A 70117-nucleotide genomic window follows, 5' to 3' on the forward strand; every position below is an offset into this window, starting at 1 on the left:
GGGCCAATGCTCCTTCGAGTGTTGGTCCGAACCGAGCGATGTCCGTCGCCCCCTGGGCAACCAGGGTCTATGCCAACCCGACGTCTGGCTCATCTGGTGTGCCCTGAGAATGAGATATGTGCAGCTCCTATCGGGATTTGTTGGCACATCGGGCGGCTTTGCCGGTCTTGTTTTACCATTGTCGAAATGGCTTATATAGAGGACGCCAGGACCCCGGCCAGCCCACGTAGCGGAGGGTTAAAGTACATTAAGGCCAGGCGTTACTGGTAACGCCTTATATAAAGTGTCATCATGGCCATAAAGACTACTTAATTACAGACCGTTTGGATACAGAGTAGATCTTGAACTCCTGATGGTCGAGTGAGTCTTCATGGTCGAGTGTCTTCAGGTTCATCGAGTGTCTTCTAGCCGGTCGAGTGGAATCCCTCTTGGTCGACTGGAAGACGGCTTCTTCTAAGAGATGCCCTTGGGGAGGGTACCTTGGACAGGTCGTAACCCTACCCTAGGTACATGACTTCATCAGTAGCCCCCGAATGGATCGAGGTTTGAGTGAGGACGGAGTTGGCAATCTTTCCGACCTGCTTTCTGGTACTGTAAAGGTGTTTTTGCTCTGGATCAATGACTTTCAAGTGAGGGTGTCAACTTTCGTTCAGTCGCCTTGATCCATTCTTTATATCCGTCGAGTGAACTTTATGAACTTAGAGATTTCCGAGCGACGGATCGCAGGAGATCTTCCGTTTGACAAGTTGCCCTGTGGTTAGCGGATTTAGTGGGATCCGAATTTTGGGAAGCGCGCGAAGCGGAGAAGGACGCGGTACTCGGATGGGATAAGGCAGGGACGGCTTGATTCCCACGCCGCCTTTTTCGCCACGTATCGCGTGCGCGACTGTTTCGGGATTTGACAGGATTGCCTGGGCCTACCCGTCAGCCACTCAGAAGTGACCCCATATACGGAACCAGGCGGAGGTTTTCCGAACAGTGCCTCCTCATTTTCCCCTCCCTCGTCTCTAGATTCATCTGCTGCGCTCGCCAACTGCCCAGCACCGCTGCTCCGTTCCAGCTTTGTCGGCGACAATGGTGAAGGAGAAGACAGCGACTTCGGAGCGGGCGAAGAAGGCGACGGCGCAAGCGAAGGGGAGAGCGCCCAGTTGGGGTGGATCCTCATCGCGGTCTCGCCTGCCGCAGGGTTGGATCCAAGGGGATTGGGTCCGCTCGACCATCACCCAGAAGGACCTCGACGACCTAGCCAACGAGGGGCTGATCGAGCATGGAGCAGCGCGGCTTCCGGGGGCGGAGTGGCAACCGCAACCTGAGGAGGGTGAGTGCGTCCTCTTGGCGACTCATGTAGATCGAGGGTTTTCTCTGCCGCCGCATCTTTGCTTCTGAGGATTTCTGAATTTCTTCGGAGCTCAACTTCACCATTTTACCCCAAATTCCATCGCCTATCTCTCCGCCTTTGTATCTTTGTGTGAGAATTTCTTGGGTTGTCGGCCGCATTGGGGCCTCTTCAAACATATATTCACTTGCCGTTCCTAGACAGTGAAAAAGGCCAGTCCCAATGATGAGAGAACCCAGGTGATCCAGATGTGTGGGGGTCTCGGGGTCCAGATGAGGAGTAAGAGCGCTTTCCCTGCTATGACCCTTCCCGAGTCGGTCAGAGGGTGGCAGTCGACCTGGTTCTACTGCCAAGACCGGCCGACGCTAGGGCAGTCGACCGGGCTCCCTCCCTTCTCTATGAGTCGAGTGAGCAAGCCCTCCTCTCTGAAAGTAGTTCCGGAGGAGAAGGCTCAGGTGAAAATGTTGATGGAGCGAGTAGTTCAGTTGATTCGTGACGGCGTGACCGGCATGGACCTTCTGGAGGTTTTCCTTCGGCGGCGCATCCAACCACTCCAGTACCGGGGCCACCCGATGTGGCTGTATTCTGGCACTGAAGACACCAGTCGGGTCCACCCAGAGGAGGTCGACGATGCTACATTGGAGAGGTGGATGACTACCATCACGGGGAACAAGGACAACCCTCGTGGAGCTAGGAGGATCGTTCCACTCGACCAATCTTATGAGGTGGATAAGGTACGACTATTTTCCTCCGACTGCTCCATCTATTCTGTTTCGTCGTAAATCAGTCGATTGACCTTTGTCTTGCTTGCTGTCTTTCAGGAAACCACTGAGTTGTACTCGATGCCTAACGGGGCGCAGGCACAGGCCGAAGAGGAGGAAGGAAGCGGAGGCGAAAGTCAAGAGGAGTGGGAGTCGGACGCCGATGAGGGTGAGGAAGACGCAGGTTCTGACGAAGAGGAAGAGGAGGAGGAAGAGGAGGAGGAAGTTGCGCCTCCTCGTTCCGAAAGGAGGTCCAAGCTCGCCCACGACCCTGCGGCTGATCGTGGCAAGGGAGTCGCGCCTGCTGGGCAGTCGACTAAACGTCTTCGGACAACTTCACCAGCGCCGACTGAAAAGGCGTCGAAGCAACCCCGAGTGGCCCTGTCAAAACCGGAGAAAGCCCTACCGAAGATGAGGATGGAGATTCCGACTGTCTCTGGGTAACGATCATAACTCATGTTTTCCATTCTTGGTTGATTCAATCGCTGACCGACTGATATTTGCAAATCGCAGTGCTGCTACTTCTGAGACTTCAGCCAGGCATGAGGATCAAGAAATGGAAGATGCTGTGACTTCTCAGCCTGGTATAATCTGCGCGGTTTCGCTTTCGGTCGATTGAATCTTTATTTTTGATTTTGAACTTCTTCTGCAGCTCTGCCTAACATTGTCATCAATCTTCCTGACGATGACGATGAAGCGCCGCTAAGGCAGAGGAGGAGCAGGAGGCGACTGTTGGCAAGGCTGCGCAGGTTACGTCCGCACCTGGACCACAGATTCCCGAGGGGAGCAATGTTGCTCGGGCTACCGTGTCCTTTGCGGAGCCGTTGACGGTTGCCCTCCCTTCGTCGTCGAGTGCTGACCCGCCTTCTCTCTTCTCCACCTACCACGTCTCGGAGGACCAAGCAAGCGCTGCTAAGGAAGCCATACGCCAGGCCGGGATTATGATGGAGCAGGTGAAGGCGATCCGAACCGCCAGCCAAGCAGCTTATGACGCGAGCTCAGCTCTCCAGAGCAATGTCCAGGTTAGTTGAACACCGACTGGAAATCTTGATATTTGTCATGCACCCATTGGGTGTGTCAATTCTACAGTGGACTGCTGGCAGTCGACTATAGTCTTTGTGTCTTGAGATTTCTCACTTTACTTGTTCCACTCGACCATGGTCGAGTGGAACAATGAAACTGGTGGGGGCATGCTGAGTGCACCCACTGGGTGTAGTCCCCGAGACCGTGGTCGATTGCTGGCAATCGGCTATGGTCTGAATTTTTTTTTTTGATAGTGAACTGCTTCCGGTCGACTGATCGACTCTGAGTCTAGCTGATAGAACTTAGTGGGGGCACGCTGAGTGCACCCACTGGGTGTAGTCCCCGAGACTACAGTTGAATGTTTAGATTCATCTGTAGTCTTAGAAATAGTACGATTTTTCCTTTAGTCACTCGGAAGTGATCTGCCATTGATGTTTGTCGACTGAACTTTCGCAGAAATCTTGTGACCTTGTTTCTCGTTATACCGAATTGGAGAACAAGTATATCCAGCTCGAGCTTGACCAAAATCTTGTCCAAGAGAACTTCACGAAGGCGAAGGAGGAGGCAAAAGGTATGTTCGGTGAGAATCTTGACGACTGTCCTCGCTTCTTGCCTGTCTCCGAATCTGATCTTATTGTGATTTTCGCAGAAAAACCGAGGGATGCTCTGAAGAAGAAGGACCTTGACCTTGCCGAGGCACAAAAAACGGCCGCAGACAAGACTAGGCTTGCAGAAGAGAAGTTGGCTTCCGTCAACAAACTTGAAGAAGAAAACACTAATCTGAAAGCTGCTCTTGACGTGGCCAACCAAGAAGTCACTCGACTGAGGAATGCCAATATGGTCCTGGACGACAAAGCTGGTGAACTGGCAGGAAAGAAGAATGACTTGGAGCTTTATCTGGGAGGACTCGCCAAAAAGTTGTTCCTCATGCTCGAAGGTAACCTCTTATCTCCGATTGGTAGTTACTGACTTGCTGTAGGGACGTTAGCTTATTCTTGAATCATGTCCACAGAATTCTGCCAAAACTTTGAAGAGGAGACTAGTCGAGTGGAGACTGGCTTGGATCCCATCAATTCTCCGGTGAAGGATGAAACTGCTATGAACGTGCTCCGCCTCGAGTCCCGCATTGCTGCAGTGGTCAATTACCTTGCAAGACTGAAGGCCGCTGTATCGCGCATCGACACCTCGCTCTGGCCAGAAGAAACGCTTCAGAACGACCTTGAGTCGCTGATGACTCGACTGAACGAGATTCCGAGTCGAGTGCAAGAGTGGAAGAAGTCTTCTGGCAGGTGTGGTGCTGACGTCGCTCTGTCCTTGGTCCGCGTCCACTGCAAAGAAGCGAGAGAAGACAAGCTGGTGTCTCTCAAGGTGGCCAACACTAGGAAGCATGACTTCTGTTCTTTCATGGAGACCTTCATCGCGGCTGCCACTCGGATTGCAGATGGGATCGACCTGGACGAGTTTGTTGCGCCTTCCAGCCCTCCGCAGGAGGGGTAAAAACTTCTATGCTCGATGATTTGAATTTGCCTCGGAATGCCGAGTGATTTTTGTAACCGCCAAACTTTAACAGGCTTGATGCCTGAGCACTTCTGGGTCCATAGGACGTTATCCGAACTTGATTTGCCGTTGAAATATGTTTGCTTCTTTCGGATAACCATCTTCTTTGGGTTGGAATATATGCTAGCCTCTGAAATGCTCTTTTGCAGGTAGGAGTGAAGCACAAATTGCAGTCGACTTGTGCTCGTCATGTTTGGGCGAGTGCTTGGTTACAACCAAGCCTCCGAGTGAGAAACTTGTTCTCCACTCGGAAGGATTTTAGAAACTTAGGCGAGCACTGAGCTGCAGCTAAGCCCCCGAGTGGGAGGTTTGCTCTCCACTCGGTAGGAATTTAGAAACTTAGGCGAGCACTGAGCTGCAGCTAAGCCCCCGAGTGGGAGGTTTGCTCTCCACTCGGCAGGAATTTAGAGACTTAGGCGAGCACTGGGTTGCAGCTAAGCCCCCGAGTGGGAGGTTTGCTCTCCACTCGGCAGGAATTTAGAAACTTAGGCGAGCACTGGGCTGCAGCTAAGCCCCTGAGTGGGAGGTCTGCTCTCCACTCGGCAGGAATTTAGAAACTTAGGCGAGCACTGGGCTGCAGCTAAGCCCCCGAGTGGGAGGTTTGCTCTCCACTCGGCAGGATTTTAGAAACTTAGGCGAGCACTGGGCTGCAGCTAAGCTCCCGAGTGGGAGGTTTGTTCTCCACTCGGTAGGATTTTCGTGGCACGGCTTTGGAGGAGAAGGTAGCAGTCGACCTGCGCTTCGTCCTCCTTGCGGGACGCACGTTGTGTTTGTGATGTAGCTCGGAAGGAGGAAGCGGGGGTCGACCTGCGCCTCGTCCTCCTTGCGAAGCGTACAATGTCTTTTATTCTTAGGCGAACACAAGGTTGCAGCTAAGCCTCCGAGTGGAAGACAGGCTTATCACTCGGTAGGATTTTCAAAAACTTAGGCGAGCACTGGGCTGCAGCTAAGCCTCCGAGTGGAAGGCTGGCTTACCACTCGGTAGGATTTTTAGAAAACTTAGGCGAGCACCGGGCTGCAGCTAAGCCCCCGAGTGGAAGGCTGGCTTACCACTCGGTAGGATTTTGTTTACTTAGGCGAGTACTTGGACTGCAACTAAGCCTCCGAGTGGGAGGCTGGCTCACCACTTGGTAGGATTTTGTTTTAACTTAGGCGAAACGGATTCGCAGCTAAGCCTCCGAGTGGAAGGCTGGCTTACCACTCGGTAGGATTTTTTACAAGCTTAGGCGAAATGGGTTCGCAGCTAAGCCACCCACTGGGGGACAGATTTATGAGAGCAAAAGCAATAACAATCACTAAGAAAATTATGAAACTCTTGTCTTTGATGAATACACTACAGGAGTACTTTTATTACAACTCATCCGAGTGAAAATCTTAAGTATAAAAAGGGTGGAGTAAGTCCGCGTTCCATGCTCTGGGCTCGTTAATCTGGTGCTCGACATTGTAAAGGCGGTATGCCCCATTATGGAGAACTTTGGTGACGATGAAGGGACCTTCCCAAGTAAGAGCAAGCTTGTGTGGTTTCTGCTGATCTACTCGGAGAACTAAATCTCCCTCCTATAAAGCTCGACTCTTCACATTTCTGGCATGGAAGCAACGCAAGTCCTGCTGGTAAATGGTCGATCGGATCAAGGCCATCTCTCTTTCTTCTTCTAGAAGGTCGACCGCGTCCTGTCGGGCTTGCTCTGCTTCAGCTTCGGTGTACAGTTCGACTCGGGGTGCGTTGTGAAGCAGGTCACTCGGCAAGACTGCTTCAGCTCCGTAGACCAAGAAGAACGGAGTCCTCCCAGTCGACCGGTTTGGCGTGGTCCTTAACCCCCAAAGCACCGATGGAAGTTCGTCGACCCATGCACTGGCTGCGTGCTTGAGGTCGCGCATCAGTCGGGGTTTCAACCCTTTGAGAATTAAGCCATTTGCATGTTCTGCTTGTCCATTCGACTAGGGGTGAGCGACCGAAGCATAGTCGACTCGTGTACCCTGAGATGTGCAGAACGCTCTAAATTCTTCGGAGTCAAAATTTGACCCATTGTCTGTGATGATGCTGTGTGGAACTCCATATCTGAATACCAACTTCCTGATGAAGCTGACGGCGGTGCCGGCATCCAGATTCTTGATGGGTTTAGCCTCAATCCACTTAGTGAACTTGTCGACTGCTACCAATACATGGGTGTAGCCGTTTCTGCCTGTTCTCAGTGGTCCAACCATATCCAATTCCCATACAGCGAAAGGCCAGACGAGTGGAATGGTCTTCAAGGCTGAGGCGGGTTTGTGCGACATATTGGAGTAGAATTGACATCCTTCACACTTGTCAACTATCTCTTTCGCCATCTCATTTGCTCTGGGCCAGTAAAAACCCGCTCGGTATGCTTTAGCCACGATGGTCCGAGAGGACGCATGATGGCCACAGGTCCCCGAGTGGATGTCGTTAAGAATCATTCGACCTTTCTCTGGTGTTATGCATTTCTGGCTGACTCCAGTCGCACTTTCTCTGTATAACTGTTCCCTCATGACGGTGAAGGCTTTGGATCGGCGGACGATCTCTCGAGCCTCTTCTTCATTCTCGGGGAGCTCTTTCCTCAGAATATAGGCGATATAGGGCAATGTCCAGTCGGGAGTGATGACCAAAACTTCCATGATCAAGTCGACCACAGCTGGGACCTCGACTTCAGTCGGATCTGTGGCGCTTTTTGGCTGCGGGACTTCCTCAGTGAAAGGATCTTCTTGAACCTACAGCGTGTGAACATGCTCCAAAAACACACCACTCGGAATGGCTTCCCTCTTGGAACCTATCTTCGCCAAGTCATCGGCTGCGTGATTTTTCAGTCGGGGAACGTGATGAAGCTCTAATCCCTCAAATTTCTTCTCCAGCTTTCTGACTGCATTGCAGTATCCAGTCATGGCCGGGCTTCTGACGTCCCACTCCTTCATCACTTGGTTGACCACTAAGTCTGAGTCGCCATAGACCATGAGGCGACGGACGCCGAGTGAAATGGCCATACGCAACCCGTACAAGAGTGCTTCGTATTCTGCTTCATTGTTGGAGGAATCAAAGTGAATCTGGAGTACATATCTGAGCTTATCTCCTCGGGGGGAAACCAAGACCACTACGGCACCGGAACCATTCAGCATTTTGGAGCCATCGAAGAACATAGTCCAGTGCTCCGAGTGAACTTGGGTCGGTAACTGTTGTTCAGTCCACTCGGCGAGGAAATCTGTTATTGCTTGGGACTTGATAGCTTTCTTTGCCTCAAATCTGATATCTAGGGGAAGAAGTTCAATCGCCCATTTTGCCACTCGATCGGTTGCGTCTCTGTTGTGTAGAATCTCTGATAAGGGGGCGTCGGTGACGACTGTGATAATATGGTCAGAGAAGTAGTGAGCAACTTTCTTCGTGGTCATGTAAATCCCATATACAAGCTTCTGATAATGAGGGTATCGTTGCTTGGATGGGGTCAGGACTTCGGAAATGTAATATACTGGGCGCTGAACTTTGAAGGCTTTCCCTTCTTCTTCCCGCTTGACCGTAAGTACAGTACTGACGACTTGTCCTGTGGCTGCAATGTAAAGCAGCAAAGGCTCTTTGCTGATTGGGGCAGCAAGCACCAACTGGGTGGAAAGCAGGGTTTTTAACTCTACAAACGCTGCATCAGCTTCCGGAGTCCACTCGAGCTTGTCTGACTTCTTCATCAGTCGGTAAAGAGGCAATGCCTTTTCACCGAGGCGAGAGATGAACCGACTTAACACGGCCAAGCATCCAGTAAGTTTCTGGACATCGTGCACACGTACGGGGCGTTTCATTCGGAGTATAGTGCCAACTTTTTCTAGGTTGGCGTCGATTCCTCGTTCAGAAACGAGAAAACCGAGTAACTTTCCGCCAGGAACTCCGAATGTGCACTTTGATGGATTAAGCTTGATATCATACCTCCCGAGGTTGGCAAATGTTTCAGCGAGGTCAGTCAGCAGGTCGGAACCTTTCCGTGACTTGACCACAATGTCATCCATGTACGCTTCCACATTCCGACTGATTTGAGTGAGCAAACACTTCTGAATCATCCTCATGAACGTGGCTCCGGCATTCTTGAGGCCAAATGGCATGGTGACATAACAGAAGCACCCGAATGGGGTGATGAAAGCCGTTTTGATCTCATCGGGTCCAAACAGACGGATCTGATGGTAACCGGAATAAGCGTCCAAGAAAGAAAGTCGCTCACATCCCGCAGTCGAGTCGACTATTTGGTCGATGCGGGGAAGAGGAAAATGATCTTTCGGGCAGGCCCGATTGATATGCTTGAAATCGATGCACATGCGAAGAGAATTGTCCTTTTTGGGGACCATGACGACATTGGCGAGCCACTCAGAGTGGTAAATCTCTCGGATAAACTCTGCTGCTAGGAGCTGAGCCACTTCTTTGCCAATGGCCTTTCTTTTCTGGACGGCGGACCGTCGCAGATGTTCCTTCACAGGTTTTGCCTTCGAGTCGACTCGTAGACGATGCTCAGCCAGTCCCCTGGGTACACCCGGCATGTCAGAAGGTTTCCATGCGAAGATGTCCTAGTTCTCACGGAGGAACTGGATGAGCGCTTCTTCCTATTTGGGGTCGAGTGTTGTGGAGATATGAGTCGGAGCAGCGTTTGGGTCGGTCGGGTGGATGTGAACGGGTTTTGTCTCACCGGACGACTGAAACACTGATTCCGTGGCAGGCTTCTTGGCTCGCAACAAATCACTCGGGTCTGCGTTCCTTTGGTGTTCCTGCCACTCTTCTGCCACCATCTGAGCATCGGCGATCTTCGAGCCCTTCTGGAAGCACTCTTCTGCCTTCTTGCGGTTACCAGTGACAGTGATCACGCCTTTAGGGCCTCGCATCTTTAGTTTGAGGTACACGTAACAAGGTCGGGCCATAAAACGTGCATATGCTGGTCTGCCCAAAATTGCATGATAGGCACTCTGGAAGTCCACAACCTCAAATGTCAGCTTCTCTTTGCGGAAATTCTTTGAATCGCCAAAAACTACATCAAGAGCAATCTGACCGAGTGAGGCGGCCTTCTTGCCAGGAATGACTCCATAAAAACTCATATTGCTCGTGCTCAGTCTGGACATCGGAATGCCCATCCCTTTCAGTGTCTCAGCATACAGTATATTCAAACTGCTGCCGCCATCCATCAACACTTTGGTCAGTCGAGTGCCCTCAACGACCGGGTCGACCACCAACGCTGCCTCCCAGGGGTGACTATGTGCGTGGGGTGATCAGATTGGTCGAACGTAATGGCAGTCTGAGACCACTTCAGGTAATTAGGTGTTGACGGAGCAGCCATGTTCACCTCTCAGTTTATAACTTTCAGTCGGTTTTTGCTTTCAACATCGGCAAAAATCATCAAGGTGGAATTGACCTGCGGATATTCTCCGTCACTATCCTCCTTGTCCTCAACTTTGTCCGACTCTTTTTCTTTGTCCTTGGACTGCTCCCTTGGAACTGCTGTATCAGGAGTCGACATTGTCGAGTGGTATGCTTCGGGTAGATGAAATTACCCTCTTCGTCCTTCTTGGTGTGGATGTGACATGGCAAATCCAACACGTCATTTCCTTCCTTATCTTTTACCTTCTTGGGGTTCCAAGGCCCCTTGGGTTTCCCCTTGAATTTTCCTTGGTTCAGGGCCAAGGCTTCTCCAAGTGCGGCTGGCTCAGCTTTACGCTTTTGCTTCCGACTAGAATTTCCGCCTCCGGTGTCCTGGGTGACTGACTTGTGCTTGCCCCTCCGGAGCCGATCCTCTTCCTCACCATTGGCATATTTGGTGGCTATTTCCATCATTCGACTCATAGACATGTCTCCGGTTCGACCGAATTTCAGGCTTAGCTCTCTGTACTTTACGTCCTCCTTGAAGGCGCAAACTGCCTGGTGATCAGATACATTTTCTACTGTGTGATGCAGTGTGATCCATCTCTGGATGTAATCCCTCAGAGTCTCATTCGACTTCTGCACACAAGATTGCAGCTCTGTTAGTCCCGCCGGTCGCTTGCACGTCCCTTAGAACGTCCTGACAAACACTCGGAGAGGTCCTCCCATGTGTAGATGCCGCTGGGTGTCAACTGATTCAGCCATGCTCTGGCTGACCCTTCCAACATGAGAGGCAGATGTTTCATGGCCACCTTGTCATTTCCACCGCCGATCTGAACAGCCACTCGGTAGTCCTCAAGCCAAGTATCAGGCTTGGACTCACCATTGAACTTGCTGACCTCAGTCGCCAACCTGAAGTTGGGAGGAATCACCGCGGTTCTGATGGATCTGCTGAAACACTCTGGTCCGGAGACGTGCACTCGGCTGCTGGTGGGTACATCTCTGTCATTACCCTCTCTATGGGCTCTGTTCCGGTCGACCAGACCTTGAACGATGATGGATCTTGCACCAAAGCCTGGTTCTCTGGGGTCGACTGGAATTCTTCGCCCGCCACTGTACTGGCGTCTGTCGTCCTGCTGTCGAGGCATATATGATCCACCCCTCCGGGGAGGAGTGGGCACTCGACGTCGATCGTTGCGATTGACTCGGTGATCATCCTGCTCATAGTTCCTGTACTGATCGTGTCGGTCACCATGCCCTTCACGCCTCGGGGGCGATCTGGGGCTATGAGCTGACTGGACAGCATTCGCCGCCACGGACCTGCTATGAATCCTGTTCCGCGACTGCGACATAGCTGAATTCTGATCTCCAGCTGCCCGGAGCAAATCCCTGATCTGCATCAAGCCTCTACCAGCCTCTGACTAGGAAGGCTGAATCGACTCTGCTATACGTGTTGCAGCTGCCAAATTCTGGATTGTAGTGTGGTATACCTGAGTCGGAGGTTTAAAGAGTTGGCGTCGACTGGAGTCTGGAATCCGTTGCCGCGCGCGCTCGTCGAGTGCCCGCTGAAGGTTCTCCAGTCGAGTGCGCTCAGCCAGGTTGGCCAAGCACGCGTCCTCTAAGGTGCGAGCCTCAGGGGTTTCTCCAACGATCGGAGTATGAAGCGCATCTTCCGGCAGCGAAGCTCTTCCCTCTATTGTGAGTCGAGGGGCTCGGGGCGGTACTCCTCATGGTCGTGCGACGGGTCGCCTCCGCCATTGCCTCCCTCGGTGCCAGGAAAGCCGGGGGGAACGTGCGGTCCATTGACAATCAGGACCTCCGCCGCCGGATCACTGCTGTCGCATTCGGATGCAGTCTCTGCGGAGCCAGTCGACAGGTCGAACAGGCCGTAGAGAGATTCGTCGGGCTCGATTGCCGCGACTTGGGCAGTGGTCGACTGGCGAGCCACTGCGTGCCTCACCCACCACTGAAGCCTCGACCGACCGGAGCGCTTAAGCCGGCGGGAAGCTGGGAGGGAGGATGACACGAAAACCGGCCGATACTGAGTCGACGGTTGCCGCAGAAGGACGCCGCGGACGCATGCTTGAAAATGCGTAGCTCCGCGGACCGGGAGCGCATCCACGTCGAGCGGGGCCTCCTGCAGCCAGGCAGAGTCGTCGGCGACGAATGTGAGCGCGCCGAGACGGATCTCACGGCCCTCAACCAAAACTCCACCTGAAACCATGATGATGGGAATTGAAAAGATTGCAACTTCTCCAACAAGTCGCTAAGACACCTGCCCCACGGTGGGCGCCAACTGTCGTGGTTCTAAGTCTGACAGTAAAATGGGGGGTAGGTATGGAGAGGCAAGATCCTAGCTATGGAGCAGTTGTACACACGAGTGTTTTATGAGTTCAGGCCCTTCTCGGAGGAAGTAACAGCCCTACGTCTCGGAGCCCGGAGGCGGTCGACTGGATTATATGTGTGAGAGTTACAGGGGTGCGAACCCTTTTACCAGTGGAGGGGGTGGCTTATATAGAGGACGTCAGGACCCTAGCCAGCCCACGTAGCGAAGGGTTAAAGTACATTAAGGCCAGGCGTTACTGGTATAATCTTGAACTCCTTATATAAAGTGTCATCATGGCCATAAAGACTACTTAATTACAGACCGTTTGGATACAAAGTAGATCTTGAACTCCTGATGGTCGAGTGAGTCTTCATGGTTGAGTGTCTTCAGGTTCGTCGAGTGTCTTCTAGCCGGTCGAGTGGAATTCCTTTTGGTCGACTGGAAGACGGCTTCTTCTAAGAGATGCCCTTGGGGAGGGTACCTTGGACAGGTCCGTAACCCTACCCTAGGTACATGACTTCATCACGCATCTTGCCATGAGGGCGCCCTCATGTTGTGCTAGTCGTCTGCGACTTGCAACAACGATGTCTTCTCTTGTAGCATAGTATGGGGAGGAGATTGCACACGAGATCGCCTGGCCGAGAGTATCCATGGATAGACGAGCAAATAAGGTGGTCAATTTACAATGACGCATTTGCATGGTTGCTCTCCATCAATGAGTGTGCGATCGATGCCTCGGTGCGTCGGATTAATCGGCTTAAACAAACCATTGTCACTTTCTAACGGAAGAAACTAAGTATAGCCCCTTATTTTTTTAGGATGGTAATTCATATTTCTAATTGAACAATCGGCCTTGTAAAGTTGTAATGCTAGAAGGTTATTGTATCGCGAAGATATCTTATATTGACTGTTTCAATCTCTATCGTTGTCAACGTAAAAGTAGTCTCCTAAACAAATATAGCTCCGATGACCAAATTTCTTAATCACGATTTCAAGTCAAACTCAAATCTAACACCTTTTTTGGGAACTCAAATCACTCTTTTTCCCAAGTCGAGCCCATGTTAAATTTGGCTGAACTAGGAAGTGAGATGCGAAGTTGTAATATTACAAGGTTATTCTATCACAAAGGTTCCCTACACAGGTACACACATATAGATGTATTTCAGCTCCTGTCGTGGTTAAGTTCCTTGGGATGAAACCAGTTCATCAGGGTTTAAGTTCTAGATAGATTTGGCACGGTTGCTTGCATTTTTTAAAATTATTCCAATCTTTCTGATAATGTTCGTTTAGTGGGAGGAAATGTTTCCGTTGACTACAAGGCGTCTGCGCCTGCGTCTTCTTCGTCAATTTTAAGAGGTTATATCTACTCGGTATCTCGAAGGTACTCATATAGATAAGGTGTGCGTGCGTGCATTTATAGAGATGAGTAATGCAAGCGTCTACGCTTAACATGCTAAAAAAACCATAAGAAGCAGTCTCCTACACATATACACGTTCTGATTATCAAACTTCTTTAATTACATTTCCGAGTGGAACTCAAATCAAACCTTTTTCTAATTTTCTAGCGGAACTCAAATCAAACTTGTCTGAACCCGGAAACGGAGAAGCAAAGCCGCCGGGAGGGCAATTCGGTCAACCCAACGCCCCGAAAAAGGGCGCGACCCAACCGCCGAACCGTCCCGAAGCGCCTAACGCCCCGAAAATTACCAAAACGCCCCTCCCTATCCGTCCCCGCCCCGGCCCGGACGTCCGATCCGCTCTGCGATTCGGGAAAACCGCTCCCCCCGGAGAGTACCTGGTACCACACCTATATAGCGCTACGCGTGGCGCACCCAGAACGGCGCGGAAGAAACTAAACTCGAGAGGCGAGGGGAAAAATAAGGGAGAAACAAGTGGAGGAGTAAAGCAGCGGCGCGAGCAAGGGAGGAGGAGGAGAAAGCGAGGCGATTTCTTGCGGGATTCGCCGGCGAGGGAGACGGAGGGGAGTCTGATCGGTGCGGTGATGGGGGTGAGGGAGCCCGTGGCGATGGAGATACCGGCGGAGGAGGGGGCGGCGGCGAGGGTGCCGCCGCGGATCAGGAGGAGGCTGCTCGAGGGCAGGGCCAGCGGCGGCGGCGGGCCGGCCAGCGCCGAGGAAATCGAGGCCAAGCTCAAGGAGGCCGACCACCGGAGGCAGGTAGGTGTCCCTGTCTGGTACCTTTAGTTTTCCTGCCTTTATTTTCCCCTTTTCCCTTCTTCCTCCTCACGGTGGATTGCCAAGTCGCGGGGCGTGAAATTGTGAACTCGAAGTGTTGGGGCCTGCTTTTTTTTCTTTCTATTATACTCGTCGGTGGTTCCCATCCTTACTGGTGAAACGATATTGCATGTCCTGCTATTGAAGTGGTATATAATTTTATACTTTTAAGAAAGGGGTGCTGTTTTTGAAGGATTTTTACAGTAACTTTAGACTTGTGAAAGAATTCCTTTGGTTGAGCCTGTTCGTGGGGGTGTCGAAGTAACATTCTTTGGGAATTGTTTCGGCGGTAGGTAGTCGTGAGCTGAAGTTGGTCTCACGGGTGCCACGAATTGCTTTTCTGTTGGATTTTGCCGTTTTTTCTTTTCTTTTCTAGTTTGGAGTTTTCTGGTCTTTGAATTGAAGCGTTTCCCCCCATTGAAATAGTCTCAATTTTATCTGTAGTTCGGTGAAAGCGTAAACAGAGACTATTAGTAATTAATTTAGTTGTCTGCATCGGTTTATTCTGAGTTGCCAGTAAAAATAGAAAGTTTTTTTAATCAAATAATAAAGGTGAAATTATTGTAAGTTCTAACTGCTTGAGTTAGCAAATTGATTTCAGGTTGTTTCGGTGGTAGGAGAATTATGGTAGTTTGGTAGGATAGTTTGCTTTCATCATCGACCACTTTGTTTTGCTTAGAAGTAACTTGTACCGCTGAAATTTTAGTTGCAACTTCTGTAGTTCTGTTGGTTGACGTAATCCTGGCAGGAGCTGTAGAAACAACTAAATAATTATGTGTTCTTTTGGTTAAAAGTAAGTTTGAAGTGAATTAGCGATACATGCTTGATCAAATTAACTCATTTTCAATTGTTTCTCTGCAGCAATTCCACGATTGGTTATCCTGCAAAGCAAGGAAGAAGCCACGGAGCCCATCGTGGTCGTCTCAAGAGGAAGATTACGGACAGCGTCTTGAAGCCAGGCTTCAGGCAGCTGAGCAGAAAAGGTTAAGCCTCTTGGCAAAGGCACAGAACCGGTTAGCCAAGTTGGATGAACTCCGACAAGCAGCAAAGAATGATGTGGAAATGCGGTTTGAGAAGGAGAAGGAGGAACTTGAGACTAGAGTCGAGTCTCGTGTCCGACAGGCCGAGGAAAACCGTATGCGCCTTCTGCATGCAGATATGCAGAGGCGGGCCGCTCTGAAGGAGAGAACAGAGAGGTCCCTCGTGCAGAAGGCGACATCTGAGAGCAAGTATACAGAGCGGGTGCGATCTGCTATCCTGGCAAAGCGTGCTGCTGCTGAGAAGAAACGGTTGGCGTTGTTAGAAGCTGAGAAGAGGAAGGCTCGTGCTCGGCTCATGCATATTCAACAAGCAGCCATGACTGTAAGCAGCCAGAGAGAAGCAGAGAGGATTAAATTGAAAGAACATCTGGATAGCAAACTTCAGAGGGTATGTGTTGTCATACATACGCTGATTACAATTTTAGTTCTCCTGTTCTGCTTCTTATCTGATTTGTTATCTTATTGAACAGGCCAAGAGGAAGAGAGCTGAATATTTGAAGCAGCGAGGAAGTCCATGCAGTTCTGCTCATGCCGATTACATCAAGCATGCAGATTTTCTTTCAAGAAAGCTTGCAAGGTATTACTCTCATACATTAAATTTTCCTTTCAATTCTAACTATTTGGTTGTATTTGCACGTTCGAGTTAATTGAAGTTTTCTTCTCGTATATTGTAGGTGCTGGAGAAGTTTTGTGAAGTCCAGGAAGACAACACTTGCCTTAGCTCAAGCTTATGATGCTTTGGGAATTAATGAAAAATCTGTGAAGTCAATGCCATTTGAGGAATTAGCTATGTTGATGGGATCTCCCACAGCTCTTGAGGCTACAAAGGCATTACTTGATCGGTTTGAGAGGCGTTTGACTCTTTGTCAGTCAGCAAGTTCATCATCTGCAGAAAATATTGACCATCTACTGAAACGCCTTGCGACTCCAAAGAGGAAGGCACCTCCGAGTAGGGATGGAAGAACAAGGGTTGCAGCAAAAAGGCCAGCAAGAACTTCTGAAACAAGCAGGTTGTCTAGATATTCACTGAGGGTGGTACTCTGTGCTTACATGATCCTGGCTCATCCTAGTGCTGTTTTAAGTGGAGATGGTGAGCAAGAGAAGCTACTCATGGAGTCAGCAGCAAACTTTGTCAGGGAGTTTGAGCTGTTAGTTAAGACAATACTCGAGGGACCAGGAAGAGCCTCAAGGCAGCCATCTCTTGATGGTGCTAAATCATCTAGTTGCCAGAAGTCTTATGATGTTGCCAGTCAAAGTAAATTCAAGACTCAGTTGGTTAATTTTGACAAAGCGTGGTGCACCTATCTTTACGGATTTGTGGTGTGGAAAGTAAAAGATGCAAGATCATTGGAGGGTGATCTTGTTAGGGCTGCATGCAAGCTTGAGCTGTCAATGATGCAAACATGCAAGTTAACTGCCGACGGGCAGTCACACAACCTCACCCATGATATGAAGGCGATTCAGAAGCAGGTTTCTGACGATCAAAAACTCCTAAGAGAGAAGGTTCAGCATTTGAGTGGTGATGCAGGCATCGAGCGTATGGACTCTGCTCTCTCAGATGCAAGATCAAAGTTCTTTGAAGCGAAGGAGAATGGAAGTCCATTGGCAGCACCTGTTGCAAACGTATCTACCCCTCTGAGCATTGATTCATCTGGAAAGCTCCAGCCTACTGAGGTCAATATGAATTCCAAAACAGATGCTGAAGGATCTAGGTCTGTTGTGCGATCCTTGTTTGGAGCTTCTGGAGCATCAAGCAGCACATCACCAGTTAATCTGCCAACAGAGAATGAGCAGATGGTCAATGAGATGCTTCATGAGGATGGTGGTGCGATTGCTGGCAATTCTAATGATGCTCGTACCATTGAGAAGGATTTCCAAGACAAAGTGAGGGAAACAATGGAGAAAGCTTTCTGGGATGTGGTTACCGACTCGATGAGAGGAGACAAACCTGACTACAGCCAACTGATCAACCTGGTAAAGGAAGTGAGGGATTCGTTGCACGACTTGGCTCCCAAGGAATGGAAGGAGGAAATCTATGAGAACATTGACCTAGAAATTCTATCCCAGGTAAGATCCGTGTGTTTTGCATATATAAGTTTGTCATCGTGTTCCTTATTTTTTTTCTTATTCATGGAACATTGACATAATTTTGTTCCTGTACAAATGAAGGTACTCGAGTCAGGCTCCCAGGACACCCAATATCTGGGGCAGATTTTGCAGTACTCTCTGGATATGGTCAGAAAGCTGTCTGCTGCGGCAAAGGATGATGAGATGAAGGCAAGTCATGACAAATTATTGAACGAGTTGGATGCAAGTTCTGAAGATAATGATAATGGAGTCAGCTCGTTCATCATTGCTGTCATCAAGGGCCTGCGTTTCACTCTGGAAGAAATAAAGGTGTGTTGAGTGTGTTAATACATTAAACTTGTCCTATAATTAACTGCAGTGGAATTCTAACATTTTTCCGTTATATACAGCAACTGCAAGTAGAAGTGAGCAAGGCATATGTTCAGCTGATGCAACCGACAATAAAAGGCTCTGCTGGAGTGGAGTACCTGCAGAAGGCTTTCGGCAATCGCTATGGACCTCCTGCCAATGTGTCAGCTTCTCTCCCTGTAACTCTGCAGTGGATTTCAGCATCAAAGAGCATCGTTGACGCAGAATGGAGCGAACATTTGGGCTCTCTTTCAGTTCTTCCAGCAGCAAATCATGTAAGTTTCTAACAGCATCAGCAGCATAGCGGCATTCTATTTGTTATCTGGTTCCTGACAGTTTAATCCTTTGTGGCAGGCTCAGCCCCTTGTTACAGTGCTCCGAGCTGGCCATGGAGCTCCAACAGCTGCTGTAGCTTCAGCAGGTAGTTCAGGTTTACCTGAGTGCAAGGGAGAAAAGGTTGACAAGCTTGTGAGGGTTGGCTTGTTGCAGCTTATCAGTGGTATGGAGGGCTTGCAATTGCAGTCAACTCCTGAGAGCTTCCACCTCAACTTTCTGAGATTGAGGGCCGTGCAGGGCCAATTTCAAGAAGTGATTGTGATGGCTACGAGGTAAACTACTATCTTATACTCGGGTTATTCTAGTCTAGTCTGCAGGATGAAAACTTGAATGTGTGCTAACTGAAGTTACTGTTTGTGCAGCATGCTCGTCCTGCGTCAAGTCCTGATGAGTGAGAATTCTAAGATCACTCCTCTGGAGCTGGAGACTGTCATCTCAGAACTCTTCGGCGCTCTGGTGAAGCTGCTGGATAACTCCCCCGAAGCAGGCACCGAAGAGATTGTAGAGGCGATGATGAGTGCATCGGCCTCAGCCGGCTCTTTATCGGACGCGAAGATTCAGGCCAGGAGGCAGATAATAACCCGGGTGCTCCTGAAGAGCCTCCAAGCGGATGACGTCGTCTTCAAGAAGGTCTCCCGGGCCGTCCACTGCGCCTTCCGTGGCGTCCTCCTCGGCGGCAGCGGCGCCAAGGGCCAGAAGCTGGCGGATGCGGCCTTGCGCCGCGTCGGCGCGGGGAAGCTCGCTGACCGGGTGTTTAAGGCGGCTGAAGTGCTCATCAGGGTGGCCACGGTCTCGGAGAAGGTCCACGGCCCGTGGTACAAAGCGCTCGCCTGAATGTGAATATAGCTTACTTTGGTTGGTTCTGTGAATACACACGTTGGGTCGGGTGTAAATTCTTGTCCCGCTGGATGAGGTGGGAATAAGTCATTGTACAGAAATTAATTAGTAGTTCAGGATGTTAAGAATTCTTGGTGTAGGGCAATATATGGATGTCCCAGCTCCAGAATTTAGTCAGTCAGGGCCCGGAGATGCTCAATGGCACCTGGGTTACGCCAATGCCCAATGATGGTGCAGTCACTGTAATAGAACTCAATAATGTGGTTAGTAATTGTCTATGATGTAAATATATCTTGTTTGTTTGAGCAGTTGGATGTTAAACTCTTGAATCACTGATTCTGAAAAAGGAGATAATAGTTATACCTAATCACATCATATGGATTTTATCTGTCAAAGGCTCAAAGGCTTGTTTACATCTAGCTCTTTGCTTCAGAACAAACCTCAAGGATGGAGACCAAATTCATTAGACCCAAAGTAATCAAGAATTCAGGAGTAAACTCCCAGGGTTTCTTGTCAGGACTTTGCCACGGGGTGACCCTGACCACAACCATCACACTTCAAAGGAGTGGATAACGATGTCAGGTATTTTTGTGTGCATCACCACCCAACGATGTCTCTGCTTCATTACTCTCTCTGATTTTGGGAGAAATCTTCCTAGGGGCAATGCAGGAATAGAACGACGGTGACCACGAAGCGAGGACTTACTTGCAGTGTGCTTGCACCACAGGGAACGGTGTGTATGCCAACAGCCAAAGCCGTCGGCAAAGGTCCCAAAACCGTCAGCAAAGGCCTCAAAACCGTTGGCATACAGCCGTCGTCTTTGATTCCCTCAGTAAAGCCCGGATGGCCGTCGGCGTACAAAAGCCGTAGGCATAGAAACATATGCCGACGGTTTTCTCGAGCCATCGGCAAAAAAAGTAGACAACACGGCCGTCAAACATCATCCAGACATGTGCCGGTTTTCCGTCGGCATAGCTATACCACGTGTCGCCGCCTGGGTCCTCTTGGTGGTCATCTATGCCGACGGCAAGGCCAGATGGCAGAAGATTTCAACTTTATTATAATAAATAAATAATTCAAAGTGAATTAGAAATGGATAATACAAAGTAATTATACAGGACTTACAGCCTGTTATGAAACCATAAGCTTTATTAATAATTATACAAGGTACAAAGTTCTCAAATATTTACATTATATTAAATGAATAAAAAGAAAAAAATAAACTAAAACCTAGACTACACCTATTCTAAGCTCTTCTCTATCTTCTTTTTCATCACCTCCATGTCTTGGAGATCAACCTGACAAACAAGAAAAAGAAGAAGAAAGTTTGTTTGGGGTTAAAATGTATGCCTCTCCTAGGGAACGACTACAATAGAAGATGATGTACAGGTGCAAAAATAGAAAAATGCAATCTGAGCCGTCAGATTACAGACCGATGGTACAGATTCTGAAGGAAGGGGTCTGCTCCCACTTATTGTACATTTTATGGAGCACACCCTAGTTCTAGTTAGATATAAACATGACATTTGCAGTAACAACCTCAAGCTTTTCATCCGTTTCCAAATCTTCACAGCGTTGCATGTCTTTGTGTACATGAGAAAGTAGACCATCCGAAACAAAATAGAACACAAAAGATGATTCACATTAGTCCAGACTCAGTAAACACCTTATGACACTTGTATGTCTTGTAGCTTGATCTTCACAACCAAGCATTAGAAGTTTAACAGAATTATCATAATGAAAAGTAAAATAAGATGACCATAGATCTGGATAAATAGGGAATAGCCCAGCAATTAAACAAGAAAAGTAATGTTTTCCTTTGTAAAAATTATGCATATATTAAATTAAAGCCAACATTAACTTTATCTGGCAATACACACCCACATCTGAATATAATGGTGAAAATGGATTTCAGCAAGGTATCCATTTTCTGGGTCCTTCTGATCCACTTGCATGCATATCAAATGTTACATAACATGAGATGGCCATTTTAGTACATGACCGAGAACCATTGCAACTAAAATTGCATCAGTTTTACTATCTTCATGGTACATAGAAAACACGTCAGTTGACCTTTGCCTCTAGCTCAAGTTCTTCTTGCTCATCTTGTTTCATCTGAAGGGAGAGATCACACCAAACAAGTATGATTCAGCAGCACGAGTCTGTGCGGCTGTATGCATAGGCTTACTAAATAAGTTAAAATTATCAGACAAATTAGTTTCGCTCACGTGGTTGGTAAGCAAGGGAAGCCTTTCCTAAATGCTTCTTCTCTCCATTTGTACTCCTGATTCTTCGTCTCTGCAAACACATTTATGTGGTTTACATCACATGGCAAGAAATTAGAAATGATGCTCTTTGGTGGACTAAACAGTTGTAAGTGAGTTAAGTAAAATTGCCAGAACTGAAACAGTGAACAAAGTAGTGCACCCTTGCAAGTGAAATACCAACATTGGTTGTGTACAGACCCAAAAGAATTGCTTGCAGTAGTGGCATAGTGCTTACTTCGTATTTATACTACAAATTTCTAGACCTGAATAATAGCTCGTGTCCTAATCGTGTAGGCGTTCAACAATTAAGAACGGAACTGATGTTCGTTTGCTTTTCTAAACTCGTACATGATGAAAAGGAACAACTCACCACAAATGATAGAAACCCTGTTAAAATGCTGCAGCACAAAGACGTATGTCAGGCTAGAGAAAAGAAAAAGGAGTACCATCTGGCAAAATATATTCACAGCAAGGACGAATCTCTTGTATAATTGGAAAAGTGAAAGTGCAATTTTATGGTGTTGCAAGTTACAACTTCTGATTGTTTAAATATCAAAGTTCAGTTGACTCCCAAGCAATCAGAAAAGCATGATTCATGAATGCTCATATAGAATAAGAAAACTGCAACAAAGTTTTGATTTAAAGGCAAGTGACACATGTGATAAGTGTGTATAATGTCCTACCAAACATGAATAAATTCAGGGACTTAAACTTGGACAGATATAAGAAATTATGTTAGATTAAAATTCAGCTGTGTGGGTACCTCGTTAGAGAATGATTGGTTCTTTTCCGGTGTACTGAAATCATCAATGAGAAGCACTGGGAAATTAATCGCTGCAAATGAGGTAGCAGCTCCGACATTTATATTTGAACACCATTTGACCGACACCATGGCTACAAACGGATTTTAGCAAACAACATCAAACGAGGGATGTACAAAAAGTATTATGAAGAAATTTGAACATCGCTGAACTACGATGCCAATCAAAGACGAAATCCTCAGTCGGACAATAGCATAGACACAGAAAACTACAAGTAAACAAAGTAACAGTTCCAGTCCATCATTCCTTTGTTAACCACCTGTTCTGAACTCCTAAAATGAACTAATCACATGCAACAGTCCAGTGCAACCCAATTTGCTGCCTACTACACAGCACCTCCAAATGTGGAATGCAATGTCACCACAGTCTCTGTAACTTCACTATCATTAACACGTTTCCTAATCAATGTAACCAAAGCATTGAGAGATTAAAGATCTCCAAGCTAATAATTATGCACAACAAAGAAAATCACTGTATCACCTCATCGGCACTACAGGAAAGCAGCGAGGTACCAACCCTGCAGCTTGGCTGCTGGCAGGGTGGGCTCCTCCTTGTTGCAGATGTGACAGAAGCGGGCTTCAAGAAGGCCGTGTGGTGCATCCTGGGGAGCTACGCGGGCGGGGCACCCGCACCCCCTGGGTGCAGTAGCCCATGGCGGCGGGGGTGCCCGTGAGGAGGAGACAGACGACCTGGAAACCATAGGGAGAAGGGACGCGCGCGGAGCAGAGTACATCCTCGTAGAAGGCGGCGACGTGGTGCACGTCGATGGTCTCCGGCAAGATGTAGTCAAGCACCTCCCGTCGGCGTAGCCCTCAAGCTCTGCACCGGATCTGGATTGCCGCCGCCACCGTCAGGCAAATCGATAAAGAGATGGGCGGGGACTCTCGTTGGAAAGAGGAGGACGTCGCGGGGAAAATTATACATAAACGAGGGGTCTTTCTGCACAGATTGGTCCACCATAACTTGCACCATCGATCATCAATCCGAGGGCCCAGAATGTTTTTTCTATTTTTGCACCCTAGGCTCAGCTTTTATCCTAGTCGCTCCCCGTCTCCTATGGATAGACAAGCACATCTGCACCCACTTACACTTGGTATATTCCTGTTCTAGATACACAAGCACATCACAACACTTGGGTTAGTAAAAAGTAGCTAATTATACATGTACACCAAAAGGAACTAAATTACAGGAAGCACATAAGTGAACAGGAGAAACCATTATAATCTATGCAATTACAAATACTGAACTATATAGATAACATGACTGTATCGTATGTCATACCAAAGAACAGTAGCACTTGTATGTATAACAGGTGAGAACCAAAACTAAATGAGCAGAACATTCCATCGGTGTTACTGTCGTCGGTGAAGCAGGTCACACTTGGGAGCTGGCTATTCACTATTTGAACCTCCCACCACACTTGTATACATATATTAGGACACAATGCAAGTTTTGGTAGGATTTGGACCCTCCGAAGACCACACAGCGGCCTAACCCTTACCCATTTGACCGGCAAGTCTAGCCCTTCTAAGTGTCGGACCTCCATGAGTGGCAACTCGTGTGTAAAAATATTATTTCTGAAATCCTTGAAACTTTCTGATGCAAATAGATATAAAATTTGCCTCATGTGGCCAAGGAATAAAAAATATACAAAAAGTCAAAACAAGAGGGGGTTTATGCAAATTTGAAGCAAACATGATTCTAGTTTGTTCAAATTTGAAAACATAGTATACCAATATAATCCTTTCATGATTTTGATAAAAAAAACATATACAATCTGTCAAAATCAATGCAAGTATGAATTACTTGTGATTTTGATAAAGTGTAAGGACCTATTTGCAAAAGTACATAAAGTTGCATTTTTAACTTGCTCAAAAATAGAAACAAAGTGGATATTCATAATATATGAAAAATTCTACCCCAAATTGATATATAATTTGTATATGGTTAAGTTTAGACAAGTCAGATTTGAATTAATAAAATTCAAACTTTTTTAATAAGATTTTTCAAAAACACAAAAGTATTTAAAATTAAAAATAATAGAGATAAAACTTTGCCGATGGCTGTCATCGGCATATATATAATGGGTCTTCGTCAGCCAAAAGGCATATATGCCGACGACCCGTATTTTCACGACGATTGCCCTTAGCGTAGAAAAAGATATGTCGACGGCTGCCCTCGGCATAGCACCAACTTTGCCGAAGGCCACCTTTTGCCAACAGTTTTCCCTGATAAAAATCCGTCGGCATACCTTTTGTCGTTGGCAAATAGGGTAATTCCTGTAGTGTTGGGATCGACATGAATGTTGGAAAAGACAATATCAACATTGACGGGCGATAACCCACAAGTATAGGGGGTCGTTTGTAGCCTTTTTCGATAAGTAAAAGTGTCAAACCCAATGAGGAGCTAAATGTAGAATTAATATTCCCTTCAAGTTCTATCGACCACCTATACAACTTTATGCACACCAACAATTGCTTTACCTAGAACAAGAATAAAACTACTAGTACTTTGTAGGTGTAGTGGGATAAGTTTTGCAAGATAATAAAGAACATGAAAATAAAAGTTAGCTAGGTGCTATTTTAATAAAAGAACAATTAAGTTAGTATAGCGGGTGTGGAAAAGTGGTGGTAGGATTTGCGAGTTTGTCCTAGGCAATTGATAACAAGATCGGTAATCACTATTGCAATTTTATATGAGGGAGAGGCATGAGCTAACATACTTTCTGTCCCTAGATCATATGAATTTATGATTGGAACTCTAGCAAGCATCCGCAACTACTAAAGATCATTAAGGTACAATCCAACCATAAAATTAAGTGTCAAGCTCTCTTTACTCCCATACGAAACAACCCCCTTACTTGGGTTTAACCTCCTATTACTCTCGCAACCCACTATAAGTGAATCATGAACGTATGGCAACACCCTACAGTGGGAATCTCTCACGTTTGTGGGACACGGAAGGAACCATAGGACAACACCAAAATAAAACATGCAACTCAAACCAATCAAGATCATCAATCAACCCATAGGACAAAAGAAATCCACTCAAACATCATAGGATGGCTACACATCATTGGATAATAATATATATAGCATAAAGCACCATGTTCAAGTAGGGGGTACAACGGGTTGTGGGAGAGTGGACCACTGATAATAGATGAGGGAAGGTGATGGAGGTGTTGATGAAGATGAAGGAGTTGTTGGAGTAGATCGCCGTTACACGATGTTCCCCCGGCATTGTTCTGGCTCCACCGGGAGAGAGAGGGTGAGAACCCCCTCCTTCTTCTTCTTGCTTGGCCTCTCCCCTAGATGGGAGGAGGGTTTCTCCTCTGGTCCTTGGCCGCCATGGCTCCCGGAGGGAGAGGAGCCCCTCCGAGATTGGATCTCTCTCTCTCTCTCTCCTGTTCTGCATTCCTATTTTCTGGCCCCTCACCATTTCTTATATTCCCAAAGATCCTTAACTCCGATTGGGATAAAATTCTAACATGATTTTTATCCGGATATTAGCTTCCTTGAGGCAGGAGGACACCGCAACAGACTTACTAGGTGGCCACAAGCCTGCCTGGCGTGCCCCAGGGTAGGGGGCGCGCTGTGTGAGTTTGTGGGATCTATGGGCCACCCCTTGCGTTGATTCTTGCGCCAAAAATTCACATATATTACAAAAAGATCTTTGTAAAATTTTATCGCGTTTGGACTACGTTTGATATGGATTTTCTACGAAACAAAAAATATGCAACAAACATGAGCTGGCACTGGATACTGGATCAATATGTTAGTCTAAGAAAATCATATAAATTGTTGCCCTAAATATGTGAAAATTATAAAATATGGCATGAAACAATCAAAAATTATAGACACGGCGGAGACGTATCAACAAACATGAGCGAAGGTTGCATGCCCTATGCTCCATTGGTCGCGCTGCAACTTCCTGGCAAAGGATCTTTAAAACTTTTGTGGTGAGGAGCAACGATGGTGGCAGGGATGGCGATGGGGAATACAGAGATAGTGGGAGGGACAAAGACCACTCTTGGAACCCTATATCTTATCTCTCTCACCTGACTGCCATTGAGGACCTTGGTCGGCCCATATTTTTGTGACCCCAGCCAAGGCCCACTAGACGGCCCATACAGTTTTGCACCATCTTTTTTTCTCTAGGTCCAATAATTTCACATTTTCCTTGTCAAAATTCACCTTCCTAGCCAGTTCTTCATGGATTGCATCTCCTTTTCCACTAGCAAGAGCATTGGTGGGATAAACTTGGCTTGACCACAACCAAGAATAACTGCACCACATGTATGGACCATTTTTGTCTGTGACATGTCAGGAAGTAACAGGGATGATGGACTTCAAGTATCTTTTAGCTTTTTTCTTAGTCCCATCTAATTCTACTTTTCTTCACAAACCTTCTTCACCGCTACAATGTGACAGGGAAAAAACCCATCCCATTCAACCTAATCATCTCTCCTTTTCTCTTTTTTGTATTTAATCATTTTATCCTGATCATTGAGCAATCCGAGCATACCAGATCCCTGCTACAATGTCATGCATAAGCAAATGCGTCGGGAGGGGCAATTCGATCAACCCAACGCCCCAAGAAAGGGCACAACCCAACCACCGCTCCGTCCCAATGCACCTAAGGGCATGTCCAACGCGGGCACCAGGATTAATTCCCTGGTTAATAGGCGGTTGGGGCGTTGATTCCTGGCGTCGTACGAGGCATCGACACAAAAAATAGAAGCGACCGCTTGTGCATTTTTTGCTATGCAGGGTAAAGCGCTTGTGCGGCAGCCAATTTTCCTAGCACTAGCTAATTAGCCTCCAGCATTGTAACAAACAATGCCTGATGTCATCTTCAACGATAGACGCTTACATAGGCGCTTATGGAGGAAAAAAAATATTGTAAAATAAAAAATCATCATAGCGCTCGCTAACCCAACACTGCAGCTAACAGTAGGCGCTAACTAACCGCTAACTGGCCGTAAAACTAGGTAGTGGGCACATCATTCCAACTCATGCGAAGGAAAAAATAGCTAAGTGCTCGCCACTAGATCTTGCGTTGATGTCGGGCCTGGCGCCATGATTGGATGGCCCAACTACCCCATTGACCAAGAATTCGATCCTGGTGCCTATGCTAGCGTCGAGCATTGTAGATGCCCTTAGAGCATCTCCAATAGAAGATGTAAAAGTGCAAGATGTATAATTTACATCACCAAAATGTGCTTTTTACATCACCAAAAAACAACCAATTCCAAGTTATGATGTATAATTGGTGATGTAAAACTAGTTCTCCAACAGATGATGTAAATACGTGATGTGAAACTAGTTCAACTACTACATCATTTCAAACATAGAAAGTTCATTTGAAGCAAAAGTAGTTCATAAAACATAATTAAACATAGTTCAAACTACTACATCCATCAAATATTACTACTCCGAGTCTATTTCAACTTCATCGAACATAAAACTACTCACCATCGCTCTTGAAATGCTCCAAGAACTCTTCCTTGCTTCATTCCTCACACTCATCATACTCTTCCTCTGAGTCATCCTAGTTTGACGAGTTGGACTCGACGGGGATCACCGTCAAGGGGTCGGCCTCCTCCTCCTTCTTCACTGCCTTCTTCTTCTTGTGCTCTGCCTCGGGCTTACAGAAGAACTCGCGCTCGGCCTAGACATATTCCGGATGCTCCTGCGCAAACCTCACCATCCCGCGTCATCACTATCGCCAGAGAAACAGGAATCACTGGCTTGTTCTTCTCATCCTTCGTCTCTTCCTTCCACCAGATGTTAAGATCCTTTGGCCCGATTAGCTCCTTGTCCGCCTGAGTCTCAATCTCCAGGAAGTTGATATCGTGCCTCGGCTGGCCGAAACGCCACATGGTGATGCTGTATGTATGCACAACTATGTCGACAAAGTCGAACATGCCGATCCAGTAGCGATAGCCATCGCACTGGAACTCCACGCCGAAGTTCCTGGACATCTTCTTACGCACCCGAATAAGCCAATCTTTCTCTTGGACACTTTCTTTGATGGCATGGCGGCGTGGCTGCGGATCGAGATGACCGGCGCAGAGGCAGGCAAGCGACTATGGCTTGGGGACGAGCTTGGAGATGAGCGACGGGGCGGCAACGAGCTTGGAGACAAACAGTGGGGCGGTGGGCGAGCTTCGAATGGCGCAATAGGAGGCGACAACGGAGCAGTGAAACGGTGGTTAATTAGGGCGGTGGAGCGACAGCGGATCTGGCTATGGCGGGGGTTGGGAGGCCGGATCTGCCGACGACAAGGTGTGGCGGGCCGGCGGCGCAGTGGTGGATCAAGGTAGGCGGTCGGTCGGGGGAGGGAAGGGGAAATTTCAGGCGGTTGGAGGGTTCACAAGTGGTTGGACGCTATTTTACATCAGACGGATACTAGTGATGTATATTTGGATCAGCAAGTGTTGTATTTTACATCACTTGGAGAAGGTGATGTGCATTTTTTACATCTACATCATTTGCTGGAGCAACTTTTTAGGCCTTGGTGACGTAAAATGTGGTTATTTATACATCTACATCTATTGGAGCAACATTTTTAGGCATTGGTGATGGAAAAGGTGTACCAAGGCCTAAATACGTTGCTCCAACAAATGATGTAGATGTATAAATTTTTACATCACCTGCTCCAAGTGATGTAAAATACAACACTTGAAGATACAAATATACACCACCAACCACCCGCTGATGTAAAACGGCCACACGCATGTGAACCACCAACCATCACTTCATCTTTCCCCACCCATCACACGACCATCTCCTTGCCTCCCGTAGCACAGCCATCACCACACTACCCGCCCACCGGACCCCGTCACACATCACCACTGGTTCCGCAGCATTTCTGCCGCCCCACTTGCAAATCAGCCGCATCGACTACTTTTTCGACCCTGCACCACCGCTCGATTGGAGCTCCTCCATTGTGTCCCGGCACATTTGAGGTTCAGTCGCCGTCCCTGTGCTCGATATGAAGCTCACTCGCTGCCCCGCTCCTCGTCTCGACGCTTGGCCACTGCCACTCCTCTCGAAGCCACTACCGCTCAATCCTTAGCCGCGCTGCCACCATGCCGCCGAACAAAATCTCAAGAGCAAGACCGACTTCTTTGAGGTGCGGAAGAAGTCGTCCAGGAAATACGGCATGGAGTTCCAGTGTGATGGCTATAACTACTGGATCGGCACGTTCGACTCTGTTGACATGGCCGCACATATGTACGACATTGCCGCATGACATTTCGGTCGGCCGAGGCACGGGATGAACTTTTTGGAGATTGAGACTCACGTGGATGTGGAGCTAATCAGGCTGAAGAATCTTAATACTCTGTGGATGGAAGAGAAGAAGGAGGATATCGCGGGAAACCACGACCACCTATGGCACCAAGACGGCCCCTTGCTGGTTTGGCAGGGGGGAGTCGCGTTGCACAAAGAGCAGACCAACGCAAGGCAGCACGACAAGGATCACACAGGCAGTTTTACCCAGGTTCGGGCCGCCGCGAGGCGTAGAACCCTACTCCTGCTTTGGTGGATTGATTGGGAAAAGGTGGTGGTGTGTGCAGTACACTTGCCCAGCAAGGTTGCTTCGGGGCAACAACAACTACTCTTGTATAGGGGTGTGAGTGATCTAAGCTTCCAACCTCTCTAATTGTTGCCATGGGCCTCCTTTTATAGATCAAGGGGTTACCAGAGTGGCAAATTAGTCATTAGACACTGATATGATAGCAAACAGTGCTATCATACCTAACTCTGCAGGCCGACAGCGTGCATTTAATGTGCCGCTTAGTGTTACATTGTTGGTTGCCCGGCAAGGCTTGCCGGGCTAATCTACCAGCTCCACGCCTGCTTGCTTGACACGTCTCTGGACGGGTGTCATTTGTGGTTTTACTTGGTAGGAAGTGGCTGCCATGTGGCAAATGGCTGCCACTTAATCATCCTGTGTCTTGACACCGCACTGATCCACGACATGGGTCGCGGTGGAGCAGTCGATGGGGTGATCTGGTCTCCGCAAGTCCCGGCAGGCCCTGCCGGGACGCCTTGGTCCTCTTCTTATGGTGGTGGAATCGCCCTTGCCAGGCTCGCCTGCCTGGCAAGGGAGGCCTCTTCCGTGGTAATATTTGGCTCCTCTGCCTCAGTCTTGGTTCCTCCTGATCTGTTAACTGGTTCTTCGAGTCTCTTGGTCTCTTGCTCTGGTTCTCCAATCTTGATCTTGTGCCTATGCACAGTCAGGTCAACAGGCCCTGGGTCTGTTGCACTGACAGAAGCCCCCGGGCCTGCCCCGAACACGATGCCGAGCATTGTTAGGGTAGGGCCGAACAAGTGCACAGGCAGTGCTGTCGAAGAGGCTGGTCCCTTGAGATCCTCTATGCTCCTTCATTAGTCTTGATTCCTGGCCAGTTTCTGGTTTTCCCATGCGTCGAGCAAGGCCAATAGTAGTGTGACCGCTCTAGTAATGGCCCGTGAATGGCTTTAATGCACGAGATAGAAATTGCCAATTTACTCTTCCCACCGCGCCCTTATCCTTAGCCACGTATGCCGCATGCATCGCGCGGGTTAGGTGTCGTGGAATTGTCACGTCAGATGCCCTAGCATGAGGACTTAGGTGTGGAGCCATCGCAACATAGTTAGCTTGAAGGGGTTAAATGGGACAAGGGACACATAGAATTTATACTGGTTCGGCCCCTTGCGGTGGAGGTAAAGGCCTACTCCAGTTTAGGGTTGTATTGCTTGGGCTTTGATTGCCAGGGAGCGAATACACTTGACCTAGTTCTCGATTTCTTGTTTCTTGCCCTAACCGCCGCTGGGTCACCCCTTTACATACGCAGGTTGATGCCCGGCGGCTTACAGAGTCCCAGCCGGCTCATACACAACGTGTCCGGCTCGGTGATAGAATCTACACTTTCCTTAACATAAAAGTTAACATATGGTGGTTTACTCCCGTGGGCCTCAAGTCTCTCTGGGTCGTGGACCTTCAGTAAGCTTGTGTCGTGAACCCCCATCTTCAACATCTTCATGGGCCTTCTGGTTATGAACCGCCAGTGGTATGACCCGGACCCTCCTGGGCGGGTTATACCCAATAGTTTTATCCCCAACATTAGGCCCCAGGTTGATGTGAACTTGTTCATATCAATCTTCAACACTTAGAAAAAAATCCTTGCCTCATATGTCCTCGCGGGATCTTATAACCCGCCGTGATGTCAGCTCACAGAATCGTAGTAAGCTGCCATGATGTCATCTCACATTAATATCACACGAGGCCCAAATCTTAATATACCTTCACTTTTAATGAATCTACGAAGATCGAGGCGTCTGTGTTGTCACTTTTCCATTTTTCAGCCTCCTCGATTCCCGCGCATGCCACTTATCCTTCTGCCTTATAAATAGGGCCAGGGGTCCCTTTCACTTTCCCCCCTTGCCTCCTCGTCTTCATCTTCTTCCTCATGACACCTCAGCGCCCGAGCTCTGCCGCCGCCGTCGGCCTTCGCCACTGCCTCAACCGCGGCCGCTTCATCAACCTAAATCGATCAGAGTCCATTTGCGCGCCTCCACTGTTCAACAGCTCCGGTGAGTTTTCCCTTTTCTTCTCGCCGTAGAACCCATTAGGGTTTCCATGAGTTCATCGGAGTTCATCTCCGCCCTTCTTCATTCTTCACTGTATCTTGTGGTTTTGATCCAAACTTAGTACTCCTCCTGCGCGACATTAGTTGTAGTACTCATTTTCGATATTTGAGCATCTCCTCTGAGTGAGAGATCCAATCTGGACACATGAACTGCTCAACTGTTGCAACTTAGGTTTAGATATTTTTCCATTACTTGAACTATCGTAGATCCAAAATCATAGCATCAATCTGTGAAATCTGTTTGTCCAACACTTAGCGATTTTTCCACTCACGGATCTGTAAATCAATAACTGTGTGGGCGGCTTAACTCATAAAACCATAACCCGCCAGGTACCATTAGTCCCCTCTTAAGCCGCCAATAGCTCACCTTTATAACTTCAATACTATCCTCCGACTTAACTCCTTTGCATGCATGTTTCATCATTATTTGCCTTTAAACCAACAACCGGCTTAACCACATAATCTTAAACCAGCATAATCTTCCTTTCAGATCATCAAAATGACTAAGACATACCCTGCCTGCAACTGGGTCCCATCCCGGGTCACCGAAGAAGACCTGAACAATTTTGTTGCAACTGACACCTTAGCCAAGAAAGAGGACATCCACTGGAGGGTCCCAGGCGAAGATAATCCTCCTGAGCCCAAGGACGGAGAAGTGATTGTTTTCATTGACTGCATGATCCGGGGGTTTAGCCCACCCAACTCAAAGTTCTTCCGAGACATACTTCACTTTTTCCAACTTCATCCTCAAGACATTGGGCCCAACTCCGTGTCCAATATTTGCAACTTCCAAGAATTTTGTGAAGCTTATCTTCAAGAGGAGCCCATAGTTGAATTGTTAGAGAATTTTATTAGTTAAACCCTCAAACAGAGTTTACTGACAGACCCAACTTGGAAATCGGTGGAGTTTCAATTTGAAAGAGGAAAGAAGCCAGTTTTCCTTATGCCAAGCCGCCCAGCCATCCTAAGGACTGGAATCAAACTTGGTTGTACTGCCAAAACACATCTCCAGCAGACAAAAATCTTCTGCCGGGTTACCACGACCACCGGCTTAGCAACGCACATCCACTCCCCCCGCAGATCAACACGAAGGAGCAGGCCAAATATGCGCCAATTTTTTCAAAACTCCGAGCCTTCATGGCTAATGGTTTAACCGACGTCGACCTTGTTCGGTGTTGGGTGATACGTCTCTGTCATATCTATAATTTTTGATTGTTTCATGCCAAGATTATTCAACTTTTACATACTTTTGACAACTTTTTATATGATTTATTTGGACTAACTTACTTACCAGTGCCCAGTGCCCAGTGCCAGTTCCTATTTGTTACCTGTTTTTGTATCACAGAAAATCCATATCAAATGATGTCCAAACGTGATGCAACTCCACGGAGAATTATTTTGGAATATTCATGATTTTTGGGAGTTGGAATCACCGCAAACGGAGGCCCACATGGATCACGATACACCAGGGCGCGCCCCAGGCCCCTGGCGCGTGGTGGTGGGTTGTGCTCACCTCGTACGTCGGTTGGAACTGTAATTCAGACACAAGGAAGCTTATATCAGGAAAAAAATCGTGTAAAAAGATCAGCGCAATCGGAGTTACGGATCTCCGGGAATATAAGAAATGGTTTTTGGCCAGATCTGTAGAGCGCGAAACAGAAGAGAACAGAGAGGGAGATCCAATCTCGGAGGGGCTCTCGCCCCTCCCATGCCATGGAAGTCAAGGACCAGAGGGGAAACCCTTCTCCCACCTAGGGAGGAGGCCAAGGAAGAATAAGAAGGAGGGGGCTCTCTCCCCCTCGTTTCCGGGAGCGCCGGAGTGCCGCCGGGGCAACGATCGGGACGACAATCTACATCAACAATCTTGCTACTGTCATCACCAACTCTCTCCCCCTCTATGTAGCAGTGTAACACCCCTTCTCCCAGCTGTAATCTCTACTTAAACATGGGGCTCAACTCCATATATTATTTCCCAATGATCTATGCTTATCCTATGATGTTTGAGTAGATCTGCTTTGTCCTATGGGTTAATCGTGATCTTGGTTGGTATGATTGTATATTTTATTTATGGTCCTGTCCTATGGTGCTCTCCGTTCTCGCGCAAACGTGAGGGGCCCCCGCTGTAGGGTGTTGCAATATGTTCATGGTTTGCCTATGGTGGGTTGCGAGAGTGACAGAAGCTTAAACCTGAGTAGGTGGGTCATGGCGTATGGGAGTAAAGAGGAGTTGATACTTAATGCTATGGTTGGGTTTCATGACCTTAATGATCTTTAGTAGTTGCGGATGCTTGCTAGAGTTCCAATCATACGTGCATATGATCCAAGTAGAGAAAGTATGGTAGCTCATGCCTCTCCCTCATATAAAATTGCAAGAATGATTACGGGTACTTGTTATCGATTTCCTAGGGACAAATGACTTTCTTGTTGACAAAAGCTATCCACTTTATTACCTTGCAATTTCTTCGTAGTTTTATTCTTGCAAAGTACTCATAGTTTTATTCTTGTTCATACTCGTTTTAGGTAAAGCAAACGTCCAGAGTGCGTAGAGTTGTATCGGTGGTCGATAGAACTTGAGGGAATATTTGTTCTACCTTTAGCTCCTTGTTGGGTTCGACACTCTTATTTATTGAAGACGGCTACAAACGATCCCCTATACTTGTGGGTTATCAAGACCTTTTTCTGGCGCCGTTGACAGGGAGCAATAGCGTGGGGTGAATATTCTCGTGTGTGCTTGTTTGCTTTATCACTAAGTAGTTTTTATTTCCTATTCTAAGTTGTTCTCTATCTTTAGTTATGGATATGGAACACGAACCACCAAAAAAATTAGTGGTACTTGCTACTCATGGAGATGGGGAACCTCCTAAAACCCTCGATGGTCGTTATGTGAAAGATATTATGCACTACTTTGATAATCCTGAGAAAACCCCATTCAACTTGATAATGGGAGTAACATTGGATCAACGTGAATACTTTAGGGATTATCGCTTGACACAAAAAGGGAAACTTTTATGGGATCAAATTTATATGTTGCATTGGTATGCTAGGCAATTATGCTTGAGATATGATTATACTTGTTGCTCTAGGATGAATGCCCTACATCTTCCCTTTTCATGTGAATTTAATGCTAATGAAACCTTGGCTTCTTATCCCAATGGTATATATGATTATTACGATGTGGAACAAATAGAAGAATTTGTTGCTTTTAAGGGTGCTTATGAAATTGAATCTTTGTTTGAAAAGTTTGAAGATTTTGATGATTCAGTTTATAGACCTGAAAATTTTTCCATCCTTAAATATTGCTATGATAATTACAAATACAATTCCGATATTGATGCATTTATTGAGAGAGTCTCCGCTGTCCAAGAAGAGACTAATTCTTTTGCAGGAGTCTATGGAAGAAGGAATTGATGAAACTGTGAGCTCATTGGATGAAAAAGATGATGAGGAGAGTGAAGAACAAAAGGAGGAAGAGCGGATTAGCTACCCGTGCCCACCTTCTAATGAGAGTAACTATTCAACTCATACATTGTTTAATGTCCCTTCGTTCTTACCGAAGGATGAATGTGATGATAATTGCTATTATCCCGTTGATTCATTTGAAATATCCCTTTTTGATGATGCTTGCTATGCTTGTGGCCAAGATGCCAATATGAATTATGCTTATGGAGATGAACTTGCTACTGCTCCTTATGTAAACAATGAAATTATTGCTATTGCACCCACACATGATAGTCCTATTATCTTTCTGAATTCTCCAAACTACACTATATCGGAGAAGTTTGTTCTTATTAAGGATTATATTGATGGGCTGCCTTTTACCGTTGCACATGATAATTTTGATGAATCTAATATGCATGTGCTTGATGATCCTACTTGCAATTATTATGAGATACGAACTACATCTCCACCTCTTTATGTTTCCAACACGATAAAATTGCAAGAAACTACTTATGCTATGTATTGGCCTTTACTTGATGTGCATGAATTGTTCTTGTATGACATGCCGATGCATAGGAAGAGAGTTAGACTTCCTCATTACTTGATATATGTTGCTTTGTGATCACTACTAAATGGCAAATATTGTTAATTAAAATTGTCTTTGATATACCTTGGGATCCAGGTGGATCCATTACTTGAGCACGTTATGCCTAGCTTAATGGCTTTAAAGAAAGCACTGCCAGGGAGACAACCCAGAAGTTTTATAGAGTCATTTATTTCTGTTGAGTGCTTTTATAAAGTTTAAAACAACAAAAAATATAGAGGGGAACACAAAACTTTTCAAAAAGGAAAGTGAAAGTGAGAGAGACAAGCATTGTTGAAGTGGGGGAGCTCCTTGAACTTTGTTCATGCTCATGGAAACTTTGTCAATCTTAATTACAGAAACTTTTCAACAAAAATAATTATTCCCTTGTACAATTCCATTGTATTATAAAAATAATGTGCCAAGATTTGCCTTTAGGATGTTTAAATTGCTTGTTGGTTTGTGCGGTGCAAAACAGGAACTTTGGCTGTAGTGCACGATTTTACAGTTTTTACTGGAACGTCAAATGGTTCTGAAACGTTCTGCAATGTCTTTCTATATAAAATGTTTATTTTTCCTAATTTTCTCAGAATTATTAGAGTTACAGAAGTATGGTGGATGTTCAAATCTTTACAAACTGTCCTGTTTTCACAGATTACTGTTACAACTTCATTATTTGCGTATGTTTGAATTCTTGTTGAAGCCTCCTTGACTTAGGGCCATAGAATTGTGATAGCATACAGTGGTTTGTTTGTTTATAATTATACAATAAGTTTGCAGCAGTACATGATGGGATTTCATTGCCATTTTCACTAACCCCGCCACTAAAAGTTCGTTTAAGTTTTGTGTGGATGAAGTGTTTGAAGATCGAGGAGGTCTCGATATGAGGAGAAGGAGGAGAGGCAAGAGCTCAAGATTGGGGATGCCCAAGGCACCCCAAGTAATTATTCAAGGAGACTCAAGCGCCTAAGCTTGGGGATGCCCCGGAAGGCATCCCATCTTTCTTCAACAAGTATCGGTATGTTTTCGGATTCGTTTTGTTCGTGTGATATGTGCAAATCTTGGAGCATCTTTTGCATTTAGTTTTCACTTTGCTTTTATGCACCATGCTGGTATGATATAGTCCATGGTTGATTTATATAATGCTCATTGCACTTCACTTATATCTTTTGAGTATGGCTTTATAGAATGCTTCATGTGCTTCACTTATATCATTTGAAGTTTGGATAGCCGGTTTCTCTTCACATAGAAAACCGATGTTCATAGAATGCTCTTTTGCTTCACTTATATTTGTTAGAGCATGATATTTTGTAGAAAGAATTGAACTCTCATGCTTCATTTATATCTATTTAGAGAGTCAACAGGAATTGGTCAATTGCATGGTTAGTCATAAAATCCTACATAAAGCTTATGGATCACTGAATATGATATGTTTGATTCCTTGCAATAGTTTTACAATATAGAGATGATAAATATGTGGGAAGTACTAGTAAACGGTTGTGGTTAGTAAGAATATTGGTGTTAAGGTTTGTGATTCCCGAAGCATGCACGTATAGTCTCTCGTTATGCTATGAAAGTTGGAGCGCAATTTATCCTTGATTGTCTTCCTTATGAGTGGCAGTCGGGGACGAGCGATGGTCTTTTCCTACCAATCTATCCCCCTAGGGGCATGCGTAGTAGTACATTGCTTAGAGGGCTAATAAACTTTTGCAATAAGTATATGAGTTCTTTATGACTAATGTGAGTCCATGGATTATACACACTCTTACCTTTCCGCAATTTGCTAGCCTCTACGGTACCGTGCATTGCCCTTTCTCACCTAGAGACATGGTGCAAACTTCGCCGGTGCATCCAAATCCCGTGATATGATACGCTCTATCACACATAAGCCTTATTATATCTTCCTCAAGACAGCCACCATACCTACCTATTATGGCTTTTCCATGGCCATTCCGGGATATATTGCCATGCAACTTCCAGCGCTTCCGTTTTGATGACTTGAGCATTCGTTGTCATATTGCTTTGCATGATCACATAGCTGACATAGTAGTTGTGGCTCAGCCACCGTGCATCATTTTTTATACATGTTACACTTGATCATTGACAGAGGCATTCATATAGAGTCATATTTTGTCATAGGTATCGAGTTGTAATTTTTATTCCTTTTGAGTTATAAGTAAATAGAAGTGTGATGATCATCTTTTTTAGCACAGTGCCCCAGTGAGGAAAGGATGATGGAGACTATGATTCCCCCACAAGTTGGGATGAGACTCCAGACAATGAGAGAAAAAGAAAAAGAAAAGAAAAAAGAAAAGAAAAGAAAAGAAAGAAAGAAAAAGAAAAAAAAGAAAAAAAAATAAACAAAGAGAGAAGGGGCATTGATAGTATCCTTTACCACACTTGTGCTTCAGAGTAGCACCATGTTTTTCATATGGAGAGTCTCATATGTTGTCACTTTCATATACTAGTGGGAACATTTCATTATAGGATTAGATGCACACCCACTTAGTTTTCATATGGAGCTTTCATACACTTATAGCTCCTAGTGCATTCGTTGCATGGCAATCGCTACTCCTTGCATTGATATCAATTGATGGGCATCTCCATAGCCCGTTGGTTAGCCGCGTCGATGTGAGACTTTCTTACTTTTTTATCTTCTTTATATTTACCCCTATCATCATACTCTATTCCACCCGTAGTGCTATATCCATGGCTTGCGCTCATGTATTGCATGAGGGTTGAAAAGCTGAAGCGTGTTAAAAAGTATGAACCAATTGCTCGGCTTGTCATCGGGGTTGTGCATGATTTATACTTTGTGTTAAGAAGACAGAGCATGACAAGACTATATGATTTTGTAGGGATAGCGTTCTTTAACGTTGATATTCTGAAAGACATGATTGTTTATTGGGATGCCTGAGTATTGATGTCTTTATGTCAAATTATAGACTATTGCTTTGAATCACTTATGTCTTAATATTCATGCCATGACTAGACATATGATCAAGTTTATGTTAGGTAGCATTCCACATCAAAAACTATCTTTTTTATCATTTACCTACTCGAGGACGAGCAGGAATTAAGCTTGGGGATGCTGATACGTCTCCGTCGTATCTATAATTTATGACTGTTTCATGCCAATATTATTCACCTTTTACATACTTTTGGCAACTTTTTATATGATTTATTTGGACTAACTTACTTATCCAGTGCCCAGTGCCAATTCATATTTGTTACCTGTTTTTGTATCACAGAAAATCCATATCAAACGAATTCCAAACGTGATGCAACTCCACGGAGAATTATTTTGGAATATTTGTGATTTTTGGGAGTTGGAATCACCGCAAACGGAGGCCCACACGGACCACGATACACCAGGGCACGCCCTAGGGCCCTGGCGTGTGGTGGTGGGTTGTCTCACCTCGTACGTCGGTTGGAGCGATACTTCGGGTGCAAGGAAGCTAATATCAGGAAAAAAAGTCGTGTAAAAAGATCGGCACAATCGGAGTGATGGATTTCCGAGAATATAAGAAACAGATTTTGGCCAGATCTGGAGAGCGTGAAACAGAAGAGAATAGAGAGGGAGATCCAATCTCGGAGGTGCTCTCGCCCCTCCCATGCCATGGAAGCCAAGGACTAGAGGGGAAACCCATCTGCTGTTGGGGAACGTTGCAGAAAACAAAAAATTTCCTACGGTTTCACCAAGATCCATCTATGAGTTGATCTAGCAACGAGTGATTAGATGGATCTACATACCTTGTAGATCGCGAGCGGAAGCGTTCAAAGAACGGGGATGATGTAGTCGAACACGACGTGATCCAAATCACCGGAGATCCTAGCACCGAACGGACGGCACCTCCGCGTTCAACACGTGTACGGAACAGCCACGTCTCCTCCTTGATCCAGCAAGGGGGGAGGAGAGGTTGAGGGAGATGGCACCAGCAGCAGCACGATGGCGTGGTGTTGATGGAGCTGCAGTACTCCGGGAGGGCTACGCCAAGCACTATGGAGGAGGAGGAGGTGTTGGAGAGGGAGAAGGAGGCAACCAAAGGCCAAGCTCTGAAGTCCCTCCTTTCCCCCACTATATATAGGAGGGCCAAGGGGGGGTGGCCGGCCCTAGGAGATCCAATCTCCTAGGGGGCGGCGGCCAAGGGGGGTTTCCCTCCCCCCCCAAGGCACCTAGGAGGTGCCTTCCCCTCCTAGGACTCTTCCCCCTCAAACCCTAGGCGCATGGGCCTATGTGGGGCTGGTGCCCTTGGCCCATGTAGGCCAAGGCGCACCCCCTACAGCCCATGTGGCCCCCCGGGACAGGTGGACCCACCCGGTGGACCCCCAGGACCCTTCCGGTGGTCCCGGTACAATACCGATAACCCCGAAACTTGTCCCGATGCCCGAAACAGGACTTCCCATATATAAATCTTTACCTCCGGACCATTCCGGAACTCCTCGTGACATCCAGGATCTCATCCGGGACTCCGAACAACATTCGGGTTACTGCATATACATATCCCTACAACCCTAGCGTCACTGAACCTTAAGTGTGTAGACCCTACGGGTTCGGGAGACATGTAGACATGACCGAGATTGCTCTCCGGTCAATAACCAACAGCGGGATCTGGATACCCATGTTGGCTCCCACATGCTCCACGATGATCTCATTGGATGAACCACGATGTCGAGGATTTAATCAACCCCGTATGCAATTCCCTTTGTCAATCGATATGTTACTTGCCCGAGATCCGATCGTCGGTATCCCAATACCTCGTTCAATCTCGTTACCGGCAAGTCACTTTACTCGTACCGTAATGCATGATCCCGTGACCAGACACTTGGTCACTTTGAGCTCATTATGATGATGCATTACCGAGTGGGCCCAGTGATATCTCTCCGTCATACGGAGTGACAAATCCCAGTCTCGATCCGTGTCAACCCAACAGACACTTTCAGAGATACCTGTAATGCACCTTTATAGTCACCCAGTTACGTTGTGACGTTTGATACACCCAAAGCACTCCTACGGTATCCGGGAGTTACACGATCTCATGGTCAAAGGAAAAGATACTTGAAATTAGAAAAGCTCTAGCAAACGAACTACACGATCTCACGCTATGCTTAGGATTGGGTCTTGTCCATCACATCATTATCCTAATGATGTGATCCCGTTATCAATGACATCCAATGTCCATAGCCAGGAAACCATGACTATCTATTGATCAACGAGCTAGTCAACTAGAGGCTTACTAGGGACATGTTGGTGTCTGTTATTCACACATGTATTACGATTTCCGGATAATACAATTATAGCATGAATAAAGACAATAATCATGAACAAAGAAATATAATAATAATGCTTTTATTATTGCCTCTAGGGCATATTTCCAACAGTCTCCCACTTGCACTAGAGTCAATAATCTAGTTACATTGTGATGAATCGAACACCCATGGAATTCTGGTGTTGATCATGTTTTGCTCTAGGGAGAGGTTTAGTCAACGGATCCGCTACATTCAGGTCCGTATGTACTTTACAAATCTCTATGTCTCCATCTTGAACATTTTCACGAATGGAGTTGAAGCGACACTTGATGTGCCTTGTCTTCTTGTGAAACCTGGGCTCCTTGGCAAGTGCAATAGCTCCAGTGTTGTCACAGAAGAGCTTGATCGGCCCCGACGCATTGGGTATGACTCCTAGGTCGGTGATGAACTCCTTCATCCAAATTGCTTCATGTGCTGCCTCCGAGGCTGCCATGTACTCCGCTTCACATGTAGATCCCGCCACGATGCTCTGCTTGCAACTGCACCAGCTTACTACCCCACCATTCAAAATATACACGTATCCGGTTTGTGACTTAGAGTCATCCAGATCTGTGTCGAAGCTAGCGTCGACGTAACCCTTTACGACGAGCTCTTCGTCACCTCCATAAACGAGAAACATTTCCTTAGTCCTTTTCAGGTACTTCAGGATATTCTTGACCGCTGTCCAGTGTTCCTTGCCGGGATTACTTTGGTACCTTCCTACCAAACTTACGGCAAGGTTTACATCAGGTCTGGTACACAGCATGGCATACATAATAGAACCTATGGCTGAGGCATAGGGGATGACACTCATCTCTTCTATATCTTCTGCCGTGGTCGGACATTGAGCTGAGCTCAATTTCACACCTTGCAAAATAGGCAAGAACCCTTTCTTGGACTGATCCATTTTGAACTTCTTCAAAATCTTATCAAGATATGTGTTTTGTGAAAGACCTATGAGGCGTCTCGATCTATCCCTATAGATCTTGATGCCTAATATATAAGCAGCTTCTCCAAGGTCCTTCATTGAAAAACTCTTATTCAAGTAGGCCTTAATGCTGTCCAAAAGTTCTATATCATTTCCCATCAAAAGTATGTCATCTACATATAGTGTGAGAAATGCTATAGAGCTCCCACTCACTTTCTTGTAAACACAGGCTTCTCCATAAGTCTGTGTAAACCCAAACGCTTTGATCATCTCATCAAAACGAATGTTCCAACTCCGAGATGCTTGCACCAGCCCATAAATCGAGCGTTGGAGCCTGCACACCTTGTCAGCATTTTTAGGATCGACAAAACCTTCCAGCTGCATCATATACAATTCTTCCTTAAGGAAACCATTAAGGAATGCCGTTTTGACGTCCATTTGCCAAATTTCATAATCATAAAATGCGGCAATTGCTAACATGATTCGGACGGACTTCAGCTTCGCTACCGGTGAGAAAGTCTCATCGTAGTCAACCCCTTGAACTTGTCGATAACCCTTAGCGACAAGCCGAACTTTATAGATGGTCACATTACCATCCGCGTCTGTCTTCTTCTTAAAGATCCATTTATTTTCTATGGCTCGCCGTTCTACGGGCAAGTCAGTCAAAGTCCATACTTCGTTTTCATACATGGATCCTATCTCGGATTTCATGGCTTCTAGCCATTTGTCGGAATCCGGGCCCGCCATCGCTTCTTCATAGTTCGAAGGTTCACTGTTGTCTAACAACATGATTTCCAAGACAGGGTTGCCGTACCACTATGGTGTGGAACGTGTCCTTGTGGACCTTCGAATTTCAGTAGGAGCTTGATCAGAAGTATCTTGATCATTATCATTAACTTCCTCTCTAGCCGGTGCAGGCACCTCAGGAACATTTTCTTGAGTTGCGCCATTTTCCGGTTCAGGAGGTAATACTTCATCAAGCTCTACTTTCCTCCCACTTACTTCTTTAGAGAGAAACTCTTTCTCCAGAAAGGACCCATTCTTGGCAACAAAGATCTTGCCTTCGGATCTGAGGTAGAAGATATACCCAATAGTTTCTTTAGGGTATCCTATGAAGACGCATTTTTCCGATTTGGGTTCGAGCTTTTCAGGTTGAAGTTTCCTGACATAAGCATCGCATCCCCAAACTTTTAGAAACGACAGCTTAGGTTTCTTCCCAAACCACAATTCATACGGTGTCGTCTCAACGGATTTCGACGGTTCCCTATTTAAAGTGAATGCGGCAGTCTCTAAAGCATAGCCCCAAAAAGATAGTGGTAAATCGGCAAGAGACATCATAGATCGTACCATATCTAATAGAGTGCGATTACGACGTTCGGACACACCATTACGCTGAGGTGTTCCAGGCGGCGTGAGTTGTGAAACTATTCCACATTTTCTTAAGTGTGTACCAAACTCGTGACTCAAGTATTCTCCTCCACGATCTGATCGTAGAAACTTGATTTTCCTGTCACGTTGATTCTCAACTTCACTCTGAAATTCCTTGAACTTTTCAAAGGTCTCAGACTTGTGTTTCATTAAGTAGACATACCCATATCTACTCAAGTCATCAGTGAGGGTGAGAACATAACGATAGCCACCGCGAGCCTCAACACTCATTGGACCGCACACATCAGTATGTATGATTTCCAATAAGTTGGTTGCTCGCTCCATTGTTCCTGAGAATGGAGTCTTGGTCATTTTACCCATGAGGCATGGTTCGCACGTGTCAAATGATTCGTAATCAAGAGACTCTAAAAGTCCATCAGCATGGAGCTTCTTCATGCGTTTGACACCTATGTGACCAAGGCGGCAGTGCCACAAGTATGTGGGACTATCACTATCAATCTTACATCTTTTGGTACTTACACTATGAATATGTGTAGCATTACGCTCGAGATTCATAAAGAATAAACCATTCACCATCGGAGCATGACCATAAAACATATCTCTCATATAAATAGAACAACAATTATTCTCGGATTTAAATGAGTAGCCATCTCGAATTAAACGAGATCCTGATACAATGTTCATGCTCAAACTTGGCACAAAATAACAATTATTGAGGTTCAAAACTAATCCCGTAGGTAAATGTAGAGGTAGCGTGCCGACGGCGATCACATCGACCTTGGAACCATTCCCGACGCGCATCGTCACCTCGTCCTTCGCCAGTCTCCGTTTATTCCGCAGCTCCTGCTGTGGTTTTGCCGGCCTTCTTGTCCGCTAAGTATTTGGGGCAGTTCCGCTTCCAGTGACCACTTTCCTTGCAATAAAAGCACTCAGTCTCGGGCTTGGGTCCATTCTTTGGCTTCTTCCCGGCAGCTTGCTTGCTGGGCGCGGCAACTACCTTGCCGTCCTTCTTGAAGTTCTTTTTACCCTTGCCCTTCTTGAACTTAGTGGTTTTATTGTCCATCAACACTTGATGTTCCTTCTTGACTTCTACCTCTACTGATTTCAGCATAGCAAATACTTCAGGAATGGTCTTTTCCATCCCCTGCATATTGAAGTTCATCACAAAGCTCTTGTAGCTTGGTGGAAGCGACTGGAGGATTCTGTCAATGACCGCATCATCCGGGAGATTAACTCCCAGCTGAGTCAAGCGGTTATGTAACCCAGACATAATGAGTATGTGCTCACTGACAGAACTATTTTCTCCAGAAAGCATGCCACACTGAACGAGGGAGCAGTCATCGGAACGTGCCTGCCAAGTGTTCATAACGTCTTGTTCTGCAGGGAGGACAGGTGCGTCACCCAGCGGTGCTTGTAGGACATAATCTTTCTTGGTATCTATAAGGATGATCCTTAGGTTCCGGACCCAGTCCGTATAGTTGCTGCCATCGTCTTTCAGCTTGGTTTTCTCTAGGAACGCGTTGAAGTTGAGGACTACGTTGGCCATTTGATCTACAAGACATATTGTAAAATATTTAGACTAAGTTCATGATAATTAAGTTCATCTAATCAAATTATAATGAACTCCCACTCAGATTTGACATCCCTTTGGTCATCTAAGTGTTACACGATCCGAGTCGACTAGGCCGTGTGCGATCATCATGTGAGACGGACTAGTCATCGTCGGTGAACATTCTCATGTTGATCGTATCTTCCATACGACTCATGTTCGACCTTTCGGTCTCCGTGTTCCGAGGCCATGTCTGTACATGCTAGGCTCGTCAAGTTAACCCTAAGTGTTTTCGCTGTGTAAAACTGTCTTACACCCGTTGTATGTGAACGTAAGGATCTATCACACCCGATCATCACGTGGTGCTTCGAAACGACGAACTTTAGCAACGGTGCACAGTTAGGGGAGAACACTTCTTGAAATTGTTGTAAGGGATCATCTTATTTACTACCGTCGTCCTAAGTAAACAAGATGCATAAAACATAATAAACATCACATGCAATTATATAAAGTAGTGACATGATATGGCCAATATCATATAGCTCCTTTGATCTTCATCTTCGGGGCTCCATGATCATCTTGTCACCGGCATGACACCATGATCTCCATCATCATGATCTCCATCATCGTGTCTTCATGAAGTTGTCACGCCAACGACTACTTCTACTTCTATGACTAATGCGTTTAGTAATAAAGTAAAGTAGTTTACATGGCGTTCTTCAATGACACGCAGGTCATACAAAAAATAAAGACAACTCCTATGGCTCCTGCCGGTTGTCATACTCATCGACGTGCAAGTCGTGATTCCTATTACAATAGCATGAACATCTCATACATGACATATAGATCATTCATCATTCATCACAACTTTGGCCATATCATATCACAAAGCACTTGCTGCAAAAACAAGTTAGACGTTCTCTAATTGTTGTTGCAAGTTTTACGTGGCTGAAGTAGGGTTCTAGCAAGAACGTTTTCTTACCTACGTGAAAGCCACAACGTGATTTGTCAACTTCTATTTACCCTTCATAAGGACCCTTTTCATCGAATCTGCTTCAACTAAAGTAGGAGAGACAGACACCCGCCAGCCACCTTATGCAAGTAGTGCATGTTAGTCGGTGGAACCGGTCTCACGTAAGCGTACGTGTAAGGTTGGTCCAGGACGCTTCATCCCACAATACCGCTGAAGCAAGATAAGACTAGTAGCGGCAAGAAAGTTGACAAATCTACGCCCACAAAAAATTGTGTTCTACTCGTGCAAGAAGAACTACGCATAGACCTAGCTCATGATGCCACTGTTGGGGAACGTTGCAGAAAACAAAAAATTTCCTACGGTTTCACCAAGATCCATCTATGAGTTCATCTAGCAACGAGTGATTAGATGCATCTACATACCTTGTAGATCGCGAGCGGAAGCGTTCAAAGAACGGGGATGATGTAGTCGAACACGACGTGATCCAAATCACCGGAGATCCTAGCACCGAACGGACGGCACCTCCGCGTTCAACACACGTACGGAACAGCCACGTCTCCTCCTTCTTGATCCAGCAAGAGGGGAGGAGAGGTTGAGGGAGATGGCACCAGCAGCAGCACGACGGCGTGGTGTTGATGGAGCTGCAGTACTCCGGCAGGGCTACGCCAAGCACTATGGAGGAGGAGGAGGTGTTGGAGAGGGAGAAGGAGGCAACCAAAGGCCAAGCTCTGAAGTCCCTCCTTTCCCCCACTATATATAGGAGGGCCAAGCGTGGTGGCCGGCCCTAGGAGATCCAATCTCCTAGGGGGCGGCGGCCAAGGGGGGTTTCCGTCCCCCCCAAGGCACCTAGGAGGTGCCTTCCCCTCCTAGGACTCTTCCCCCTCAAACCCTAGGCGCATGGGCCTATGTGGGGCTGGTGCCCTTGGCCCATGTAGGCCAAGGCGCATCCCCTACAGCCCATGTGGCCCCCCGGGACAGGTGGACCCACCCGGTGGACCCCCGGGACCCTTCCGGTGGTCCCGGTACAATACCGATAACTCCGAAACTTGTCCCGATGCCCGAAACAGGACTTCCCATATATAAATCTTTACCTCCGGACCATTCTGGAACTCCTCGTGACATCCGGGATCTCATCCGGGTCTCCAAACAACATTCGGGTTACTACATATACATATCCCTACAACCCTAGCGTCACTGAACCTTAAGTGTGTAGACCCTACGGGTTCGGGAGACATGTAGACATGACCGAGATCGCTCTCCGGTCAATAACCAACAGCGGGATCTGGATACCCATGTTGGCTCCCACATGCTCCACGATGATCTCATCGGATGAACCACGATGTCGAGGATTTAATCAACCCCGTATGCAATTCCCTTTGTCAATCGATATGTTACTTGCCCGAGATCCGATCGTCGGTATCCCAATACCTCGTTCAATCTCGTTACCGGCAAGTCACTTTACTCATACCGTAATGCATGATCCCGTGACCAGACACTTGGTCACTTTGAGCTCATTATGATGATGCATTACCGAGTGGGCCCAGTGATATCTCTCCGTCATACGGAGTGACAAATCCCAGTCTCGATCCGTGTCAACCCAACAGACACTTTTGGAGATAACTGTAATGCACCTTTATAGTCACCCAGTTACATTGTGACGTTTGATACACCCAAAGCACTCCTACGGTATCCGGGAGTTACACGATCTCATGGTCAAAGGAAAAGATACTTGACATCAGAAAAGCTCTAGCAAACGAACTACACGATCTCACGCTATGCTTAGGATTGGGTCTTGTCCATCACATCATTATCCTAATAATGTGATCCCGTTATCAATGACATCCAATGTCTATAGCCAGGAAACCATGACTATCTATTGATCAACGAGCTAGTCAACTAGAGGCTTACTAGGGACATGTTGGTGTCTGTTATTCACACATGTATTACGATTTCTGGATAATACAATTATAGCATGAATAAAGACAATAATCATGAACAAAGAAATATAATAATAATGCTTTTATTATTGCCTCTAGGGCATATTTCCAACATCTGCCACCTAGAGAGGAGGCCAAGGAAGAAGAAGAAGGAGGGGGGCTCTCTCCCCCTCGCTTCTCGGGGCGCCGGAGTGCCGCCGGCGCAACCATCGGGATGGCGATCTACATCAACAATCTTGGTACCGTCATCACCAACTCTCTCCCCCTCTATGCAGCAGTGTAATACCCCTTCTCCCCGTTGTAATCTCTACTTAAACATGGTGCTCAACTCCATATATTATTTCCCAATGATCTATGGTTATCCTATGATGTTTGAGTAGATCCGCGTTGTCCTATGGGTTAATCGTGATCTTGGTTGGTATGATTGCATATTTTATTTATGGTGTTGTCCTGTGGTGCCCTCTATTCTCGTGCAAATGTGAGGGCCCCCTGTTGTAGGGTGTTGCAATATGTTCATGGATTGCCTATGGTGGGTTGCGAGAGTGACAGAAGCTTAAACCCGAGTAGGTGGGTCATGGCGTATGGGAGTAAAGATGACTTGATAATTAATGCTATGGTTGGTGAAAGTGCGTTAAGTCGACTAGAGGGGGGTGAATAGGCGATTTTTACAAATTTGTCACTTAGGAATTTCAGGGTGAGGAAATTCCTAAGTCACGAACAACTAGAAGCGGAATAAGTACTCAGGTATAAGCATAATCAGAGCAGTAGCATAGTGATCATGATGAAATGAAAACAAACATAGAGTATAGAAAGCGTGAACACAGGATAAACAGGTTGAAGACTATGTGACTGAAGAAATTGGATTGAGGAAATAGATAAAGTCTTCAGTCAAAGTCTTCAAACAGTAATGATCAGGTTCATCAACACATGAATGAGGAAATGAAAGGGTTGAGGAAATAGAACCAGCAGGCTTGGTGAAGACAATGATTTGGTAGACCAGTTCCAACTGCTATTACTGTTGTACATCTCGTTGGAGCGGCTGAGTATTTAAACTCAAGGACACACAGTCCTCACCGTATTCTCCTTGAGCTAAAGTCACACAGACCTCGCCCAATCGTGGTAAGTCTTCACAGGTGACTTTCAAACCTTCACAGACTTGGTCACTCGGCAATCCGCAATTCCTCTTGGATGCTTAGAGCATGACACCTAACTGTCTGGAGGATACAAAGTCCTCAAAGGTAACAAGCGTCGGTTCCACACAGGAACAATCTCTTCAGTGATGCTCAATCACTTTGGGTTTGTAGGTGTTTGGGTTTGGGTTTCGGGTTTTCCTCACTTGATGATTTTCGCTCAAAGTCCTCGGGGGATGGGATGCTCTCAATGACAAGTGTCAATTTCTCTCAGAGCAGCCAACCAACTAGTGGTTGTAGGGGGCGGCTATTTATAGCCTAGGGAGCATCCCGACATGATAAGACATAAATGCCCTTCAATGATATGACCATTAGGTGGTAGGATATTTTGGACAGCTGGCGCATAGCACATCAACGGTCGGATTTGAGGTTTGAATTCCTGAGGGCTACCATGTTCCTCACTGTGTAGGCAATCCGCACTGGCGAATTCTTAACTCCTCAGTCAGAACAAATTTCTCAGAGACCGGAAGATCTTCGTCTCTGTCACTAAAGAAATTGACTAAGCGGATATGAGATTTCCAATAGCTTCACTCGAAAGGATTTGGTAGGTGTAGGATTTTGAGATGAGCAACACTTGGAAATCAGTTTCCTTAGTATTACCTCGACCCCCTTTAACAGTACGGTGTTTCCTATGACTCAAGAAAGAGAAAATGAAACTACGAGAACAAGTCTTCACGCTTCATAATCGTCGCATGAATATCCAAGTCTACAAGGTCACACCAATTTCTTCACTTCCAAAATCTTTAGGAGAACCAAAGTCTTCAACTGAAGACATACATTTTTAGGGTCGACCTTCAAGGTAAATATCAAACTCCTCATCGACTTATAGAGCATGTGTACACTCATAAACATATTAGTCCTTAACATATAAGTCTTCAATACACCAAAATCACTAAGGGGTACTAGATGCACTTACAATCTCCGCTTTTTTTGGTGATTGATGAAAATAGGTTAAGTTTTCAACGGGGATAAACATATCAATTAAAAGTGCTCAAAGTTGAGGAATTTGATTGCAAGATATAGAAGAACTCCCCCTGAAGATGTGCATATTTGAGGAATTTGCTTTTGATAGTAGATGCACATTGTAGAGTAATATCATGGAGATCTCCCCCTATATCTTGTAATTCATACACGCATTTAACATATCGAATGAAGAATTTGAAATGCATGATGAAATATGGTGACTGATGTAATTCAGCATGTGTGCATAACATATATGAGGAAATAGCATGCAGAAAATAGAGCAAAAGTATCAGGTCACCATCGGACTTAAGTTTACAACTCGATCCAACAAACACTTCAGAAGAGCGAGAGTTGCAACTTAACAAAAAAACACCCATATTAATAGACCCACTTGAAGACTAACTCAAATACCCCCCTTTGTCATCAAATGACCAAAAGGGACAAAAAGTGAGGACTAACACCCCTAAAGAATATCATCACGAAGTCGATGGAGGAGCGCCAGCGTTGATGGGGTCGGTTGTTGGAGTAGGGCCTGCCGCAGTGTCGTCCAAATCTTCATTTTCATCAGTCTCGTGCGATGAAGAAAACGAGCTGGCCACCAAAGAAGGAACTTTGACTTTCTTGAATTTCTTCGACGGTTGCTTAGACCAGTCAAAGTCCTGCTTGAAGCCCATCTACTTAAGATCTTCTTCACCATAGAGATGAGACAGAACAGCCCAGGTGCGATCAAATACTTCATGGAGGTAGTAATGGTTCTTCTTCACTGAATTGTGTGTAGCAGTGATGTTGTGAAGAATTGAACAAACTGACGCTTGACCCATTTGTGGTTGCGATCGACCTTCTGATGAAGACTGAGGAGAAGCTCATGATCAATCATCACCCTTGGAGATGTGCCTTGAGGATTTTGCTTTGAAGCATTGGCGGTAGAGTCATGAGTGGCAGAGTTATCATTGGTGGAGTAGGATGCAGCTTTGCGGAACTGTCCATCCAATGGACGAATGCCTTCATCAATAATAGTGACCTTGCCCTTCTCATCAGCGGAGGAAATAGTCCGCTTGAGGACTTCAATGGGGGGCAAGTAGCTGCCATGATTAAGTGTATCAGCCTGGTAGTTTATTGAAGACCTTGATCTGATGAATTTCATGATCCAGGGAGTGTAAGGCTTCAATTCAAATGGAGAAAGAGCAACATTTGCCATAGTTCTCATGAAGAAGTTATGGTAGTTGATTGGAATACCATGCATGATATTGAATAGCAGATTCTTCATGATGCCAACGACTTCTTCTTCATTAGAGTCGTGGCCTTTGATAGGACTCAGGGTCTTGGTAAAAATGCGATAGACAGTCCAAGGCACATAAAGTAATTCCTTCACGAGGAATTTGGTTCTTGGGGCTTGGCCAGACTTCAGCGGCTTCATCAACACTTGCATGAAATGATCAGAGAGCTCAGGTTCATGATAGAGGAGACGTGCACCTTCAAGGGGAGGACTGACAGGCAGGGCATGAAGCAATTCAGAGGCCGGTGCTTTGAAGTGTGTGTTCTCTGTCATCCAGTCCAACACCCAAGAGTTTATATCATCATAATTGCCGATGATGTGCAGTGTCGCGTAGAACTGAAGAATTAGCTCTTCATTCCAATCACATATATTAGTGAAGAAGTTGATTAGCCCAGCGTCATGAAGAACACTAAGGACTGGGGTGAAGTAAGGCAGCGATTCCATATCCACATGAGGAATATGCTCATGGTCAAAGATCTTGTCTTTATCGAATAGTAGTGAAGAGTAGAAGTTCATCTGACTTGTTGTCCAGAAACGCTTCCTTCGAAGACAGGTAGAGTCATATGGGTTGTAGTCAGTGAAGAATACATTCTCATGAAATAAGTCATCAACCTTGAACTTCTGCGTCTTCGAGAACGGATTCTTTGGCTTGGGTTGAGGTGTATCAGTTAATGTCTTCACTGCCTCAGGAATCACACTCTCAGGGGCCACAGGCTGAGGTATTTCAGTTTCCATTTTAGTAGCAGCCTGGTCTCCTTTTCTTCGGTAGCTTTAACATCAACACTAGTGTCTGGAATTTCTTCAGGCATGGTAAGAAGAGGTGCTTGAGGTTCATCAGAGCCCGTATGAATTTCTTCAGTCTGGACTGGGGACTGAGGAATCTGTTCCAGTGGGGTGAACATGGGGGATATTGGAGTGATGACTTTCCCAATAGTCATCATTCAACACAGGATTGGTGCACCCAATGTCCACGTCTTCTTCTTCTTCATCAATTTCCTCAACGCCTGCTCTTCAGCCGTGAACTGAGGCATGGGCGATGATACCAGAGGGGTTGAAGTGACATTTTCCACTTCAATTTCTTCATCCAACTGCTCTGTCGAAGCAGCAGAAGGATCTTCTTCATCAGATTCGCTTGGAATCACGTAATCTTCAGCAAAAGGAACGATTTCCTTTGATGGCATGCTTGAAAGAGGAACAACATCTATGGAATTTGCAAAAGAGCTGGTCAAAGTCTTCGCCTTCTTGGGAGCAGATGACTCTGAGGAAGCAGATGCTTTCCTTTTCTTCATTGCTGCTTGCTCCGCAGCCTTGGTTTTCTTCACTTCTAATGCAGAAGGAAGAATAGGACTTGGTGTTGGCGTTGGTGCAAGAGGAGCAGAGGAAATTGGTGCAGTTTCTTTAGGCACAACTGATGCAGTTGTCCTGACTTGTTCAGTTTCTTCAGGCGTAGCATCAGATGCTTCAGCTGGCCTTACATGTTCTTCAGGCGCAACACTAGTGGTTGCCCTGGCAATTTCTTCAGCGGCTAGAATAGCTTCATCATCCCTGGTGCTTTCAGTCTCATCAGCAGCCTGATTTTCATCAGTGGTGCTGGCATGTTCTTCAGTAGGCTATGCAGATGCTTCAGCCTGAGGAATTTCAATGTGCATTGGAGCAACAACATTGGGTGTAAATACCTTCGCCATTCTGATGAATCTGACTTTGGCTCCTAGCCATTCTGCCTTGTAGGCGTCAAATTCATCACTGAGTTTCTTGTTCTCGGATTGCAGAGTGACAAGTTCATCAGGCGATAGCTTTACAATGTTGTCCTTCAGAAAGCATTGTTTCTTGTACTGTGTTTTCTTCACGGACCTGGCTTTCTCAAATTTCCATTTTTCTTCTGAGATGAAAGCCGTCAACATATGACTTTGGCTAGGTGTGAGGTTTAATTCTGGCAAGGGAGTGTTTGGGTCCTTGTGCCAGAGATCAATGAAATCCAGGATCTTCTTCGGATCCAGCATGAGTGGCACAACGCTGCCCTTGGCTCTAGCAGCCCTTTGCTGTCTGTCTTTGATGATTTCGGCTAATTCCTCATCATCAGCTTCGTCTTCATTGGACGGTGTTTGGAAGGCAACTTGCTTCTTATGAGGACTTGGTCTTGTGCCTCGTCCAGCAGTAGCCTTGGTCTTCAGCAAGGTGGGGCCTGTTAAGAACTGAGGAGGAGCTAAAGAACTTGCAGATGCTCCTGAAGAAATTGAGATGCATGTGGTCCTTTGGCAAGAGGCAAGATGCACAGGTGCCTAGAACTTTGCTGGAGGAGCTGAGGGTTTTGTAACTTGAGGAACTGGAGCAGCTTGAGGAATAGGCCATGAGGGCACATATGAGCTTGGCCGTGAGGGCATTGCTGAGGAAGGTGGTTTCCGAGCAGGCTTCTTGGGCATAGCCTTCTTACTAGTAGAGGCCTCAGCAGCGGCAGCAACTGAGTCTTTGTTGAATTTCCTCATTGCTTCCTTGGCCTGTTTAGCCAACTTGGCTTGCCGCTTGGCCCATTCATCAGCATAGTCTTCATCGTGTTTGATGCTAGTGGGATCAGCAATTTTGACAGGTGCCAACGGAGGTCTTGGGCAAGGAGGGTTTAGAGCGAATTTCTTCATGTACTTTGGAGTAACATATCGGTATTCCCTCCATTCACGTGCCCATCTTCGTTCAATCTTCTGAATGTGCACCTTGCGCTCATTCTTTGTTTCTTCCCCGTGAGTTGCCTCATCACGAGTGCAATACCCTGCATAGATTTCATCAGGGATTTCAAAGGCAGTATTCACTTCCAGTTTCTTCCCTCCCTTCTGAGGTCTCTTGCCATCTGCCATTTTCTTTAGCTGAGGATTTTCAACAATTGAGTTCTCTGAAGAGGTGTGCATTTTTTCTTCAAGGAACGCTACAAATGAGTTAAGTTGATGAGAATCTAGTGATTCAGCAGCGGACATGTGTACATGTGAACAGAGTATAGGTGCGAAGAATTTGGAGAGGTCATATGTGTTCTTAGAAGTTTTGCAAAAAAGAACAAATTTGAGGAATTTGACCAGATATGTCTTGAGGAATTTCATTCAGCGTTCTTTGACTTAGGTTACAGAGTTGTATGGATTTGTGAAATTCACACAACTGAGGAATCTTGAAAAAAAAATGTTGCTTAGAGAAACAGATCAAGAACAAATGTTTGTGAGAGGTGTTTAAAGTGTGGAAGTTGAAGAATAAACACCTTTTGAAGATTTTATGGAAATCATCAGAATCAACAAAGGTAGTAAAAGTAACTTTTAATTACCCTTGACGAAGAACACGATGAACTGTGAGTGTTAGATTGGAAGTTCGTCAGTCCAGATCTTCCACACCCTAACTTGGCAGAGGAAGACAGCTACAGCGACGGCAGAGTGAAGATATCCGCGGCTGGCGCTAGTACGACGGCGACGAGGTCGAGGCAGTGAAGCTCTTCCACACCGGCGACGATGAAGGTAGCGGCAGCGCTAGGGCTTCAGAGCTCGAGCGAGGGGAGTGAGTTCGGCCGGGGTAAATGCAGTCTGAGGAGGGTGAGGGGTATTTATAGCCGAGGTGAAAAACCGCTTGCCCGAGGAAAATGGATGAACGTGCCCCTGACCTTTCTCATCCTAGCGACATGTGTCGCCCACGTACAGTGTGGTGGAGATCGTAGGTGAATAGATAAATCTTATCGTGGGATGTGGAACGGTTTGAGCGGCAAAAGCCAAAAATTCATATAAGAAAATTTTAATATTTCATTCGCAAATTCTTCAGCTAACAAGGACACGGTGAAGATTTTGAACGGGTTTCAAATAGAACGCACATGAAGAATTTGTTAACAGACTGGGTTGAGTTTAGCATAGAGGAGGAAAGGTTCCGATCACATTCACTTAGCAGAAAAATTAACTTCAAGAATTAGCAATAAGTGAATGCTGTAGAGGACATAAAACTCAAGTATATATATAGCCAATGAAGAACAACGACAGAAAGAGTGAAGACAATGCAAAGTTGAAGAAATTGAACAACTGAGGAATTTCAAAAATGAAGAAAAACTCAAATTGAAGATTTTCAACTTTGGTTGGTGGCGTAACCCACCGTATAAGAATGATGATTTCAGACACCGCGTATAATTGTCATAGGGTTCTGAGAATCAAATTCTTCATTAATTTCTTCACACTTAGAGGGTTAGTCTTCATTGATTGAAGAAAAACGTTACTTCATGTGTTGCACATCTAAGTCATCAAATTTGCATAAGTGTTAGGATGTGTGTCCTTTTCGAAGAACATTCGAAGATTCTAAGATATTTAGCTCACACCGCAACTTGCTAAATCTCTTCTCATCCAAGGGCTTTGTGAAGATATCGGCCATCTGGTCTTCAGTATTTGCGTGGTCGATGGAGATGTCGCCCTTCAACACATGGTCACGAAGAAAATGATGATGAATCTGGATGTGCTTTGTCTTCGAGTGCTGAACAACAATCTTGATAGCACTCTCATTGTCGCAGTAGAGTGGCACATTATTCACATTGATGCCATGGTCCTTGAGGGTTTGCTTCATCCATAGCAATTGAGCACAGCAAGATCCAGCAGCAATGTACTCAGCTTCAGCAGTAGAGAGTGATACGCAGTTCTGCTTCTTAGAAGACCAACATACCAAGGGTTGTCCGAGGAAATGACATGTGCCTGATGTTGACTTGCGGTCCACCCGATCACCAGCATAGTCAGAGTCAGAATATCTAATGAGATCAAAGGAAGAGCCCTTGGGATACCATAATCCAAGTGTTGGAGTGTGAGCTAGATATCGAAGAATATGCTTCACAGCCTTATGGTGTGATTCCTTCGGTGTAGCTTGAAATCGGGCACACATGCAAACACTAAGCATAATATCCGGCCTAGATGCACATAGGTACAATAAAGAGCCAATCATGGAGCGATATACCTTTTGATCGAAGTCTTTACCATTTTCATCGGTGCATAGATGGCCATTTGTGGGCATAGGAATTTTGATGCCTTTGCAATCTTGCATGCCGAATTTCCTCAACATATCCTTGAGGTATTTCTCCTGAGATATGAATATGCCATTGTGTTGTTGATGAATTTGAAGACCTAAGAAGAATTTCAACTCTCTCCCATCATAGACATTTGATATTCCTCACTCATCATATAGGCAAATTCGTCACTGTAATGTTGGTTAGTACAGCCAAAGATAACATCATCAACATATATTTGGCATACGAATAATTCATCATCATATGCTTTGGTGAAAAGAGTTGGGTCAAGTGAACCGGGTTTGAAGCCTTTCTTCATGAGGAATTCCTTCAATGTATCATACCACGCCTGAGGTGCTTGCTTGAGGCCATAGAGGGCCTTGTTGAGTCTGTAGACATGATCTGGAAATTTTGGATCCTCAAAACCTGGTGGTTAAGCAACATATACTTCTTCCTCAAGCTTACCATTGAGGAATGCACTTTTCACATCCATTTGATGTAAGATGATATTATGATGGTTAGCGTAAGCAAGCAATATGCGAATAGCTTCAAGTCTAGCAATAGGTGCAAAAGTTTCATCGAAATCAATTCCTTCAACCTGTGTGTAGCCTTGAGCTACAAGACGAGCCTTATTCCTCACCACAAGGCCATTTTAATCTTGTTTGTTATGGTAGATCCATTTGGTACCGATGATGTTGTGCTTGCGTTGGGCCTGGTCGCTTGACAAGCTCCCACACATTGTTGAGCTCGAATTGATGCAATTCATCTTGCATGGCTTGAATCCACTCAGATTCCATGAATGCTTCATCAACTTTGGTGGGCTCTGTGATAGAGACAAACAACAAAATGCCCACAAAAGTTAGATAAGTGTGAAGCTTTTGAGCGCGTGAGAGGACCTGGTGCGTTGATGTCGTTGATGATTTTCTCGATCTGCACTTCGTTTGCAACACGAGGATGTGCAGGTTGACGGCTTTGCTTAGGCCCAGCAATTTCTTCAGGGTCATTTTCTTCAGCAGCACCAGTATGATTTTCTTCACGATCCGGAATGAATTCTTCAGCAGATTCTTCGGTAGGGATGGTATCCTCAGTAGCTTTGAGCTTGATGGATTCCTCAGGTGACATTTCATCTAGCACAGGAGGTAGGTGCTCTCTTTGTGAGCCATTAGTTTCATCGAACCGCACATCTACAGTTTCAACAATCTTGTGATGATTGATGTTGAAGACTCTGTAGGTGTGCGAGTCCTTTCCGTAACCAAGCATAAAACCCTCATGTGCTTTCCGTGCAAATTTAGAGTGATGGTGAGGATCTCTAATCCAGCATTTAGCACCAAAGACTTTGAAGTAACTTACATTGGGTTTCTTGTCAGTGAGGAGTTCATATGAGGTCTTTTTGAAGAATTTGTGAAGATATACTCTGTTGATGATGTGGCATGCAGTATCAATAGCTTCTGGCCAAAAAAGTTTGTGTCTTGTATTCATCAAGCATAGTGTGAGCCATCTCAAAAAGAGTTATGTTCTTGCTCTCCACGACGCCATTCTGATGAGGAGTATAGGGAGCAGATAACTCGTGAGTAATACCAAGTATATCAAGATATTCATCGAGACCAGTGTTCTTGAACTCAGTTCCATTATCACTCCCGGTATGCTTGATCTTCACACCAAAGTTCGTAGACGCTCTTGAGGAAAATCGTCTAAAGACTTCCTGCACTTCATTATTGTAAGTGATGATATGCACCCATGTATAATGAGAATAATCATCAACAATGACAAAGCCATATAATGATGCAGAACTCGAGAACGTGGCATAATAAGTAGGGCCAAAGAGATCCATATGAAGTAATTCAAAGGGACGAGAAGTGGTCATGATAGTCTTCGAGGGATGCTTGGCTCTGGTCATCTTTCCAGACTTACAAGCCCCACAAAGATGATCTTTGAGGTATTTGACACCCTCGATGCCAATGACATGCTTCTTCTTTGTGAGTGTATGCAAGTTCCTCATCCCGGCATGACCAAGTCATCGATGCCATAACCAGCCTTTTGAAGCTTTTGCTAGTAGACATGTGGCAGGTTGTGGTCCTGTAGAGAAATCAACAATATACAAGTCTCCTTTCCTAAAGCCTTCGAAGACTTTGGATTTGTCAGATTCCATTAGCACAATGCAACGATCATTTGCCAAAGACGACAACCATATCAAGATCACAAAGCATTGAGACAAACATGAGGTTGAATCCTAAGGACTCGACAAGCATGACTTTGTGCTTGTGTCTATCCTTTGAGATTGCAACCCTACCTAGACCCAATACCTTGCTTTTTCCTTTGTCAGCGTAGTTCATATGCTTCAGATGAGATGGAGATAAATCAATATCCATCAATAAGTTGGTGTCACCGGTCATGTGATTTGTACATCCACTGTCGAGGACCCACTCAGTAGCTTTGGGTTGTTCATCCTGCAGATGAATTAGGGAAACTTACGAACCCATATACTTCATCAGTGAAGAATATGATATCAATTTCATCAACAGTAACAGATATAACAATATGAGGACGTGAGAAATGAGTGATTCATTTCTTCATCATTAGCTTGTGTCCATTCAAGCACATTCAGGTCTCCAACAAATTCTTCAGACGATTAAGTTCGTCTGGAGACCTGACCCTGCATAAGAGATTAGTTCTTTTTCTTCACCACCATGTCTAGAGGGGTGGCAAAGAGTTCATCATTCTGCGAGCTCCATAAGAAAAAGATGGCATCAAAGTTAGAGCACTTCATTTCACAGAAGAGTGGTTAGGATAAGCATATGAATAAGCAGAGAAATTCTTCAAGGACTTATGAACATGATGGTTTGAAGAATAATGCACATATTCATAGCCTTTAGACTTTCCCTGCGAAACAGAAGTGTTAGCACGATGATGTTCATATGAGGATTTTGATCCACGTGAGGAATTTGATCCGGATGAAGAATTCGGTCCATATGAGGACTTGGATCCATATGAAGATTTTGATCCACATGAAGAATTAGATCTGGGGTTCCTGTTCTTCATAGGTGGTGTCATGATGACATTCACCTGAAGATTTTCAAGGCACCTTTTGGGAACCCAGATTTTCTTCATAGAGGGACCGTTCCTGCAGTTAGTTCCAACATATCGTGCAAATACTTCACCATTTTTATTCTTGAACAGTTTATAGTTGGAGTCAAATGACTCATTAGAGGAATATGAAGATTCACAAGTAAAGCCAGATAATGTGCATGGATCTATGGAAGGTCCCTTCGTAGCAACCCAAGAGGTTTTGGGGTACTGTTCAGGTTTCCAGTAGATCCCATCAACATTGAGTTTCCTCTCAAAGGCAATACCCTCTTTCCTAGGGTTCCTGTTCAAGATCTGCTTTTTGAGGACATCACAAAGAGTCTGATGTCCTTTGAGGCTTTTGTATATGCCTGTCACATACAATTCCTTCAACCTGCATTATCATCAGTGATACATGTGGTATCCTCAGATGAGGAATTTGTGACCATAGAGACAGTTGAAGAATTTGCAGCAATAGAAGCATTTGAACATTCAGGAGAAGAATTAGCAGATTCACGCTCAATGCATTTCAAACATGGTGGAATAAATTCTTCCTGAGCGGAACTGATCTGTTGAGCAAGCAATGAATTGTTTTCCTTTTGAAGATCTTCATAACTCACTCTTAACTTCTCAAGATCTTGCTTTGTCTGAAGAAATTCATGAGAAAGCTTCTCATGATCAGTTAAGAGGGTGTTATGATGATTTTGAAGGTTGTCAAACCGTGACTGAAGTCTCTGAAGATTATCAGTCAGATTCTTAGAGCGATTAAATTCCTCACCCAACAGGTCATCGCTTTTGTCTAGTAGATTTTGAATCTTTTCCAAAGCCTTCTGTTGTTTAGCAGCAATTTTAGCAAGTTTGGAATAGCTAGGCTTGAGATTGTCATTAGATTCATCCTCACTAGAGTCAGAGCAGGAATGTTTGAGTACCTTGGCACCTTTTGCCATGAAGCAATAGGTGGGAGCATAGTCATCAACGCTCTTGTCAGCAGAGTTGGGGAGGTCATTTTCTTCAGTGTTGAAGATGGACTTGCTGACGTATGCAGTAGTGAGGGCTAAGCTCGCCACACCAGAGTCTAACTCCTCAGATTCCTCCTCTTCCACATTTTCCTTAGATTCAGCTTCAGAGTCCATTTCCTTGACAATGAATGCCCGGGCCTTCTTGGAACTGCTCTTCTTGTGAGATGAAGACTTTGAAGATTTTGATGATGAGGACTTTGAAGATTTCTTCTTCTTCTTTGAGTCATTAGAATCGTCACCTTTGTATTTCTTCTTCTTTGATTACTTTTTCCCTCAGAGGACAATCAGACATGTAGTGACCACGTTTCTTGCATTTGTGGCAAGTTCTCTTTTTGTAGTCACGGGATGAGGAATCATCACTCCTTCAAGACTTTCCAAAGCAACCGCGGCGAGAGAACTTCTGGAATTTCTTCATGAGCATTGCTAGCTTCTGGCTCAGTTCTTTAGGGTCACCAAGGCTGCTACAAGAATCTTCACCTTCAGATTCAGAGACTGCCTTGGCCTTCAGTGCACCTGATCTTCCAAAGCTCAGTCCATAGAGGTCTCTCTTCTCAGCAAGCTGGGACTCATGAGTGTTTAGCCTCTCGAGGATATCAGCGGGATCTAGTGACTTGTAATCAGCTCGCTCTTAAACCATCAGTGCAAGAGTATCGTATGAGGAATCAAGTGATCTCAGCAATTTCTTCACCACCTCATGGCCGGTGATGTCAGTGGCACCAAGTGCTTGAAGCTCATTTGAGATGTTAGTGAGGCGATCGAAGGTTTGCTAAGCATTTTCATTGTCGAGTATTTTGAAGCAGTTGAAGAGATTGCAAAGAACATCAACTCAGGAGTCACGTTGAGTAGAGACTCCTTCGTTGACCTTGGACAACCTATCCCAAATCAGCTTAGCAGTTTCCAAAGCACTCACTCTGCCGTATTGTCCTTTGCTCAGATGGTGACATATGATATTCTTTGCTTGAGAGTCGAGTTGCTTGAATCTCTTCACATCAGCAACATTCACAGACGGAGTGACTGAGGGAACACCATTTTCCACAACATACCAGAGATCGTTATCAATTGCCTCAGGATGCATGCGCATCTTGTTCTTCCAGTAGGGGTAGTCCATCCCATCAAAGGCAGGACACCCAGCCGAGACCTTGATCATACCTGCAGTCGACATAACTAAAACTCCAGGCGGTTAAACCAAAATCACACAGAACAAGGGAGTACCTTGCTCCGATACCAATTGAAAGTGTGTTAAGTCGACTAGAGGGGGGTGAATAGGCAATTTTTACAAATTCATCACTGAGGAATTTCAGGGTGAGGAAATTCCTAAGTCATGAAGAACTAGCAGCAGAATAAGTACTCAGGTATAAGCATAGTCATAGTAGTAGCATAGTCATCATGATGAAATGAAAACAAACACATAGTATAGAAAGCGTGAACACAGGATAAACAGGCTGAAGACTATGTGACTGAAGAAATTGGATTGAGGAAATAGAGAAAGTCTTCAGTCAAAGTCTTCAAACAGTAATGATCAGGTTCATCAACACATGAATGAGAAAATGAAAGGGTTGAGGAAATAGAGCCAGTAGGCTTGGTGAAGACAATGATTTGGTAGACCAGTTCCAACTGCTGTGACAGTTGTATGTCTGGTTGGAGCGACTGAATATTTAAACTTGAGGACACACAGTGCCGAACACACAGTCCTCACTGTATTCTCCTTGAGCTAAAGTCACACAGACCTCACCCAACACTCGTGGTAAGTCTTCACAGGTGACTTCCAAACCTTCACAGACTTGGTCACTCGGCGATCCACAATTGCTCTTGGATGCTTAGACCATGATGCCTAACCGACTGAAGGATACACAGTCCTCAAAGGTAACAAGCATCGGTTCCACACAGGAACAATCTCTTCAGTGATGCTCAATCACTTTGGGTTTGTAGGTGTTGGGTTTGGGTTTTCCTCACTTGATGATTTTCACTCAAAGTCCTCGGAGGATGGGATGTTCTCAATGACAAGTGTCAGTTTCTCTCGGAGCAGCCAGCCAGCTAGTGGTTGTAGGGGGCGGCTATTTATAGCCTAGGGAGCAGCCCGACATGATAAGACATAAATGCCCTTCAATGATATGACCGTTAGGTGGTAGGATATTTTGGACAGCTGGCGCGTAGCACAACAACGGCCGAATTTGAGGTTCGAGTTCCTTAGGGCTATCATGTTCCTCACCGTGTAGGCAATCCGCACTGGCGAATTCCTAACTCCTCAGTCAGAAAAAATTCCTTACAGACCAGAAGATCTTCATCTCTGTCATTGAAGAAATTGACTGAGCTGATATGAGATTTCCAATGGCTTCGCTCGAAAGGATTGTGTAGGTGTAGGATTTTGAGATGAGCATCACTTGGAAATCAGTTTCCTTAGTATTACCTCAACCCCCTTTAATAGTACGGTGTTTCCTATGACTCAAGAAATAGAAAATGAAACTACGTGAACAAGTCTTCACGCTTCATAATCCTCGCATGAATATCCAAGTCTTCAAGGTCACACCAATTTCTTCACTTTCAAAATCTTCAGGAGAACCAAAGTCTTCAACTGAAGACATACATTTTTAGGGGTCGACATTCAACGTAAATATCAAACTCCTCATCGACTTATAGAGCCTGTGTACACTCACAAACATATTAGTCCCTTAACCTATAAGTCTTCAACACACCAAAATTACTAAGCGGCACTAGATGCACTTATAGTTGGGTTTCACGACCTTAATGATCTTGAGTAGTTGTGGATGCTTGCTAGAGTTCCAATCATAAGTGCATATGATCCAAGTAGAGAAAGTATGTTAGCTCATGCCTCTCCCTCATATAAAATTGCAAGAATGATTACCGGTACTCGTTATTGATTGCTTAGGGACAAATGACTTTCTTGTTGACAAAATCTATCCACTTTTATTACCTTGCAATTTATTCGTAGTTTTATTCTCGCAAAGTACTCATAGTTTTATTCTTGCAAAATAGTTTCATACTTGTTTTAGGTAAAGCAAACATCAAGTGTGCGTAGAGTTGTATCGGTGGTCGATAGAACTTGAGGGAATATTTGTTCTGCCTTTAGCTCCTCACTGGGTTTGACACTCTTATTTATTGAAGAAGGCTACAAACAATCCCGTATACTTGTGGGTTATCACTGGGTCTCCTGGAGGATCTTGCCATTAAGACGTCGCCCCGACTTAATGTGCGAGTATACTAGCGATTTGAAAGATCCCCAGCGCCACTGCAACATTCAACTGTCTGACGCAGAAATCACTAAAGCCACCAAGGAATTGCTAAACGAATCTTGGGCACAATGTAGTAAGACGGGACTTAGTCCTTTCTGCACTTTCAACAAACCGCTAGCTATAAGTGTTGCACACCCCGTGTTCAATCATATCATGTTTGCCTTAATACTTCCCACTTATGATCATTTGACTTCAACAGGCCGATTCTCCATTTTGGAAGAAGAAGCCACAAGATAGCCAGCCAAATCAGCTCGTACCAAGACCAAGGCCACCAAAAGGCCTGCCAAGAAGAAGACCACTGATCCCGTCGAGTTAAACTAGGATGACGATGGTGATAATGATGAGTTGGGGGTAGAACTTGACTCTCTTGGCTCATTTTTTACATATCTCATTGACAATGATTGTTATCAAGAGGAAGCCAAAGCCAGCCGTGCGGGTGACGAAGAGGTAATTGTTCTTTCCTCCAGCTCGGAATCTATGACAAAACAGAAAACTCGCCAAGCAAGCTGGAAAGTAAGGTTTTCTCATCCTTTGGCTTATTTGGATCCCAACTTTATTTTGAAGAAGCAGCAACATGAAGCTCGCCGCACGACCCGGAACAGTGGAAGTGGGATCCTTTCCTCCGGCTTACCGAACACCTCAGCTCCTCGCAAGCGTCGTCCAGAGGTTTCAACAAACTCCGACTTAACTTATCCCAGGGCCGATCTTTATCGACAACCTCTTAATCCTTCTGATTCAAATTATCAGGAGACGTCTCATTCTTCCTCTGGTGACTCAATGGGGACTCATGTCCCGGCCTTCAAACCGGTGCCAGGGTAAGACTGTCAAATCTTTGCTTTCAATTATATACTTAATCTGTTGTACTAACCTTATCTTGTGTTTCATTCACAGGGCTATGGCAAAGCCCAGTAAGAAGATGAAGGTAACAAAAACTCCTGAAAATCCTTTTGAGCCGGAGCTGCAGTCCGCAGAGACCTCCCATCAAGCCCCTGAAGCTACAGTTGATGAGCCGCCATTGGTCGACAACAATATTGACATGGACCAGATGGATGTTGATTTGGCCACCACCAATCCGCCAAGCCCCATTAAGCCGACAAGCCCTATCAAGCCGGCTGAAGAAAAATATGATGATATTACCATCACTGGGCACGGTTATGCAGAACCAGGCAAAGCCACTGTCCTATCATAGCACAACGCTAAGGAAGAAATTTCCGTTGCTGACAAGGGCAAGTGGTCAACCAATCTGGAAAGCTATGCCAATTTCAGTGCCCAAGAGATTCACTCTGGGTATTTGAACTGTCTTTACACAAACCGTGACTATGAAGCCAGCTTGGTAAACTTGATGAAGGAGCGCTTTGAGGTAAATACTGCAACTCTTTTTCATATAAATACACTTCCATTAGTCGCCAAGTTTATTGGACATGATAGAATAGAATGTGTTGTAAACTTCAATAGCTTCATAGATCAATTCCAGTAGCCCCCAAGGTCCGGTTTATACTTTGAAGGTAAACCGAGACTTCCAATAATAATACTTCAACTTTGCATGTGTAGCCCCCAAGGGCCGGCTTAATCTGTCAAGATGAGCTGGGACTTTAGATAATAATGATTTAATTTCACATCTGTAGCCCTCAAAGGCCGGCTTAATCTGTCAAGATAAGCCGGGTCTCAATACCATATGTGCCCAGAAAATTTGAGCATATAGCCCCCATGAACCGGCTATAATCATCATATATAGTAATCAGGTCATCATGAACTTGTCTTAAAAAAGAGCAAGGTGCATTATCCCCCAAGTGCCAGTAAAATACTTGTATTGTGCTTGGGACTTCTTAAACAGACTGATTGTAAGCCCACTCATTGTTTACATCTTGTAGGTTGAGCTCAATAGCAAAGAATCCCAAGTCGCCGACCTTCAAGAGAACATCAAGTCTCAACAATCAGAAACCTCCAAGGCCAAAGCCGAATTAACCACTGCTTTAGCAGATATGGGGAGGCTGAAAAAAGACTTCAAAGCTGATCAAGCAGGATGGAAAACAGAAAAGTCAGCCCTATTGAAGAGAGCAGAGGATGTTGAAGCGGCTCTTAAGCCGGTAGCTGAAGAGCTCGTCGGCTTAAAGCATCAAGTAAACGCCATGACTGCTGCCATCTTCGGTAAGTAACTTTATCTCAATATTTGCTTTCAATGCATTGTAATCACTATGCATCCGGCTTATAAATTTTCCTTAACAATGCAGGCTCCAGAGTTTTCCATCTTGGCTCAGATATGCGGAAAAAATTGAAAGCCGCCTACACGCTCATAGAGCAATTATATACTGGCGCGTACCGAGCCATCTGCATAGCTGCTCACATGAAACAACCTCCAACCCTCATCAAGGATACATTGGAGAACTATCTGTGCTACCTCTGCGGATCGAAGAGTTGAAGAAATCAGCTGCAAGAGTCGATGCACTCACCGCGCTTACCTGGGCCAAAGCATGGCAAGCCGATCTTGAGCCGGCAGATTTGGCGAACGGCTGCCCTAGCATAAAAGAGGATGGGTCACCCTTCAGCGCAGAAGACTTTGCCACAATAGCAAGGGAGATGCATCCTCTGGCCAGTAAGCTGGCTGAAGATACCAATCTTTCACATTATCAACCGGTTTACGATGTTGACAACAAGAAGGTCAGGGCGCTGATTCACGATTTACAGGACCTGACTCCGCTGATTCATAAGCACACTTTTGCCCCTAATATTGACCCGTCAACACTTATAAGTGATGAAGTTGTATTCAGAGCTTTGACTGGGATCAACTAGGCAACCTCTGACTTCCAGCCAATGGGTGAAGAGGAGGATGAACTGGCGCTGGATGACCCACAACCTTCAACACGCCAAGGCCAAGACCAGTAAGCCGCGGGCCGACTTAGCGTCTGCTCTCTGTGAGACTGCCAAAATAATTATTCTTTTGGGCCATCAGTTGCCTTCTAATAGGCTACTATCAAACAATTTATCTACCATGCCATCGTGCATGTTCACTTGCAAAACACTTTGATGAGCTGTATTGACCTTCTTTGATGATCTAATGTCCAAGCTCATAGTCATTATCAATTTTGCCTAAGCATATTGTCAGAAATCCTGCATACAAACAAAGCACAAGTACCTTGGCGGTTTACCCCAAGGCGGGTCAAAAAAACCATATAACAAACCACTGTGACTATATCGTCCAGAACCAGGGCCGGTTTATCAAAACCTCATATAATTATAACAAAAATAAATATCATACCTGTGATACTTATGTGTATTGACGACTTACAAGGCCAAATGCAATAAGGGCAACAATCCCAATATAGAGCGCAACACTCTATGTGACTTATCCATGCCGCTGGCTTACAACGCTTCGGACAGAACTCCATAGATATAAACATCATACTCTAGCGACTTAACATCCAAAACCAGGCCGGGTTATCAAAACACCAGATTTTATCAAATAAAGATCAAGGCATCATGGTCTGAATCAAATTTCGACCATATATCAATATGGCACAAATGTATAAGTCATAAAAATATTCAAAGGCGAAAGAAAACAGGAAAATCAAGGCATTCAAAGGCTGCCAAGCCTCAACATCAAGTGCTATTCAAGTGCTGCTCAGCCACTGAGTTACTCCTTAATTCAAACCTGTAAGTCGGGCCTCACATGACCAAATCGTTGTTTTAACTTTGACAAGTTTAAGGTCTTTAAAAGGTTAACTGTCAAGAGTACGGCGAGTCATTCCAGGATTACCTGGTCGGAGTGGCAAACTTACAAAGTCAGGATAACTCGGTTTGTTGGTGAATACACCTGGCGACCAAGCCTATTACAAGGGACAACAAAGCTTTTGTTCATTTAACAAAAATCCCCCAAGTAATATTGTGATCCAGGTGTACAAGCTGGATCAATAGGGTAGTCATAGCTATGCTCAGTGAGCAGGAAGCCCCCAAGTTTTTGTAATCAAGGTGTACAAGCTGGATCAAAAGGGTCATAGCTATGCTCAATGAGCAGGAAGCCCCCAAGTGACCTTATGAAGTAAATAAAAACTCAGATTCTCAGAAATGAAATGACAGAGGCCCTGAATCATCATGGATGCCAGATTTATTATACTAATCATAATATATACATTGATAAAAGTATGTACATCACAAGAGCCAGTGGCTCAGGTGTAATAAGGCCGAAGAAGAGCAATATTCCATGGACGGTGGGTCTCCTCCGACGTGCGTGGGTCCTTGTGGTCTCGAACATCGATAAGGAAGTATGACCCATTGTTCAGATTCTTGCTGACCACAAACTGTCCTTCCCAAGGTGGGGATAGCTTGTGCATGTCAGTTTGATCCTGGATGAGCCGGAGCACCAAATCTCCTTCTTGAAAGGTCCTGGTCTTAACTCGGCAGCTGTGATAGCAACCCAGATCTTGCTAGTAAATCGCCAAACAAGCAGCCGCAAGGTCACGCTCCTCATCTAACAGGTCAATAGCATCTTGGTGTGCTTTCTCATTGTCAGCTTCAACATAAGCCGCCACACGAGGCGAGTCGTGACGTATGTCACTAGGGAGAACCGCCTCAGCTCCGTAAACCATGAAGAAAGGCGTGTAACCTATAGATCTGTTGGGGGAGGTATTGATACTCCAAATCACTGAAGGCAGCTCCTCCACCAAACAACCCGGTGTCCTCTGCAAAGGGACCATAAGCCGGGGCTTGATACCTCTCAAGATTTCTTGATTAGTGATGTCTACTACACAACATTCTTCTTGTAGACGTTGTTGGGCCTCCAAGTGCAGAGGTTTGTAGGACAGTAGCAAATTTCCCTCAAGTGGATGACCTAAGGTTTATCAATCCGTGGGAGGCGTAGGTTGAAGATGGTCTCTATCAAACAACCCTGCAACCAAATAACAAAGAGTCTCTTGTGTCCCCAACACACCCAATACAATAGTAAATTGTATACGTGCACTAGTTCGGCGAAGAGATGGTGATACAAGTGCTATATGGATGGTAGATATGAGTATTTGTAATCTAAAAATATAAAAACAACAAGGTAGCAAGTGGTAAAAGTGAGAGTAAATGGTATTGCAATATTAACATAATTAGATCATATAAAAATCCCTCAACATGCAACAAAGAGTCACTCCAAAGTCACTAATAGCGGAGAACAAACGAATATATTATGGTAGGGTACGAAACCACCTCAAAGTTATTCTTTCTGATCGATCTATTCAAGAGTCCATTGTAAAATAACACGAAGCTATTCTTTCCGTTCGATCTATCATAGAGTTCGTACTAGAATAACACCTTAAGACATAAATCAAACAAAACCCTAATGCCACCTAGATACTCCAATGTCACATCAAGTATTCGTGGGTGCAGTTGATTTGGGATACGTATTACTTAGAATCAATCCCGCATGCAGCTGAGATTTGCGGCTCCTTTTGGTGGCGAGATCTCGTTCACCTCATGCCAATATACCGTGGTATCACCCATGTTCAAGTCAACAATGGTAAAACTGCGTTGTTTTGGAAGGACAGTTGGAATAAGGATGTTTATGCTGACAAGTATCCTAGGGCATTCTCGTACGTCCATCATGAAGATCTTTCGGTCCGGGATTTCCTGACGACCGCCACCCTGCATGAAACCTTTCAGCTCCCCCTGTCCCTACAAGCCCGTGATGAGCTAAAGCTTTTGCAACTTGACGTTGCGGAAATTACACTTGATGAACGATCGGATGTGTGGACCTACTGCTGGGGGGCCCCTGTTTTCAAAACTGCTGTGTATTACAAATTTTTCTTTCGGGGCGTGGTGGCTCATGTGGCGTACAAGTGGCTTTGGCAGACCAAGTGTGCCCCTAAAATCAAAGTCTTCGGTTGGTTTTTGCTCTCTGATCACCTCAACACACGCAACATGCTGAAACGCCAACATTATAACATTGGGACCAACCTTGATTGCCTACTGTGTGGCCGTCACGTCGAAGAACGGTGGAGCACCTTTTCTTCCACTGCACCTTCAGCAATGTTTGTTGGCAACATCTGAGCATCGTGTGGGGGACGGTTGGCAACCGGCTGGATCTTATTGAGCAAATGAAGAATCAGCACCCGCGCAAGATGATCATGGAAATCTTTCTGATTGCTGCTTGGAGTCTCTAGAAAGAGCGTAATAACAATTATTTTAGACATGTGGTGCCTTCTGTTGACTCCTGGTGGACTAGGTTCAAGATAGACTTTGGTAACCTTCATTATAGACTGCCCGATAATAAGAGACATGTTGTCTAAATTTGGGGCTTGTAGCTTAGTAGTATATAACCCCCCCCCCCCCACTCTGTAATTATCAGCATG

At 45.6% G+C, this 70117-nt stretch overlaps 1 protein-coding gene and 1 long non-coding RNA gene across 2 annotated transcripts; one reads left to right on the forward strand and one right to left on the reverse strand.

The window, feature by feature from the left end:
- Positions 1 to 14167: 14167 nt before the first annotated feature.
- Positions 14168 to 19546, forward strand: LOC119364345. Its single transcript, XM_037629803.1, has 8 exons — positions 14168 to 14511; positions 15430 to 15996; positions 16079 to 16185; positions 16283 to 17675; positions 17778 to 18005; positions 18086 to 18319; positions 18399 to 18652; positions 18743 to 19546. Exons 1-8 carry the CDS (start codon positions 14338 to 14340, stop codon positions 19212 to 19214), a joined length of 3429 nt encoding a protein of 1142 aa, XP_037485700.1. The 5' UTR covers positions 14168 to 14337; the 3' UTR covers positions 19215 to 19546.
- Positions 19547 to 21062: 1516 nt separating this feature from the next.
- On the reverse strand, positions 21063 to 22329 carry LOC119367856. Its single transcript, XR_005176454.1, has 3 exons — positions 22248 to 22329; positions 21446 to 21515; positions 21063 to 21332 (listed from the first exon to the last, which is right to left on the reverse strand). It is a non-coding gene; the product is annotated as an uncharacterized LOC119367856 (long non-coding RNA).
- Positions 22330 to 70117: the final 47788 nt, after the last annotated feature.

This window comes from Triticum dicoccoides, chromosome 2B (genome assembly GCF_002162155.2).
Source record: "Triticum dicoccoides isolate Atlit2015 ecotype Zavitan chromosome 2B, WEW_v2.0, whole genome shotgun sequence".
Classification (NCBI taxonomy): Eukaryota; Viridiplantae; Streptophyta; class Magnoliopsida; order Poales; family Poaceae; genus Triticum; species Triticum dicoccoides.

What these genes read in the sequence shown, in the direction of transcription:
- LOC119364345 (XM_037629803.1), top strand. Translation starts at nt 14,338, where the DNA reads ATGGGGGTGAGGGAGCCCGTGGCGATGGAGATACCGGCGGAGGAGGGG. An exon ending in AGGCCGACCACCGGAGGCAG is followed by an intron (nt 14,512 to 15,429) that starts GTAGGTGTCCCT and finishes GTTTCTCTGCAG; the next exon opens with CAATTCCACGATTGGTTATC. An exon ending in ACCTAGAAATTCTATCCCAG is followed by an intron (nt 17,676 to 17,777) that starts GTAAGATCCGTG and finishes GTACAAATGAAG; the next exon opens with GTACTCGAGTCAGGCTCCCA.